General features: G+C 49.2%; 2 protein-coding genes across 6 annotated transcripts; both read right to left on the bottom strand.

Moving 5' to 3' along the window:
- Nucleotides 1-11,082: 11,082 nt before the first annotated feature.
- On the bottom strand, nt 11,083-25,247 carry TBKBP1 (TBK1 binding protein 1). 5 transcript variants are annotated; one of them, XM_041726647.1, is made up of 8 exons: nt 24,971-25,247; nt 22,770-23,029; nt 22,298-22,420; nt 21,951-22,055; nt 20,755-20,935; nt 19,982-20,157; nt 19,716-19,777; nt 11,083-11,384 (listed from the first exon to the last, which is right to left on the bottom strand). In XM_041726647.1, the coding sequence occupies exons 2-8, from the start codon at nt 22,992-22,994 to the stop codon at nt 11,240-11,242; spliced, it is 1,017 nt and encodes a 338-aa protein (XP_041582581.1). In that variant the 5' UTR covers nt 22,995-23,029; nt 24,971-25,247; the 3' UTR covers nt 11,083-11,239. The 5 variants fall into 5 exon arrangements, with proteins under 5 accessions (XP_041582581.1, XP_041582582.1, XP_041582580.1 ...); XM_041726648.1 differs by lacking the exon at nt 24,971-25,247 and adding an exon at nt 23,435-23,572; XM_041726646.1 differs by lacking the exon at nt 24,971-25,247 and having other exon boundaries at nt 21,951-22,049; nt 22,770-23,428.
- A 7,472-nt stretch (nt 25,248-32,719) lies between these two features.
- Nucleotides 32,720-60,369, bottom strand: KPNB1 (karyopherin subunit beta 1). Its single transcript, XM_041725753.1, has 22 exons — nt 59,945-60,369; nt 59,782-59,840; nt 57,439-57,621; nt 53,910-54,110; nt 52,844-52,996; nt 50,511-50,570; nt 49,865-49,954; nt 49,398-49,508; nt 48,509-48,610; nt 46,458-46,682; nt 45,123-45,314; nt 44,230-44,360; nt 42,553-42,700; nt 42,162-42,233; nt 40,807-40,951; nt 39,523-39,605; nt 38,857-38,964; nt 38,307-38,450; nt 38,089-38,194; nt 37,310-37,424; nt 36,560-36,721; nt 32,720-35,817 (listed from the first exon to the last, which is right to left on the bottom strand). Coding segments are annotated over exons 1-22 (2,631 nt in total). The 5' UTR covers nt 59,985-60,369; the 3' UTR covers nt 32,720-35,816.
- Nucleotides 60,370-70,236: the final 9,867 nt, after the last annotated feature.

The following is a 70,236-nucleotide window of genomic DNA, read 5'->3' on the forward strand; positions in this document are numbered from 1 at the left end:
ACCAAACCTACAGACACCCAGGCCCAGCCTCCAGCTCCTGCAGCTGTGGTACCCACTGCCCCCCAGTTCTGAGCAACATCTGTTCGCCTCCCTCAAGTGCTGGGGAAAGATCAACATTAGCAACAAGGGATACTTCCCACAGAATAGATTTTCGAAGACTCTCAGAAATAGAGAAAGCGAAAATGTCAGAGCCAAGAAGGAAATTAAAACCACCTGGTCCAGACCCTTCTTTTTCTTTTCTTTTTTCTTTAGATTGAGAAGCAGAAGCTCTGAGAAGTGATGTAACGTTCGTTCCCAGACCATGGTTAGAACTGGAGGTCCTCACTCTCAGAACGCGCTCTAACCGTCTCAAGAAGGGGAAAGGAGGCTTAATGATAAAGTCACCCAAAGGGTAAGCCAAGTCACCGCCCTGCAAGCCGTAGCTTCTCTTGCCTGCAGTCCACAGTGTGGATCAGACTCTGTCCTGATGACCAGGGAGAAAGAATGAGCTAAGCAGGGCCAGGCAAGGCACAAGGAGGCAGAGGTTTATGTTTCTTTCTGGAAATTCGGGGGCTTTCTCTTTGTCCTCTTCCTCCTGGAAGCCTGCCTAGATTAGCTATGGGCCTGTCACCCTCCACACCTGGTGGCCACTGCCACAGTAGGGCTGCAAGGGTGAAAAAAAGATGGGCCTGTGTACCAAAAGCAGCTCTAAGCTCTGAGTGACGGGGAAGGAGGAGAAGTGAGAGGGGAGGAAGTGGATCTGGAGGGGAGGCGGGGTAGTGAGAGAAGGTAGGGAAAGGAGGCACCCCATGGGGAAAGAAGCTGCTCAAATGAGTCACAGCTGCTCAGGTGCAGCCCTCCTGGGGGTGTCCATTTTCGTTTAAACTTTATCATGTGATTTCTACAAAGGATCATGGAGTGGCGGGCTGGAGCCATCTCAGACCAGTTTGAAAGAGCAGATCATACTCCCCTCTTTCCAGGGCTCGGTGCCACCATGATGGCAGCTCAAACTGGAGGGCCAGTTGTTAGACATTTACTGGCACACCACCGGATAATGGGGTTGACTTCCAAACCGGGAGCATACGCCTGTGTGTGCACGTTGGACTTCGTGCCAGTGTCGGTACACACCGTTCCCAAGGTCCACATGGGGTCATACGTGAATGGGAGGCAGTGCGTGACTCTATCCCCGTGGCACCTGGACATACCCGTGTGTCACTGTGTTCCCAGTTCTGTGAGATTCTGTGTGTGTATGCTGTGTGTGTCGGGAGGAGTGTGTCTCTGCAGGTGGGTACCACTGGGAGCCTGGTAAGTGAGGAAGGGTGTGCGGTGTGTGTGTGTAACTAGGCCTGTCGTGTGCCTTGTACGTCTGGGACTGAGTGTGACAGAATGAGTCTGCTGGACGGTGGGGAAGAGGCCCACATGTGCCTGCTGTGGGGGACTAGGACAGTGCCTGAGACCAGAGATGCATAAATCTCAGAGTTCTGACGATTCATGGTGAGTGGTGGCTGACCCCTCTGCCAGGTCCCCCTCGATCCTCTGCCTCTGTCGCTACCAGTCCTGGAGAGAGTGCGATGCAAGGCAGGTGAGGAACTCTCTGAGCCCAGGAGGGAACTGTCCCCTTCCCTGCCCCTCACCTGTGTTGCCCCGTGAACTATCCCCTTCACACCGTCCCCTGATCTTTTCTGTCACCTCCCAGTCACAGTTTGCTTCTGCCATTTGGGGAGCAGGAGGGGTCAGGGCCTGCAGCATCCCCAAGGCCAAGGGTCCCCAGAAGGGGGTGGGGCAAGATGGGGTGGGGGCAGGCACAATCAGCCCCATCCACCTACCTCTCTTTGGGCTGAAAGACAGGGCTAGGTGTCCTGGAGCAGGGGCTCTGGCTGGAATGACACGGGCTCCCTGCATCCCTCAGGCCCTCTGCGGAGCATCTCCACTCAGCCCCTCTGCTCCAGGGAATGTGGGTGGGTTCCCACTCCCCCACCCCCCTTGGGAGGGTGCTGGGTCACCACAGCTGCTCCCCCTCCTCCCATCCCTCCCAGATCTGAGGTCGGAAGAAGGAAAGCAAGACAAGACAATGGGAGGAGGGCTGAGAGGAGAGACCCTGTTCTCACCTGTGGCTTTCTAACTCAATTCCCATACCCATTGCATGGCTTGGGAACATATGTCTCCTGCCCCTGAGCCTGCCCTTCTCCCTCCCCCACCTCCCTGGAGTCTTCAGACCCCCCACCTCCTGCAGCAGCAGTCGGTGACCACCTGTACTGCCCCATGTGGCCCAAAACCCCAAGCCTTCCAAGGGAGGGAGGCATCTACTGTGGAAAGCATCCAAGGAACCAGGTCCCTCTGTTCACCTGGGAACTGTGCCCCCAGTGTCTTCACAGGAAGTTCTTCCTAAAGTATACCCTCACATGCCCTCTATGTGCCCTGCACTGTACTGGCGGGAAATCGGGCCTTCTTTCCATCCCAGCCAGCCCTGCTCTTTCAGGTGAAGCTGGATTGTCAGCCAGAAAAGGATCAAGACTCCAAAAACGAAAACAAAATTGTCCGCTCATCCCTGGCGCTTACCTTCTCTATACACTCCATTGGCCCCCTGCCCCCAGCCACCACAGAAACCCACAGGGCATTGGAGCCTTCATCCCAAAATGAGTCAAGGCCCCTCAGAGGGGTTGAAGTGGGGCACAGGAATTTCCCTTCATGTCAAGCGAGGGCTCTACTTAACACCAACCTCTGTCCAGCCTTCTTGGCTTGTGGGGCCAAGGTTGGCTTCTCCACCTGGAGGGGTCAGATCTCCCGCAGGCAAACCTGGCTAGTCCTGGAAACACCTTCCACCCTGGCCTCTGTGAACACCAGATTTACTCCCTAAGTTTGGTGTTAAGGCAGGAGGAGAGGATCCTAAGTATGGGGCGGCGGGGGGGGGGGGGGGGGGGGGGGGGGCAAGAAGCGCTGAGGCCCTCTGAGCTGTCCTTGGCACCTGCCTCACCGCCATGTCCCACTGTACCCTCCACATCTTTCCAAGGAAGCAAAGGAAATAGAAGCTTCTCCCTCTGAGGCCTCAGAGGACTCAAAGGGGTGCTAAGAGGCCAGCTGCAAATCTCCTAGCTCTTTCTTTCTCCCCTTGTGCTCAAGAGAGCAAGAAGATTTTTTCCAACAGGGAGGGAAGTGCTTGGAGCGGGGTAGAGGCTCCAGGGCCTGTGGGGATGGCTGGCAGGAGTGGAGGCAGCAGGCGGTCCGGCTGACCCCTGTGGGAGCTGGCATTTCCCCCCCTACCCTGCCCCCTGCACTGCATATATTCTCTCCCTCCAAAATAGCATCTCTGGAGGGGGGAAGTGGGGGGGAGTTCTCAGTTCACTGTTCGCTCCTTCCCACATTGTGTTCACAGCTCTCTGGGCTGTCTCTCGCGACCTGGTTTCCCTGCCAGGCCCTTCTGCTCTGCTCCACCCTCACCACTTGGCTCCTCCAGGTCCCAGGACCCCTCTGGCCCAGAGAGAGCCGCCTCTCCTAACTCAGCCCATCTCCTGCCAGCAGGCTATGGCTGCACGGCATTCCTTATCTCATCTGAGACCGAAGTGAATTCCATGCACATAGATGAGCACCACATGCATTTGCAGGAGTCTGTGTGGTAGTCACCGGGGCCAGGAAGAAATACGCCTAAATGGCACAGTCCTGGTCCTCTTCTCCAAGGAGCTCGCAAAGGAGAGGTCTGGCATGGGAACCACCTCCAAGTGAAGGCGGACCACAGGCCTTTCACAGAGCTGGAGGTCCCCTCCCTCAACCTGACCTTGCCATCGACCAAGGGCCAGAGTCTCACACTGGACCCTGGTCCACCTCATGCCACTTCTAGAATCCACTCGCAACCTCCCCTGCTATGGTTTGGACTATTTCTCATGCAGAACCTTCCCTTGAGCAGCTCCCAGGTTGGGAAATGGCCAGTCTGACAGAGCAGCAGGACACAGCCTGGAGAGAACAATGTTGGCCAGAGCTGGGGTCATGAGACCCCATGAGAGCTGTGAGAGGGCCCCCAGGGAGAGGGTTTCCCAGAGGAGGGAAGGGTGAGGGGACTCAGTTCCGAAGAAGGATTGAAGTAGCACCTGGCATCTGAGGTGTCTGAGCCAAAGGATGTGGGACGTTGGGAAGGGGTGTCGACCCCAATCTGAGGAAGGAGGAGCGACCTTGGGTGCATTGCCCCTGCTGGGGGGCCAGCTGTGCGGCTGGCAAAGACCTGAACTCCTGCGTCCCTCCTCGCACTATGGGAGTGTTGGAGGCAAGGAAAGAACCTCCAAGAGCCCCCCAGGGAACCACCTTCCCCCCTTGTTATTTCTGGCTCCATTTTCTTGGTCAAGAAGGGTGTCAGTGGTAATGCAAATTAGGAGGTGTTGGCCAACACCCATCCTGTCCCCACTCCCAGCCTCTCCCCTCCCTCCCCCCATGCCCACACTCACACAGCCAACTGGAACATCTGCAAGGCACGCCTGGTGCCCTTGCCCTTGGCTGAACTGGCACAGAGGGTGGGTGGAGCTGTGGGTTCTCAGGGGTTTCTGCCTCTGCCACAAGGACAGGGCAGCCAGCAGATACCAGAGTCACCCCCACCTCCCTGTGCCAGCTCCTTCCAGCCCTGGACTTGGCCAGGCCTCACTGGGTCATTACCATCTCTATAGACAGTCAATGCCCCCAACCAAAGGCATCTCTGGGGCTGCCACAGACAGTCTGCGCTGCAGCAGCGCAGCGCACAGACTGGCACACTGGTGTATCCTCACCAGCACCCTCCCAGCCCTGAAGGTGTGGTTAGACCTTAAAGGCACTTGGGCAATCCAGGGGCACAGTCTCGAGAGCCTGGAATTTCTCTGGAATCAATACAGAGAAATCGGAAGAAGGGCAGGAACAGGAGCAGGGCACTGGAGGATCTATCACGGTTCCCCGACAGGAGCTGGCTCCTGCCCCCAGACACCTTGTCCCCCCTCCTCCCCATTAGGACCCTCCTGGTTCTCAACGCTTCATACTTGCGGCTGACCTCAATTCTTCCTGGGGAAGCCAAAGTTGCTCTGTTCTTGTCCTTGCTGAGGGAGAGGTGGGCCTGAGGGAGTTGTCCTGCTCCCCCCTACCCTATATAAAGATGTCACCCCCTCTGTTTTTCTTCATTAGTCCTCATCAGCAGGGTGAGTTGTTTCTCATTAACACGGCTGACTCACCCACACACCCCTCCTCTTTGTTAGCGATCAGCTTCTCCCCTGACACATACACACACACACATACACACACGGGCGCGTGCGCTCACATGCGTGAGCACCCCCCCCCCCAACTTATGAAAGGAGCTGTTTTGCTCCTCAGCAGATCACATGATGGACCCAGGAGAGGGGCAGAGGTCTCCATGGCCTGGAAGACCTGGCTGGAGATGCTGGCAGGAGAGGGGCAGGAATGCAGGGTCCCCAGAGATGAGGCAGCTCGTGGGTGAGGGAGAGACTGACGGCAGAGGAGCCAGAGCTGGAGAGAATGTGACTGGTGTTGACCCTTCACTGGACACTTGAAGATGGAACCATGACGGTTTGGTTCCTGTGAATCTCCTGACACCTACCTCATCTGCCCCTGGGCCTGTGCTGGCAAGAGCCAGTGGGTCCCTTGGGCGTCTTCTCCAGCCTCAACAGAGGTCTTCCCTCCACTTTGCTCCTGTGCAAGTTGTCCCAGCCTCATCTTTCCAGAAGCCTAGTGATCTGGATCCCTTTGCTCCCCATACTCTCTCAGGCCCTAGTGCCCCCCACTCCCATTACTCCCACAGATAAGTTGTAGCCCGAGTAGCCACCACCTTGTCTGATCACCATCTTCCTTGGCCGGAGGACAGGAGTGTTGCCAGGGCTCCCCAGCCCTCCTCCAGCTTACCCATCTCTCTTGTCCTCTCCTTTGTGTGTGGGGGGCATTAAATGAAAGGCTGAGGTTCTGGAGGACATCCCTTACCCCCACTTCCCTCCCAGCCCCCAGCCCCCAGCAACTTCCCGCCCTGCACCCAAGCCTCTTCCCAAGTCTCCAGAAATCAAGGAGACAAACTACCACAATATGCACCCTATGTCCCCACACACCTCTCACCCTGGTGACCGGAAAGTGTCCAGGCTATGGGATACCTGGATTCTCCCTACCTTCAGACATGCCGAGGACCAGAAGTGGCTACCCAGGTCATGTCCCTGCTTGTAGTTCATTCCTAGGTCATCCCTTGCCCTTTTCTTAATGACTGGGATTTCTCTTTGCTTCATGTCCCTGTACCACCCCCAATTCACGTGAATGCTAGCAAATGCGTCCCGAGATCCAAAGATGACCCAAACACAGAAACCCGGGTGCTGCCTTCTTCCCCATGAGTTGACTGGGATGGAAGAGCGCCAAGATGCACTGAGTGCCATGTTCCAGAACGTTCCAGAACCTTCTTTCGCATGGTTTATGAAGCCATGTCCCATAGGGATGGCTTTTCTCACCTTCCTTGGCACTCAGGATTTGGCTGCAGATGGAATCAAGGTTGGAAAAACTTTTAGAAGCCAGTTGTAGTTGTTAACTGCAAAAAAAAGGAGCAGGGAAAGCTGAAACATCTCCCTGTTGGGGTTTGGACTTGGCACTGAATGGGGAGGAATGTTTGCCCTGGATCTGGAGCTGAACCTTGGCCTTCGATGAGCAATTGCCCCGTTTTAAGTGAATCCTTGGCCTGAAGGGGTCACGTGGAAATGAAAGGCACCCAGAGTTGGTGAACAGAGCTCAGGCCTTTTCTGCAGACAGAGGGCACAGCCCTGACTGGGGCAGAAGTCACAGGCTTATGACCTGGCTTTGACTTCCCAGGTTGTGGGGCTTTCAAGGCAGCTGCTGAGCCTGGAGCCCAGCCTCACCACTGCTCTCAGAGCAATAAGGACGTGGAACCCGGATTCTTCCTTTCTGAGGCCCAGCCTGGTTCCTGCCATGCAGAAATCACTGGATGAAGACTAGCTGCTACTGAATCCCCAAGGCTTCGGAACCTCTACCTATCTACCAGACCTGCTGGGAGGGAAAATTCAAGAGTCCCTGACACTTGCTCAGGGCTGGTTGGTGCTCTGTCACAAAGACACCATCTACTGCTCTATACCTGTTTTATTTTATTTTTATTTTTTTAAAAATATTTCCAGCTCAGCCCCAGCTCAGCCCCAGCTCAGCCCCAGCTCAGCCCCAGCTCAGCCCCAGCTCAGCCCCAGCTCAGCCCCAGCTCAGCCCCAGCTCAGCCCCAGCTCAGCCCCAGCTCAGCCCCAGCTCAGCCCCAGCTCAGCCCCAGCTCAGCCCCAGCTCAGCCCCAGCTCAGCCCCAGCTCAGCCCCAGCTCAGCCCCAGCTCAGCCCCAGCTCAGCCCCAGCTCAGCCCCAGCTCAGCCCCAGCTCAGCCCCAGCTCAGCCCCAGCTCAGCCCCAGCTCAGCCCCAGCTCAGCCCCAGCTCAGCCCCAGCTCAGCCCCAGCTCAGCCCCAGCTCAGCCCCAGCTCAGCCCCAGCTCAGCCCCAGCTCAGCCCCAGCTCAGCCCCAGCTCAGCCCCAGCTCAGCCCCAGCTCAGCCCCAGCTCAGCCCCAGCTCAGCCCCAGCTCAGCCCCAGCTCAGCCCCAGCTCAGCCCCAGCTCAGCCCCAGCTCAGCCCCAGCTCAGCCCCAGCTCAGCCCCAGCTCAGCCCCAGCTCAGCCCCAGCTCAGCCCCAGCTCAGCCCCAGCTCAGCCCCAGCTCAGCCCCAGCTCAGCCCCAGCTCAGCCCCAGCTCAGCCCCAGCTCAGCCCCAGCTCAGCCCCAGCTCAGCCCCAGCTCAGCCCCAGCTCAGCCCCAGCTCAGCCCCAGCTCAGCCCCAGCTCAGCCCCAGCTCAGCCCCAGCTCAGCCCCAGCTCAGCCCCAGCTCAGCCCCAGCTCAGCCCCAGCTCAGCCCCAGCTCAGCCCCAGCTCAGCCCCAGCTCAGCCCCAGCTCAGCCCCAGCTCAGCCCCAGCTCAGCCCCAGCTCAGCCCCAGCTCAGCCCCAGCTCAGCCCCAGCTCAGCCCCAGCTCAGCCCCAGCTCAGCCCCAGCTCAGCCCCAGCTCAGCCCCAGCTCAGCCCCAGCTCAGCCCCAGCTCAGCCCCAGCTCAGCCCCAGCTCAGCCCCAGCTCAGCCCCAGCTCAGCAAGTTGAGCTCCAACAGCACCCTGGCCCATCCGCAGGTTCCGCCTGGGAGGCAGGGCTGATGACACCCACCCAAATAACAGAGGCCGAGTCACACACGGGCTCCAGGGCACCCGTGGTGTCACCTGTGGTATCAGGGACCCGACTAGGGTAAGGGTGGAGGGGGGGCATCTGTCTTAACAATCTGTGTCCTGGTGCTAGGGGGATGTGGGGACCTGGGAGGCTGGCACAGATACTGTCCTGGCCGTGGGGGTCACGGTGCAGGGTGTCCCCTGTGCCCCCTGCCCTCAGGGCAGCCTCTGCAGGCTGAATCCTCCCAGTCCTGCAGGGTCCTCCCTCTCCACTCCCACCCTCCTATTCCCCAGAGGAGCAGAGCATGAGGAGAACAGGACAGGCCTGCAGGCAATGGCCAGAAACAAGATGCCTCCTTCCCCCAAAGGGGCCCTGTGCCAAGAGCCCCAAGCTGGCCGTGGGATGGAGCTCAGCCCCAGCTCAGCCCCAGCTCAGCCCCAGCTCAGCCCCAGCTCAGCCCCAGCTCAGCCCCAGCTCAGCCCCAGCTCAGCCCCAGCTCAGCCCCAGCTCAGCCCCAGCTCAGCCCCAGCTCAGCCCCAGCTCAGCCCCAGCTCAGCCCCAGCTCAGCCCCAGCTCAGCCCCAGCTCAGCCCCAGCTCAGCCCCAGCTCAGCCCCAGCTCAGCCCCAGCTCAGCCCCAGCTCAGCCCCAGCTCAGCCCCAGCTCAGCCCCAGCTCAGCCCCAGCTCAGCCCCAGCTCAGCCCCAGCTCAGCCCCAGCTCAGCCCCAGCTCAGCCCCAGCTCAGCCCCAGCTCAGCCCCAGCTCAGCCCCAGCTCAGCCCCAGCTCAGCCCCAGCTCAGCCCCAGCTCAGCCCCAGCTCAGCCCCAGCTCAGCCCCAGCTCAGCCCCAGCTCAGCCCCAGCTCAGCCCCAGCTCAGCCCCAGCTCAGCCCCAGCTCAGCCCCAGCTCAGCCCCAGCTCAGCCCCAGCTCAGCCCCAGCTCAGCCCCAGCTCAGCCCCAGCTCAGCCCCAGCTCAGCCCCAGCTCAGCCCCAGCTCAGCCCCAGCTCAGCCCCAGCTCAGCCCCAGCTCAGCCCCAGCTCAGCCCCAGCTCAGCCCCAGCTCAGCCCCAGCTCAGCCCCAGCTCAGCCCCAGCTCAGCCCCAGCTCAGCCCCAGCTCAGCCCCAGCTCAGCCCCAGCTCAGCCCCAGCTCAGCCCCAGCTCAGCCCCAGCTCAGCCCCAGCTCAGCCCCAGCTCAGCCCCAGCTCAGCCCCAGCTCAGCCCCAGCTCAGCCCCAGCTCAGCCCCAGCTCAGCCCCAGCTCAGCCCCAGCTCAGCCCCAGCTCAGCCCCAGCTCAGCCCCAGCTCAGCCCCAGCTCAGCCCCAGCTCAGCCCCAGCTCAGCCCCAGCTCAGCCCCAGCTCAGCCCCAGCTCAGCCCCAGCTCAGCCCCAGCTCAGCCCCAGCTCAGCCCCAGCTCAGCCCCAGCTCAGCCCCAGCTCAGCCCCAGCTCAGCCCCAGCTCAGCCCCAGCTCAGCCCCAGCTCAGCCCCAGCTCAGCCCCAGCTCAGCCCCAGCTCAGCCCCAGCTCAGCCCCAGCTCAGCCCCAGCTCAGCCCCAGCTCAGCCCCAGCTCAGCCCCAGCTCAGCCCCAGCTCAGCCCCAGCTCAGCCCCAGCTCAGCCCCAGCTCAGCCCCAGCTCAGCCCCAGCTCAGCCCCAGCTCAGCCCCAGCTCAGCCCCAGCTCAGCCCCAGCTCAGCCCCAGCTCAGCCCCAGCTCAGCCCCAGCTCAGCCCCAGCTCAGCCCCAGCTCAGCCCCAGCTCAGCCCCAGCTCAGCCCCAGCTCAGCCCCAGCTCAGCCCCAGCTCAGCCCCAGCTCAGCCCCAGCTCAGCCCCAGCTCAGCCCCAGCTCAGCCCCAGCTCAGCCCCAGCTCAGCCCCAGCTCAGCCCCAGCTCAGCCCCAGCTCAGCCCCAGCTCAGCCCCAGCTCAGCCCCAGCTCAGCCCCAGCTCAGCCCCAGCTCAGCCCCAGCTCAGCCCCAGCTCAGCCCCAGCTCAGCCCCAGCTCAGCCCCAGCTCAGCCCCAGCTCAGCCCCAGCTCAGCCCCAGCTCAGCCCCAGCTCAGCCCCAGCTCAGCCCCAGCTCAGCCCCAGCTCAGCCCCAGCTCAGCCCCAGCTCAGCCCCAGCTCAGCCCCAGCTCAGCCCCAGCTCAGCCCCAGCTCAGCCCCAGCTCAGCCCCAGCTCAGCCCCAGCTCAGCCCCAGCTCAGCCCCAGCTCAGCCCCAGCTCAGCCCCAGCTCAGCCCCAGCTCAGCCCCAGCTCAGCCCCAGCTCAGCCCCAGCTCAGCCCCAGCTCAGCCCCAGCTCAGCCCCAGCTCAGCCCCAGCTCAGCCCCAGCTCAGCCCCAGCTCAGCCCCAGCTCAGCCCCAGCTCAGCCCCAGCTCAGCCCCAGCTCAGCCCCAGCTCAGCCCCAGCTCAGCCCCAGCTCAGCCCCAGCTCAGCCCCAGCTCAGCCCCAGCTCAGCCCCAGCTCAGCCCCAGCTCAGCCCCAGCTCAGCCCCAGCTCAGCCCCAGCTCAGCCCCAGCTCAGCCCCAGCTCAGCCCCAGCTCAGCCCCAGCTCAGCCCCAGCTCAGCCCCAGCTCAGCCCCAGCTCAGCCCCAGCTCAGCCCCAGCTCAGCCCCAGCTCAGCCCCAGCTCAGCCCCAGCTCAGCCCCAGCTCAGCCCCAGCTCAGCCCCAGCTCAGCCCCAGCTCAGCCCCAGCTCAGCCCCAGCTCAGCCCCAGCTCAGCCCCAGCTCAGCCCCAGCTCAGCCCCAGCTCAGCCCCAGCTCAGCCCCAGCTCAGCCCCAGCTCAGCCCCAGCTCAGCCCCAGCTCAGCCCCAGCTCAGCCCCAGCTCAGCCCCAGCTCAGCCCCAGCTCAGCCCCAGCTCAGCCCCAGCTCAGCCCCAGCTCAGCCCCAGCTCAGCCCCAGCTCAGCCCCAGCTCTGGAAGAGAAGCGGGACGGGGCGGGTGGGTGGACGGACGGTGGCGGGAGAGCGGGCGTCAGAGGCGGGAGCCGCGGCCGCCAGCGCCCCGCTGCCGCCCCCCTCGGCCCCAGCTCCGGGCCTCCCCTGCCCCGCCCCAGCTCAGCCCCAGCTCAGCCCCAGCTCAGCCCCAGCTCAGCCCCAGCTCACCGCCACTCCGGGCCTGCTCCTGCAGCAGAGTCCTCAAGATCCTCCCCTGCAAGGAACTCAGCTCCCGAAGCCGGCCCAGCTCCTCAGTCAGCTCCGTGTAAGCCAGCGCCAAATTCACCCTAAAAGGCATCCCCAGGCAAGGCTTGACCCTGAGGTCAGAGGGCAGGGAGTTGAGGAAGGGAAGGGAGGTGGCTTTACTGTCACCGCTGTGGAGGGAGAACTGGCTGTGCCCCAACCTCTGGCTCTCCTGGGGCCCTCCTACCCCAAGGGAGAAATCCTCTTGGGCTTTACCGTCTACCTCAAACACTGCCTCTTCCAGGGAGCCTCCCTCTCTTCCCAGTGAACCTTACCTTAGGCTAGGGCTGTGGCTCCCAGACCACAGGCTGGGGAGCTCAGTGATTCCAAGGGGTCCCTGAATCCATGTGTTCACCAAGCACTGCCTGTAGCCTGAGCACATCTGATACAGGTGTATGTGAATGTTTTTCTAATCTATGCAGAAGCTGTGGTGACAGATTCACCAAAAAAACGGCACTGTATTTAGAGTGGCTTTTAGTTAACTGTGAATTTTCTCAAAGAGCGAATACTAAAAGTGTGAGTACAAACTGTGTGTTGGGGGCAGGAGTCCGTGAGGAGTCCTCACCATTGAAAGGCCGGGGACCCCAGTGTTGTACCGCCTAAGAAGACCCCCTTTCGTAAGTAAAGACATGGCCTTCTGGCTCGGCAGAGGAGCCAAGTGATAAGCTTAAACCCAAGTCCACCAAGTTCTCAGTCCACTGCCTCGCATCCGTGTCAGAGCTGCCCCTAAGAGTGGTGCACCTCCCGGGATCTCCAGGGAGTCCTTCACACGGAGGTCTTTGTGAGCAGTGGCTACATACCGCACACCTCCAGAGGGTGCCACGCACAATAAGCACTTATCAGAAATTGCCCTGTTCTGGAACTGCATTGGCAGTTCTTCAAAAGGGAGCATTATATCACTGTATTTATATTCCCAGTACCTTGCCCAGGCCTGGCACCCAGAAGATGGTTGGGAAGTAAAGAATGAGTTAAGCCTCCCTATCCGTTTGCCTTTCTTCTTCCCTTTCTTCCTCCCACTGCCTCCTGGGCACCCACCTGCGTGGAGCTGGAACAGGCTCTGAACTTAGCAAAGACTTCACCCACTTCCTTTTCTCTTCCTTTCTCTTTGGGTCACTCTGACCCAGGACTACAGAAGGTTCTCTCTCTCAGCACTGACCCTCCCCTCTCCCAGCCTGGGCTGTACACCACCAGGGAGCCCTTCCTGACCTCACATGCCTCTCTGTGGTCGCCTTGTGTCACTGCTTTCATCTGTTTGGGGCTTGGACACACAGCCTGCGAGGTGGGGGCTTGGTTTCCTTGGATCTCCCTGCTCCCTCACCAAGTCCAGAAGGGACTCCTGAACTTTGTGGAAGGTAGGGCTGGAGGGAAGTGGCAGGGAGAGGCTCAGCCACTCCAGAGGATCTACTCCCAGGGGATGCCCTCTTGCTCCAAAACCTGAGGAGCCTGTCCCTATTCTGATGTAATGGTCACGGGAGAGAGGATGTATGTGCAAGGGAGGGAGTGAAGGCTGGAGTGAGGCCAGTTGAGTGTGAGGAACGGGGTGTGTGTGTGTGTGTGTGTGTGTGTGTGTGTGTCCCTGGAGGAGAGAAGGGGAAGTCTTGAGGTTAGGGCTTCAGAGGGCAGGAAAAGCTGAGGTGCAGAGGGTAGATAATGACTGAGCTCCTTCACTCTGCGCTCTCTGCTCACTGGCTGGTTCTCTCTTGCTAGTCCCCGGGGCAAGCTGGGTGATGGGGGAGGCAAAAGCCCCTCCCACAACAAAACTATTTTTAACCCATTTGGGCCAAATCCAAATTATTGCAAAGAGGCTGGGATTCTGGGGGATAAGCCCACTTCCTAGGGAGAGGGCTCACTACCCATGTGGGGATGCACAGGGATGGAAGGGAGCAGAGAGGAGGAAGTCCTTTGGGGAACCCTGGCCGAGGTGCTGGAGGCTCAATCCCATCACGTCTCAGCCCTCGTGTGATGTGTCCTGTGTTCCCTGACCTTAATCTCATGGGTCTTTGGGAAGAAATGGCATCTCCCCCATCAGACCAGAAGGTCCAGCTTGCGTGTCCCACGTTAAACTGGGGACTCCCCAAAGACAGGCTCCCCTCTGCAGACTGGGCAAGGAGCTCTGTCTCCCCATCAGACTGGGGGCTTTGGAGCACCATGCTGACCCCTCGGTGGTGGGAGCAGGAGGAGGCTCTGAGCAGGGCACTGATGGGAGCATCTCCCCTCTGACTAGCAGCCGCTAGTTTCTCTCCCCATCCGCCTATACTGCTGTATCTCAGTGACAGATACAGGTCGTTGCCTTCACACCCTGGTTTGGAGATCTCACCTGCCACACTCAGTTCCCGGGCTCCTATCTCTCCACTTGCCTTCCTCCCCTTGTCAGGAGCTACCCCAGTTCCTACTGCCCTGCTCCTGACACCCTCCTCACAGAAAAACAGACAGGCCAGCAGGAAGTAGAGGGAAGAAGCCCAGAGCCCCGAATGCCCAGCCCCTCCCCAAGCTCTGCCCAGGTACTGGGAGAGGGGGCTGGTGAGGGCAGGTGAGGATCTTCCTCCTGGAGCACCCGGCAGCCTCATGGGCAGCCTCACAAAGATGTCTAAGACTCCCCTGAGCAAGGTGGTGGGGCCTGACCTCCTGACATCCCCTGGCCCTTAGGAGCTTCAGGACCGCCCCTATCTTCAAGCATCTCTTCCCACCTCAAGATGCACAGGCCCAGGCTGCTAAATTCGCTAACGACCTGAATGACTCACGTTAGAAAACACTGCCAATTCAGTGGAAAAAAAATCTCAACTTCACAACACAACCAAGGCTTGCGCACATGTACCTGAATACACATTCCATTTCCTGGCTTCCCGGCCCACACCTGAATGCTAGTTCCCACCATCACGACTGTTTGGGAAGCATGGGTCAGGTGAATGGCAGCCGATCGCTGCTCTGGAGCACCTTTTTATCGCTTAAAGTATGGGGGAAAGTTCTATCTACATCTCTAAGAACCTGGGAGGGACCTAGGGAGAAAAGAATGATAGATGATCTTTATGAGTGCTTGACACGGGCCTGGCATCATGCTAAACAACATTCCTGAATCTTGCCAACAACCCGACAGTGTTGCCACTCCTCTCTCATGTTACAGATGACAAAAGTGAGGCTTACAGAGTCATCAAGCTGAGGAGCAGTGGAGGTACTGAAACAGAGCTCTGGCCCCCAGGCCACTGACTGCTAAGCAATGTACTGCCTTCCAAGAGGATCAGGAAGGGGTGGGGGACAGGAAAGTGGCAGAAGGGAAAGATGAGGAGGCAGCGGCTGGGGAGTTCCACAATAGCCTGAGCATCACCACCCCTGCCCCCAGAGAGAAGAGGAAGGTGATAGACGTTATGGGAAGATCAGGGCTATTAAGAAGCTGGCTCAAGGTCACAGAGCCGTGGTGGCACAAAACAGGGATTCAGACCTGCTCTTGGCACCTCAGCCTGCTGAGCTGGCACCTCAGAGGAGCCAGAGTGCAAATGACAGAGCTGGCAGGAAGGAGGACTCCCTCCGCTGCAGATCTTTCCATCCTTCATTGATTTATCCTTTCATTCATTCTTTCCACGAATAATTCAGGGATCTCAAAATTTCATCTAGAAATAATGATCTTTATGGTGATTGATAAAGCAATTGAGATGAGGACAGTCAGGAACCAGAACATCCTTCTCTGCTGAGAGGCTTTTCTACCCCAAACCAACTGTGAGGCACATGGACTTGGTGGTGCCTTCCAGGGAAGTTCACTGAGTGCCCATGCTGGGTGGACCACCATGAGGGCCAGCGCGGGGCCATGGGATTGGAACTAGGGATGGACACGAAGCCACAAGCAAGGCTGGGGTCAGGCTCAGATGAGGGCTGGGGCTGACAGTTCCATTTTCCATCAGATCAGGACTGTGGACACAGCTGGGGTCAGGACGAGGGGCAGGGTTAAAGGCAGGGCTGGGATCAGCGTCGGGGTAGGACTGGGGTCAAGATCAGACCAGAGCTGGTCCTGGGGTTAGAATAAGCAGCTGACTCAGGCTCGGGAGGCCAACAGACATCCAGCATTCCCAGCCCTTCCAGCTTTGCCCAGAGCTGCCCCCCACCCCTGCCAGCTGCTCCCAGCCAGCTCAGCCTCGTGGGGGACTTTAGGGACCAAACTTTCCACCACCCACGGGCACACCCAGCATCAGTCTTCCCGCCCGACCCTCGGGGAGGGAACCACAGGCACCCGGCCGTGGAGCGGACTTGAGGTTGCGGGCCACGGGGAGGAGGAAGTCGCTCTGCAACAACTCAGTGCTCTACCACTTCCTTTTAGGCGCCTTGAGCCCCTCCACTCTCCTCAACCAGCTATGACTCGAGGTCCACAGAGCCCCTGGCTCTTCGTGGCAGCCCTGCCACCTTCCCAGCACAGCTCGATGTTCGCTGCATCTGGAGAGCCTCCCCAGCTACCACTCAGCCCAGCAGCTCGCACTGGGCTGGGAACCAGAGGGCCGGTGTGGGGAGGGGTGGGGCACATGCATCCCAATTTGCCCAGGACTCAGGATCATCCTGGCTCACACCACTTGCCCAAGCGTAATTACTAAGGTTTTGAAATGTTTACATGTTGAAAATTTCACTTTCAGAACTGATCAGGTTTGGTCAAAAAAATCATCTGATCATCCCTCGTCCGAGAGCCTCCTACCTGAGGAAGAACCTGAACCAGAAAGATACCACAGAGGTACTATCGGCTCATCTGCTCAGGACCCACTTTGTATTTTCACACTTAACTTCCTTGAACCTCAGTTTGCCCAGCAGTAGAAGGGGACAATGCCCCCGCCACATCCTCTGGGAGAGGATGAGTTTGTAGGTAAACTGCCTCACCTAAGGTCCTGCATGGACATGGACATGGACGAAGAATCAGGAGTGCCCAGGACACAGGTGGATGAAAACAGAAATTCAATTTGATTCTTTTTTGGAGGTACCAACCAACTCAATGACTCTGGCTTAAGAATGAAGGGAGTGTACACCACTTCCCATCCAGGAGACTGTGGGGAAGAGCTGCTCTCTGCCTTCCTGGCAAGGGAAGAGTCAGAGGCAGATTCAAAGCCCACCAATCCCTCAGACCACAATGAGAGCTGCTCCTCACCCTTGGGGAGTCCCAGGGCTGCAAGTGCTCAGGGGTTAATTCCTGTGAGCACCCTTGCCCTGGCTGAAGGAGATTTGAAAGAAAGGAAGTAGGGAGGGTGAGAAGCGTGAAGGGGGAGGCCCTGGGCCTGCTGGTTCTGGGGCATGAAACTAAGTTCAGGGTACATGGGGACGGGGGTCTCCGACTTCCGTCCTGACCCACCCCACACTGCCCTTGACCTCTGTGCAGAGTTTCCATCCTCTCTCTCCGAGTTCACACTTCTCCCCCACCACTAACCGCAGCCCACGCAGAGGCTTGTGGGCGGAGAGAGGGCTGTGGGGGGGGGGTGGCGGAAAAGAGCCAGGGCTGCAGCACTGAGCCCCCAACATCGGGGGGGAAAGCAAGCCCTATGGTTCTCTCCCTCATCGCTCACAGTGAGCCCCCATCTTCTCTCTGGGAGTCCCCCTCCGTCACTGGGCCCTCACTGTCTTCACGGGCCTGCCTACTTGAGCCCCCAGCCCCCTCAACGAACCCCAACTCCACAATTTCCCCTCCGCCCTCAGCACTAGCCACGCCCTCAGAAGGGCCACACCAGGACCTATGACTGAGCTGGGCTCAGAGGGGAGGCAGCTGTGGGTTCTGCGCACCCACCTTGACTGAGACCCCCCCTCCTCCTAGGGTCTTTACCTCCCTGTGCATCCTAAGGAGTAGGCTGGTCTTCACTCTCACCCTCCCTCGTCATTGCCTTTGGTCCCTGACTGACCTCCAACACCTCTTCTTCTGGGACACTCTGTCCCTTGGGCACCAGCCACTAGGTGCTGGGCTGACCAAATAGCAGGGCAATCGTGACCGGAGGTCAGACCCGGAGGGTGGCAGAATGGCTTGGTCTGGTCTGGACAGCCACTTTCAGAGGTACACTAATGACCAGAGCTGGCGGACTGGGGACTGGGGACTGGGATGGGAAGGACTGGAAATCCTTGGGGCCCAGACTGCCTCACAAGCCTGTCTCTTCAGCATGGGTAGGACCACTGCAGGGAGAGTAGAGGGAATTAATCGCAGTGGCAGTATAAGGGAGGATATTTTAACAGGACTCCCAGAGTAAAACTGGCTGCCCTAGAGGTATCCAAACTGAGACAGGTAAGCATGTTGCAGGAACACACAAGGCTCCCACAGATGGGCAGCCTGGATCCAGGGATTTCCCTCGCCCCCCTGTGCGTAACCTAGCCCTGCAGTCCTCTCCTAAGAAAGTCCACAGGGACAGCTCCCACTAGCCTGGATGGTCTGGACGAAGTGGAAGGAAGAGGAGGGGCTGCTGGGGGAAAGTGAGCTGAGAGCAGGTGACTGAGGCTTCAGGTGGGAGGACAGGGGAGGGAGCACTCGGGAAGCAATTACCAAAAGGAGCTGAGTTTATAAGAAAATAAAACTGCTGGGGGAGTGAGGACTTCCTCTGAGAATTAACTCTTGCCAAGCTGGGGCTGTCCAGAAATGCTCTGCTTGCAAAAAAGTGTGAAGCCTGGCAGGCAGAGCCTGGCTGGCTCTGGGGTGAGAGGTCCAGAAGGCACCGATGCAGAGTCCCAACCGTCGGGATGGAGGGGAGGAGCCGGAGGTCACCTCTGGTAAGAGTGGCTCCGGCCAGCCCCTGGGCAAAGCCAAAGCGCAACTTCCTCAAGCCAAAGGGATGGGGTGGGAAGGGAAGGGAAGGGGCTGTGCTGGCCACAGGGGCAGGCAGCATGGACGCTCTGATCTCTACCAGCACCTTATGGGAGGAGTTCTTTCTTTCGCTCACTTACAGCCCTGGCCCCTTGGAATCCACCATTCCTTCTTTGGCCTCCCACCCTTATCACCTTCCTCTCACATCTCTCAGTAATGACTGACCTCTGAGTCTACAAGGGAAACCTGGGGTCACAGAGCTGAAGTCGGTAAAGCAAAGCCACTCAGCATCCCTGGGAGGATTCAGAGCCTGGCTGTTCAGATTCCAGCCCTGCCAAAAAAGTCCTCTCTCTGGATTCCACCAGCTAGAGGAGCCTTCACTGCTGGTCTGCTAAGAGGGGGTTGGACTCACTGAGCCATAAAAGGCTCCGTGCTATAACTTTTGAGGCAAACTAGGCTTCTAGAATGTGTGTGTGTGTGTGTGTGTGTGTGTGTGTGTGTGTGTGTTCTGAGTTTGGGCACATGGGCTAGGATGGGCTCTGAGCCTCAGCCACAAGCTAGGGTGCACCCGCTGCACAGGCACCCCAACACCACCTAGCAGCCTAGCTGAGGGATCCCACCTACCAGTCCCACAAATTAGGTTCTCACACCCCACTACTATCACAGCTCCACCCAGGCCCTTACCCCAGGGTGCAGAGAGAAGTGAGGGGTACCCCCAGGTGGCCAGAAGCTGGGAGGAAGGTGAGAAGGAAGCCTGCTGGAAGGAGGACCCCTGAGGTCCTGTAGCTGGGGATACTGTGGGATGGAGATTTCATTCCCATCCCTCTCTGGGCCCTGGCCCTCCCCTCCAATGAAAGTATGGAGCCTGTGCCACAGGACTGGTTTCAGGGGAGAAGGCTTAGGCGGAAGAAGGTTTGTGCTCTACTTCTCAGAAAGCGGGAGAGGATGAGTTCAGGGTGCGGATGTGAAAAGCATCAGGCTCACTATCAGGCTGCCATCGCCCTCTCTCTTGCTGCCCAGTGCTGCCCTAGAGGCCCCCACCATTCGACTCCCCACTGATGGAGCTCCATCCCTACTCCCTGCTGCCCTTCCCTCCCAGCTGGATTTCCAAGGGACACCCCAGCAGAACAGGCTCTCATTCCCCTCCCTGCAGCTACAGAACACAGTAAGCCCCTCTTCTCAGCCTCAGCTCTCTCCTGAAACAGGAAACAAGGCACCACAGATCCTGAAAGAGACCACCTTCTTCCTCCTCACCAGGGAGGGAACAGTTAACCCAACGAACTAGCCTTGTAACTGGGAGAGAAAATGGGGCCCCAGAGAGGCCTAAAAACTCACCACGGGACACAGAACACAGCAGTAAAACTGCTGAAGAAATCTCTCAGCCCCTGATACCTCACGGAGACGTAAGTTTGGGTGCCAGAAGAAAGCAAAGGCAACATCCCAGAACTTCACCTCCTTCCTGTAAAGGATGCAAAGCCACACAAGCCAGCCAAACCCCACTGCCCTGATGCTAGAAAACAGGGCCTCTGAGCAACAGAACAGGAGAAATGAACCAAAAGGGGGACCTGGGAAATGCCGTCCCCAGGGCACAGAGATTATTAAGAGAGAGAGGATTTCAGATGGGACTTACTGATCATCCCCGACTCTTTTCACCCATGCCATGTCCCGCTCTGTCTGATTGGAGGCAAGATCCTAGGAAGGAAGATTGAGGTCAGATGCCAGATGCCAACATAACCTTGCCCAGCCCCCCCCACATACACACACACACCGCCGTTTACCATTCCCAGGGCCAGTCTATACCCAGCGAGGAAGTCCTCTAAAGGCTATTTGCTGCAGCCCCCAGGCCTCTATGGAGCTCTGGGCAGGGTCCTAGGTGCCAGTGCCCCTGCCCTTTACCTGGGCCCGGCTCTCTTGCAACTGCTTCAGCTCCCCCTGCAGCCGCTCGCACTCAGCCTGGAGCTGTTCCTCCCGAAGCTGAGCCCCCCGGGCCTCGCCCTGGGCAGCCTCCAGGGCCTCTTCCAGCCGCCGTCGCTCCAGCTCACTCACACTGGCTGTGGGGCCTGGCCAGCCTGCTACCAGGAGGGAGGATAAAGTCAGGCTAGATCTGGCTGCTGGGACCCTCCACTGACTCCCAGAGCAGAAGAGATTGAAACAGGTGAGCGTGGCAGCATGAGAGATCCAAAGGGGCCAGCCAGAGGCCAGGTACCCCAAGATGCCTCTGCTGAGAACCATAAAGAAGGAGGGCCTGAGCTGCTGCTTCTAATCTTCCTGGAGGCCAGGGACAAAATGATACTGTGGCCTCATATAGGGCTTCCCGGGCCACATTCAAATCTCCAAGCATCCTCTGGCCTCTGCTAATCAACACCTAGGACAGGATGGGGATTCTGAGTACAGGTGCCCTCTGCTGACACACACGAGAACTGCATGGGGGTAGCCAGGGAAAGCCGGTGGTAAGGGAGGGGGTGTTGATGGGAGACACTGGGTAAGGGAACAGGTGGAAAAGAGGTAATTACGGGAGGTAATTACGGTAATTAAGGGAGAAATTTAAGACATTATAGTGGGGTGTCAACTATCAATCCCAGAAGGGAGAGGTGTCCAATGATGCTGAAACGGGGGGGGCAGGCTTGGGGACTCTAGGGCAGGAACATCGGGGGTCGTAGAGATCTCACCGTGACTCAAGCCAGATCCTCCTCTCAGTGCCAAGTAGTGCAGGTCCAGATCAGCACATGGTGGGCCAGGGGTGGGCGGGGGGCTGGGGCTGGGGAAGGCAGCGTCCCGGAGACTTTGCTGCTGTCGTAGCTGCTGTTCAAGGCCACAGATCTGCCGCAGGTGGGTCTCCACCAGGGCCCTCTGCGGGGAGAGACAAAGGGGTAGGGTCTGTGCGGGACCAGGGAACCCCTGAAGGCTTCACAAACCCAGGATTCCCCCACTTCTGGGAAGCCATCCCTCCTAAACTGAGCTGAGGCCCCAAGTCACACATCCCCACTGCACTCTAAGTGGCCACGAGTGTGAGGTCTTGTCTCCCAACAACTGCAATGCAGATGTTTCTGGCTGTTGCCCCTTTGCAAGGTCAGAGTTAATGCCTCTTCCCCGTCATGAACACACGGGACACTCAGAAGACCACAGGACCCCTCCATCCAAACAGAGCCATCCCCTCAGAAGCATAAGGACTTCTATTTCCAGATGTGACAACCATTCTGGACTTTACCTGTCTCATCTATAACACGGGGATAACCACACTTACCTCGTAATTTTGTTATAAGCATTAAAATGAGTAAATGCATTCTAAAGTGATCACATCAGTGCTTGGCACACACTAAAGGCCATGTAGAGTGTTTATGATTCTTAAGGCAGAGCATTTTTACACAGATGCCCCGGAACAACTCAGCAATGCTGTTACCATGTGCCCTTTTCAGGGGAGGGACAGAGGCTAAGCGACTGGATCCAGGTCACAGGCAGGAGTTGGCAGAGACCGTGCGCTCTGACTCTGACGCCTGCCCACCTGCTCACACACGTGGCCATCCCCCTACTCAGAATCGCACACCCTCGGAGACCCATCCCAGCAGTCACAGAGACCCAATGACCTCTGCCCTCACTCACACAGCCTTCCAGGCACAGTGCCCCAGGCACAGAGTCGGCTCAGCACAAGACCCAAACATATGCGGAGGCCCAGTCTGCTAGGCTGCGTGGCCAGGGTGTGCTGGGAGTCACTCGCAATTTGTGTGACACGCTCAGCTCCACTCACCAGGGGGATGGGCACTCAGAGACACACAAGAACCCAGAGACACACACACACACGTAGGGCTGCACACCGTCACATGACAAAGGTCACACCCTCAAGCACCCCCAGCTCCCTGGGCCTCACCATCTCCCCCAGCTCGGTCTCCAGGTCGCTCTTCTCCACGCAAAGTTTCTCATAAGCCTGGATCATCTCCCCAAGCTGTTCCTCCTGTTCCTTATTCTTCTGCAACTGGATGGGGCCCGGAAGGAGGGGAGGGCATGCCACCGTCAGGCCATCCTTGATGTGGGAGCCCAAGAGCTCCCCGAGCCTCCCGCCCACATGGCCAGCACCCAGTGGAGGGGTGGGAGACGCCCAGCCCATTCTAGGGGAGACTGCGGCCACCTCTGATCAAGGAGACAGGGGCTGGGGTGTGGGGGAGGTGTTAGAAACACCGTGAAGCAAGGAGCTCAGGGAGCCCAGCCTGGGCTTACCTCATGCTGGAACTGGTTGAGCCGTTGCTGCAGGCTGACCTTCTCCATCTCCAGCAGGGAGCCATCCTTGATTTCATACAGGGAGAAGCCGTGCTCCTCTCCAAAGTCGTTGATCAGCGGGTACTGTGGGCAGGCAGGCCTTCAGGAGAGCTGGCACCCAGCTCCCTGGCCGGGCTTCAGCCTACGGCGGGCCCCCACCCACAAACTGCCTTGAAGTCCTGGTCTCTCCATCCCCTGCTCACACGGGATCCACACAGCCTGGAGGCATCTCCCACCGACCACATCTTGAGATCCAAGGTCCCACCCCTTTGGCCATCAGGATGCTTTCCTGACCCTTCCCATCCCTCATGGGAGACCCTCAAGTTCCTGAGAGTGTGGATCCTGGACTCTCTTTGGGATTCCTGGCCCTCGGCGGCCCCCATCCCAACACACACACAGCCAGCCCCCCGCCCCATCTTCTCCAAGTTCTGACCTTGATCTCGTAGACTTTGAGACGGCGTCGGAGGGTGGCATTCTCCCTTTCCAGGCCTCCCAGTCGCTCCTTGATGTCCCCATAGGCTGTGATGAGGGCAAAGTGGGAGGCGGAGCACATGTCCCCCCCCAGCGAGGGGTCTCCTGGGGCATCCAGCCACACCTCACTGGGCCCCAGTGCCTCCTGGGTCAGGATGCTGATGTCATCTTCAAACATGGACTCCATGGCAAGGGCCCGCGCCTCGGCCCCCACTGGGCCTCCTGGGAGAGCAGGAGCAACGGTGGAGAGGGCAGCCTGGAGATTGTCCCTGATACCCCCACGAGCTGGGCCGAGGAACGCTGTGGCCGGGAATGCTGTGGCCCGCCCAGAGAGGCAGCTGGGGAGCTCCCATCCCATCTCCTCCCCAAACTACTAAGCCCTGTCTCTTCTGCGGCCTTTAGGGGAAGGGGCTACAACCAGCCAAAGACTTGGGGGTTAGAGGAAGGCCAAGAGGGCCAAGTAAGCCAGGCTGCCAGCAGCAGGGAAGAGTTCCTCCCAGAACTCAGGGAGACCTGTGGACAGGAAACGACTGCCTTCCTGTCAGGACCCTGCCAGGGACTGCCCTGATGTACTCAGCCCCCCTTCACCCCCCAGGCCTCAATTCCCCAAGCACCTCCCCCAAGTACCTCCAGGCCAAGTTCATTCCCGGCCTCTGGCGCAGCCCCCCTCCTCCCTAAGCCCCAGTGCTTCTGGGAGAGTCAACCCCACCACAGCCAGGGCCGGCCTCTGTGGGGACCCCACCCAACTTCCCAGCTTCTTCCTGCAGGATCCCAGAGTTCAGGAAAAGGAAGTGCCTCCCCCACTCACACCAGAGCTGTGGCAACCCTCCAGGCCTTCCTCGCCTCTGACCTGGGACCCACAGGAAGTCCTCCCAGAGTGTCAGAGGGAACAACACCGTGGGGAGGAGAGGGGAGCCCTGCGAAGGGGCTGCCCAAGAATTCCCTAGCCCGCCAATGTGTTCCAACATAGGGGAATGGGGAGCCCTGAGAGGGGGCAGGAATGACTCAGGGCTCAGAGCGAGTAGGCGAGGGGGTGCGTGTGTACTTCTCCCGGGCCTGTTTATGAATGTGTGTCTGTGGTTGGCATGTGTGGGGGGGAGTGTGTGTGTCTGTGAATGAGTGTAGGTGTGTCACAGTCAATGAGCGCCTTCGCAGGGCTGCGGCTGGGGGTCGGAGTGGAGTTGGGAAGTGGCCCGGAGGCCGCGCGCGCGTGTGTGTGTGTGTGTGTGTGTGTGTGCACGCGTGCGTGAGCGTGTGTGAAGGGTGGGCACGTTCGGGGCCGTGTGTCACGTGAGGCACTATGGGAATGTCCGAGGTGTGTGTGCGCGCGCGCCGGGGCGTGTGTGCGCGTAGGAAAGGGGGCTCGGCTCGGCGTGGGGTGCGAGTTGAGACAGTGGGGTCCGCGACCTCCCACGGCGGCGGCAGGAGCCTGGAGTGAGGAGGGCTCAGGCCTGGGCCCCCACCCCCCACCCCCACCAAGTACCAGGCAAACGCGTGTGACCGGGTCTGAGTAAGGAGTGTGTGCGCGTGTTTGTAGGGCCGGCCCCACCTTTAACCCCTTGCTCCCCGGGCAAATCCCCTCCCCCAACTCCGCCCGCCAGCGCTCACCACACCCCCTAGCCCCCAGCCCGCCAGCCACCTCGGGCCCAGCCCCACCGGCGAGGGCTCCGTGCCCTGGGCCGCCCCACAGGCGCTGCCCTCCTCCGCACTGCCCCCCGGCCCGGCGGCGCCGGCGGGGAGCCGCGGAGGGCGGCCGGGGAGGGAGTGCCCGCTCGGCCCCGGGCCCCTCCTGCGGCCCCTTTAAGGGCCGCCCTTTAAACCCCTTTAGCTCGGCCGACAGAAATTGTCGCCCCTCCCCTCTCGGGGGCCGAGACCACGCAGCCCCCTCCCCCACTGCCGGCCGAGCCCCGGCCCCCAGGCGGCCGTCCCCGGGCCGGGGAAGGGGGCTCCCGAGGCGGTGCGGCCTGAGGAGCGGCGGCGGAGGGGGAGAGGGAGGGCGGCGGGGGGGACGCGGGCGGCCGGCGCCGGACCCTTCCCCTCCTGGGCCCGCCGGGGCCAACTCGCGGCCGAGCGCCCGCCCCCTTCCTGCGGCCCACCCTGCGACCCCGGGGCCGGCCCGGGCGCCGCTGCCCTCCCCCCGCCCCAGCCCCGCCGGGGACTCACAGCTGCTGCCGGTTCCTGCTTGTAATCGCAGCTTACCCCCTCCGCCTGCTCCCTCCCCAGACGGGCACCGGTGCCCCCACCCCCCTGGCACCGCGCTCCGCTCTCGCCCTGTCGCCGCCGCCGGGTCTCTCCCCACCCCCCACCCCTCCCCCCAGCCCCCCTCCCTCCCGCCCGCCCCGCTCCTCCTCCGCCGCCGCCGCTGCCTCCTCCTCCTCCCCGGCTGCTCCGGGTTTCTCCAGCTGGGAAGGCGCCCGGGACCCCGCGGCCGCCGCCGCCGCCACCACCACGTGGCGAGGGGCGGCCGGCCCCCGCGGTGCGGCGCGGCCTGGCAGCGCGCCCGGCGCCCCCCCTCCCGGCTCCCCGCCGCGCCCGGCCCGCGCGCTCCGCGCCCCCTCCCCGACGCCTCCCTAACGCAGTGTGGCGTGGCGTGGCGTGTGTCGGGGGCGCCTGCGGCCGCGCCAGGGCTCGGGGACTCGTGGCGGCTTGCGTGGGGGCTGCAGGGTTCGGGGCAAAGGGAAGCGATTTATTTGGGTTTGGGTTTGGGTTTTGGTCTTTGCCCTCTTGAGAAGGAAAATACTAGACTGACTCGTCGTGGCTCTTGGGAGCGGTAGCCTTGCTCTGAAAATAGATGCACTGAGCATAGGGTCTAATCGGAGCGATTAGGGTTAAATTTGTCAACTTCTTCGGAAGTGAGAGTGAACTAAGGAGGTCAAAGGTTCCTTGAGGAAGGGAAACCGCTTTCCTCTCCCTAACACAATCCCCTCACCCCCAGGCCAGTGAAATGAAGAAATGGCACATTTCGCCCTTCCATAAAGATTATGGGAGCACCTGCCAAACTGCTGGGCAGGAGACACAAGTTTTTGCTGTTGTTGTTGTTGTTGTTGTTGTTTTGCCACTTTCCCACTGTGTGACCTTGGGCAAGTTACTTAACCTCTCCGAGCAAAGTTGGAGATAATTCCCAACCCAGGCAACCATGGGAGGAAGAATGGAGAATCAGAACTAAAGGTGCTCTGTGAATCCTCAGGAGGTGTTAATGAGTCATTCCGATTATTCCTTGATGGATTAAAAAACGTGGGCAGAAGCATGGTCAGCCTGGCTGCAGGTAGTGAATGATCAGGAGAAACTCCGAGGGACTCTGGCTGACTCCTGACAGGCCAACCCTGGAAGCAGGGTGTGTAGGCTTTTGGTAAGCTCAGTGTTTAGCTGTGAAGCCTCTCATCTGGAGGGAAGGTTCAGGCTGCTGGGAACCAGAGCCTACTCTTCTGGGCCCTGGAGGGAGGAGGGATGAATGTGGGAGGGGGAGAAGAGGAAAGAAAAGGCTTCTTCCTCCTGAGCTTTGAGAAGCAGCAACAACAGCAGCTCTGTAGGGAGAAGATTGGATTTAGGGGTGAGCTTGTCCTCCTGGGAGAGCCAGCAGGGGCTGTGGACTCTACTAGGAGGGGGATTCTCAACTGGTTTCCTTCTTCCTCCTCCTACTGGGTTCCTTTTATAGTCTAGAACAGGAAGGCAGGTCAGCTACTTGCTCTCTGAGGCACAAGCTTTCTCAGAGCCATGTGGGACAATCCACCTTGTCCTCTGTATAGGAAGGCTACTGGGCTAGGATGTCCATCGCCCCACTAATCCCGAGGGGTTGGCAGGTGTTACCTTCCTTAATGCTGCACAAGGTTCTCTTCTGAGGCAGAGGACCAGGCAAAAGATGAGAGGCTAGGCTAGAAGTTATGGGGCTGGCCATCCACTGCACCTGTGAATCTGGCAAGCCCTCCCTCACTGGAAAGGGTAATGGTTCCAGGTACCCATCTGAACACTCACTCTACAAAATAAGTTGTCCGCTGTTGCTGCTCCTGGGCTGCTCGGGGTACAGGCCTAGGTCCCAGCTATATGGTTTATCCTGAGTTCTAGGTGGTGGGTGGCAAAAGCCCAACAGAGATTAGGCCTGGTTTAGGTGATCCTAAAATGCCACTGCTCCCCTATCTGGACCTGATCTCATTGCATTCTTCGTGTTAAGGTTCTGTTGTGCCAGACAGTTCTGAGAGCAGGGTCTGTATCCTATCCATCTTCATGTCCCCAATGCCTTGAGAGTACCTGCTCACTACACATTTTTTCTGGAAAGACTTAATATATATATATATATATATATATATATATATATATATATATATATATATAAAGTTTTGGTGCTCATTTTTAAAAAGATTTTATTTTTAAGTAATCTTTATACCCAACAGAGGGCTTGAACTCATGACCCTGAGATCAATAGTCACAGGCTCCACCGACTGAGCCAGACAGGCACCCCAAGAGTTTGGTTTTTTGGTTTGTCTCTTTCTCTCCCTTTTGTTTTTTGTTTTTCTTTGTTCATTGTTTTTGAAGGTTTTTTTTTTTTAATTTTTTTATTTATTTATGATAGTCACACACACACAGAGAGAGAGAGAGAGAGACAGGCAGAGGGAGAAGCAGGCTCCATGCACCGGGAGCCTGACGTGGGATTCGATCCCGGGTCTCCAGGATCGCGCCCTGGGCCAAAGGCAGGCGCCAAACTGCTGCACCACCCAGTGATCCCTTTTTTGAAGGTTTTATTTATTTATTTGAAAGAGAGAGAGAGAGAAGGAGCAGGGGGAGGGACAGAGGGAGAGGAAGAAGCAGACTCCCCACTGAGCAGAGAGCCTAAGGTGGGGCTCAATGTGGGGCTTGATCCTGAGACTCTAGGATCATGACTTGAGCCAAAGGAAGACAATTAACTGACTGAGCCACCTGGGCACCCCTCATTTGTTTTGTTTCTTAAATTCCAGTACGAGTGAAATCACACAGTATTTGTGTTTCTCCAGTATTCTGGTTTATTTTGCTTAGCATTATACTCTTTAGATCTATCTGTGTTGTTGCAAATGGCAAAATTTCATTCTTTTTAATGGCTGAGTAATATTTCTCTCTGTGTGTGTATCCATTCGTCTATTGATGGATGCTTGGGCTGATAAACTAAATGTTTAAGGGTAAGAAGTGCTCTTGGTTGAATGAATAAATGAATGAAGCAGTATGACATGACTTTGAACTACTTAGCTCACCTCTCCAGGCCTGTTTCTTTATTGAGAAAGCTGGGGATTGGTTTGAATGCCTTCTAAGCACCAATGATATTATCAGGGCTCATCATAATATTAGAGACAGGGAAAGGTAAAAACCTTTGATGAAGAGGGGAAGTGAGGTGGGATGAAAGTAGAGGGTGTGGTAGACAGCTGGTCAGGCCCAAATGGTAAAATGTTTCTTTTTCTTTTCTTTTTATTTTTTTTCCAAATGGTAAAATATTTCTAAATGGCATTCAGAGGCCCAGGAGGAAAGCCCACAGAAGCAGGGCCGATTGCCCTTGCGTGTTTCCTCCTTGGAAACTGTCAGGGAGGGCCTGTCTCCCATTCCCGGGACTTTTGCTCTGGAGGAAAACTCTGTCGTTCCTGTCCTAACCTTGCCTGAAAAGACTAGGAGGAGGTGGCATGAGCAGCCAGCAAAGAGACTGAATCAAAATAAAACCCAGAGGGGCATCCTGGGTGGCTCAGCGGTAGTGCCACCTTCAGCCCAGGGCGTGATCCCGGAGATTCCACTCCTACGTCGGGCTCCCTGCATGGAGCCTACTTCTCCCTCTGCCTGTGTCTCTGCCTCTCTCTCTCTCTCCGTCTCTCATGAATAAATAAATACAAAATCTTTAAAACAAAACAAAATAAAACCCAGATGACTCCAATAGAAGCAAGCGGGCAGGAAAATTGATTAGACACATGTGACAATGCAGGCTCCAGGTGCCATCTTAGCCGTCTGGTGCTAAGCCTTAGAAAATTAGAGTTCTCTGCAGAGCCATCCTGGGACTCCACCTGCAGCTACTGGTCTTCCATCAAATCAGAGGTTTGGGCAATGATGGAAAGACTCATTCCTTCACCAAATTCCCAAATGTGTGGAGGTAGTACACATCCTCTAATCAAATTAGCAAGGCTGGGATCCCTGGGTGGCGCAGCGGTTTGGCGCCTGCCTTTGGCCCAGGGTGCGATCCTGGAGACCCGGGATCGAATCCCACATCGGGCTCCCGGTGCATGGAGCCTGCTTCTCCCTCTGCCTGTGTCTCTGCCTCTCTCTCTCTGTGTGTGACTATCATAAATAAATAAAAATTAAAAAAAATTAGCAAGGCTTGGGTGGAAATAGTTTTTGTTTGGTATTTTTAAAATAACTAGGGATCCCTGGGTGGCACAGCGGTTTGGCGCCTGCCTTTGGCCCGGGGCGCGATCCTGGAGACCCGGGATCGAGTCCCGCATCGGCCTCCCGGTGCATGGAGCCTGCTTCTCCCTCTGCCTGTGTCTCTGCCTCTCTCTCTCTCTGACTATTATAAATAAATAAAAAAAAAAATAAAAAAAATAAATAAAATAACTATTTGTGCTTCATATTGTCCATGACTGTATTTATTTCTGCTGTTTCCCAGATTGTTTTTTCTGGATTATTATTATTATTATTATTTATTTTTTTAGAGATTTTATTTATTTATTTATGAGAGGCACAGAGTGAGAGAAGCAGAGACACAGGCAGAGGGAGAAGCAGGCTCCATGCAGGGAGCCCATTGAGGGACTCGATCCCGGGACTTCAGGATCACAACCTGAGCCAAAGCCAGATGGATTTTCAGGATTTTTAAAAATGATTATAGTGAACTTCTGAATACTACTATTTGTTATTAGTCATTAGACTGTGCACTCCATCAGAAGATTCGATTTACTTCATTCATTGCTCTATCCCCAGTGTCATGAACAGTGCTTCACGTACTTAGTAATAGTTGTTGATAATAGTAGTTAGTAACAGTGCCTGGCACATACTTAGTAATAGTAGTTAATTAGTGCATTTTCGTGAGGCACTGTGCTAAGAACTTCATCTGGGGTATCTTTCGTTGGGATCTCTATCTTACAACCAATGAACCCGAGATCAGGAAAGTTGAAGAATTTGCCCAAGGTCATACTCAAAAAATTATACAATATTTTGAAGGACAGTGCTCATTGCTATGGAGAGCTTATTCACACAGAGTCATTTCTTAATTCTCTTTCTCTCAGGATGGTGACAGGCTGCCCCCTGCATCCAGAGCACAGGCGGCCCAGTGCCAAAGCTGAGATGTACTTTCCCTTCAGACGAGGTACATTTCACATGGAGGAGAGCTCAGCTCAGGAACTTATGGCCTAGGAGCACCTGGGAGAGGGAACAGCTCAGGCTATGCTGCCCAGGACCAGCTCACAGCACCGGGGTAATTCAGATGTGGAGCTTACTCAGCAGCCCTGTGGCCTTTCTGGCTACCAGGCACCACCAACGCCCCTCCCCTAGCCCTGGTTCCCAAAAAGCTTCTAGCTCAGTGGGAAGACAGAGAAGTATGAGGAGATGGTTCAAACTCCAAGTGGGAGGAAAGTTGCCGTTAGGGAAAAATGCCACCCCCAACACCTAAATTGCGAGTTTGACCACTCTTCAAAGGTTTACCATGGATCTCTTAAGGCAGAATGGCTTTGTTGTTGAATTCCAAGAATGCTTCATCCAGGGCTATCCCTGCTTGCAGTGTAAGCTCGCTGGGAGCAGAGGCTCATCGCTCATCCTCTAACCCACATCCCACGTGGTTTGTGACAGAGTGGTTTGTGACAGACAAGTGACAAGCACAGCCTGTGGAGTCAGCACTGCTTGCTAGCCCGCATGACTTTCAGCAAGGGTCTCAGCCCCTCTGTGGTGGTTTCTTCACCTGTAAAATGGGACTAAAATGGTACTTTTGTTACAGTGTTGACGAGGATTACTTTTACTCCTCTGTGTAAAATGTTTATTACAAGCCTGGATTGGGTAAGTGCATGAAATAGACACCATGTGAGGACTAACTCTTGACTAATCCTGTTCCTATTCCTCCAATTAACCTAAGGCTAAGAGGCTAGCCTGAAATCATCCAGCAAATGAGGAACCGAGGAAGAGCTAGGAGCTCAGATCTCCTGAAGCCTGCCATTCCAAGGTTTCTGGATGCTCTGCCTTTCAAAGGCTAAGTGATGCTGTGAGACTCCCAGAACTGTACTGACAAGTATTTATTGGAGGTCTCCTATAAGGCAGGCACTGCTCTAGCCTGGGCATACAGTGGTAGGACAGCCAAGGTCACTGCATGGGGGGTTACTTTATAGTTGGGAAAACTGGCAATAAGTAACAATTTAAAATACTCTTAGGTACTGCTGTGAAGGAGATGGATGGTGCATCATGAATATGGACAGCAGACACTTGTTTTGTGTCCCTAAAATGCTGACAGCATATGTCTAGGGCAAGTATGAGAAAAGCTTGGGTTTTGGTATCTGACAGATGTGGCTTTGAATTCAGACTCCATGTGACCTTGGTCTGACAAATCAGTGCCTCCTTTGTCATCCAAAGAGGAACAGGGATTGGTAAGGTTGCTTGAGAATTGATACATACAACATTTTCTGTGCTTAGTGTTTTTCACTTCTGGCAAGTTGGGCTGTAAACCCTGGAGCTGGAAACCCTCGATGGGGCCAGGTGGAACTGTAACTTCACTTAGTACTATGTGTTCTTTGAGTGTTTGTTGGGGAGGGGGAACATGGGACGTGGGAATGGGGAGTTACAGGGAGAACTACTGAAAAGTACAAAAAAAGTTCCAGGGAGCAGCAGCCCCTCCCTGCATTAATGAACTGATAGCACTTTTTCTCAGTGCACCTTCAGTGGAGAAATGTTCTTGGCCCACTGCCATAGCTCAGGATTTATTTACTTATTTATTTATTTATTTATTTATTTATTTAAAGATTTACTTATTTATTTTATTCAGAGAAAGCGAAAGAGAGGCAGAGACACAGGCAGAGGGAGAAGTAGGCTCCATGCAGGGAGCCCGACGTGAGACTCGATCTAGGGTCTCCATGATCACACCCCCGGCTACAGGTGGCGCTAAACCGCTGCGCCACTGGGGCTGCCCCATAGCTCAGGATTTAATGCAATCTTAGAAGAATTACAAGTTACCCTTTATAACCCAGTAATCTCCAAAACTGGGCATAGAAATAATATATTAGAACTCCTATTTATATTTACTTTTTCATATAATTGCTTTTTGATATCTATTTTTGTGTCTTATGTTTCACAATATAGGAGTACAGTAGTACAGGTATATAATTTATAAATACATAGGGGTATGCATGATCAAAAATTTCTGACGGGGGTGCAATCAGAAAAGTCAAAGGCCACGAAGAGGGCTAAGGGAAGAAAATTATGGTCAGCCCTCATTTTACTTGCCCAACATAAATTAACAAAGTGCATTTCCAGAAAGTAGCCTGCAGGTACCACTATGCAACAAAATGAAGGAACGGACCTAGTTTCTTATATCCCAAGTTAGTGTTCTTTCCATTACAAATTTCTAGGGGGAAAAGTGGAAGTAGAAATTAAATACACACTGCAAGTTATGTAAAAAGCCAATATTGGATGAGCCATTAAGCAAACCAGATTAGCCTGAAAAAATATGCACAAGACAGAGGACGATCTCCAGCGGCTTCAGAAGCACTCTGAACAGAAGCCTCCTCCACACAGCTTGCTCACTACCGCACCGAAGGCAAGTCGTTCATTCATTTCCCGACACACCGCGAGTCCATTTTTAAGACAGATGTGTCCTTCCTTTCCCCAGCTCACACACACAGCTATCAGCATCGCACACTCCAGCTTCTTTCAAACCATTCATTTCACCTCCAAGGTGACACCATGTGGAACCAAAAATGAAGCGGCAAAATGTTGAAAATAAAAATAAAGCGGACTTTATTTAGAAGATAAAGGTGGTGGTATCAGTTTTGGTTAATAAAGTTGGGCTCAAGTGTTTTAACAGGTCTTTAATGCCATCACAGACTGGCATGCCAAGGGCATTCTGAATGCCAATTACAGACTGAAGTTGTTTCGAAACCAAGATGCTATCAAAAGCTGATGGAGTTGAGATTTCTCTTAAAAGTCAGACTAACACACTTCTTAAATATCAGAGTGACTAGATTACTTGGTTCTGAAAGTGAAAACACTACACTGAGCAATTCCCCTCCTTCTCAAGTCCCGAAGGCAACATTACAATTGCCTCTGACAGTCAAAATTTCAACATTTCAATGGGAGCTGAGGGGAACCAGGAAAATGAAAAGCAAAATTAATAAATGTAATTGTAATTGATATAGGCAGCTGCCACTTGTGGCACACCAAAGCCTAGTCTGATGCCCATTTTCTTCACATTTGCACTGACATCTTCCCAAGCAGACGGTAACTACATTCTTGAAGGAATGTGCCAAGACTAGGGTGGGGAAGGCCCAGTGAGTGCACAGAATGTGTTTTTGCATCCAGTTGCCTTAGGTGGTACAACTGATTAAGGACAAATCCCCACTCTGGAAAACCCACTGGCTAAAGGTAACTGGGAGAGAGGATTAAATGCATAGCCAGTGTGGGACGCCTGCAAGGCACCAAGACCACAGTCCAACCAGCCCCCTTTCCTCTTCTCCATCATTGGATGGATCTGGGAGAAAGCATTAACAGCACTTGTCAACTGCTTCCCTGGAACAAAACATGACAAAACACACGGAAGGTTTTGTTTCCATTATGGTTCTCGGTGTACTTTATTCTCCTGCTGTCTAGCTAAGCAGCCCACACAGGACAGAAATGGGTAGCACTGAGGAATGATCAGATTTTTTTCTCCCCAATATTCCTGCCCCCTCCCTAAGCCCTGACCAACCCCTACCTATCAGGAATGGTTAGTATATCATCCTCTCCTTAAGAAACAGCTAAAATTTCAACAAGGCATTAGAGGGTCAGGTCTCTTCATTGTTGGGCTTAGGAAGTGGTGCAAACTCTATTCACAATGGAGTCTTTCCTTCAAACACTTTTTTTTTTTTTTGTACACTGGTTCATAGATCGGCACTTGACTTTGAACCTGGCACCAAAAGGCACAATATCTGATACCCTGTACAAGAGCTATTAGAGATGCTGCCATATGGATGAGAACTGAGCCAATCCCACTTATGAATGGAAGGCTTGGACAGGGAAGGGGAAATGGCAAAGAGAAAAACATAAGCCCACATTTTTTGCTAGAATGGAAATGAAAGTGGGAATTTAAGGTCTTGTGTTTTAATCCTCCCAATACCAGGAAGCAATTAAAAATCTTCCTTGGGGTTTTTGAAAGCAGCGTATTCAAAATGCCAGCAAAAACTCAATAACTGCAAAACCAAAAGGGGATCAAAGCTCACTTATATCCCTCCTTATTGCTGAAAAGATTCTAAAACCAAAATTCAGGGTGCCCTGTTCCCTTGTAAAAGGGAAAATAACTTAGTCTCATTTATGGTTCTCATAGCACATCACACTTTAAAAAATATATTAGTGTGTGTGACCAGGGGAATGTTTGACACCACTTTAAATCTTCACCTTCAGTGGAAAAATAAAACCCTTTTCAAGTGCCATTCTCATCACAAGAGTTCTAGTATATATATATGTGTGTATGTGTATATATATATTTTTTTGTTTTCTAGGTTAGTTGGTTTTGAAGTGCAGCAAGAGACCAATACCGCATTGTAGTCAATCAAATAAAAGAGAACAGAAGGCCAAGCAGTTTCCAAATGGTTATTTTATCAGATTGTTTGAACATTAAATTTATCCTCGTTTGCAATCCAAAATAGTTACCTGAAGTTTTCTGTGTGTGTGTGTGTGTGTGTGTGTGTTTACTTTTATTGTATATTTGTTTTCTAAACTCTTTGGCACAATTTTCTGGGGGTGTTCAGACTATCACGATACATATTAGGAGAGAACTTCTCTTTCATGCTGCCAATTCTGAGCATCTAAATTTTGGTTTATTTGGATTGTGGCTTTCTTTTGTTTTTGAAGTTTGCGTTATTTTTGTAACAATTGTATTTTAATTTGTTCTAGATCCTCTAACTCCAGAGTTTTCTTTTTCTCCCCCCTCCCCCCCACTTCTACATTCACAGTTGAACCATATTATTAGGAAAGGCGCCTTGATGAAAAGATCAGGATACGGGAGCTCTGACCATTCGTCAGTGTTTTCCCTAGAAGATAATTAAAAAAAAAAAAAAAAAAAACCAAAAAACAAAAAAAACAAAACAAAACAAAACAAAAACCTAAAGAGCGTCTTTCCTTTTTTTCTTTTTTCTTTTTTTTTTTTTTTTTTTTTTACACATCTCTTGTGCTGCATCAGTAGACAGAACTTCGGTTAGTTTTATGAAATGCAACATCTAACCCCTTTTTTCTGGGAAAAAGAAACTGCAATGACTTGAAGTTGAGAATGTGGATACCGCCTCACTCACACGCACTCATTCTCAGACTGTAAAGAATCCCTCAACCCTCCTTTTAGCCGGCACGCATACAGTACCGTGTGGCAAAGGTACACCAAAGGTGGGCTTGAGACCCAGGCTCCATCTTTCTTATCAGTAGCAAAGGGCAGGCTGCCTTTTACAACAAAGCACCACAGCTGAACCCAGTCCCTCCTCCTCTCCCAAACCAGTCACTCCACTCAGCACCGGCCAAAAGACAGAAAAGCTAGTTCTAGCCTCTCCTGGGAAGAGATAACTTTCTTTTCTAAGCAAGTAAATCCATCGTTTTTCTCTTTTCCAAGATGGCCGACGTTATGGTTTTCTACGAAGTCAGTGCTTACTTAGCTCACTAACAGCGCTGCTGTTGGCGGCTGCGGCTGCTGCTGTGGCAGGATTTTCAATGTGGTGTGTTTTCAAGCCTCACTCACTCATCCTCTCATTCCCAAACATTCAGCATCCGTGCACACTCCTCACTTCCGGGTTTTTCAAAAGATTGGAGATTTCCAGTGGGGGTCTCAGGTTATCATCCCAATGGTAACAGATCTAAAAACAGATGGAAAACAGGTCAACTTTTGAGATCACAGATAACCAGGAGAGCCAAATGCTTTTCTGATTCCCACAATCAAATGCTCATAAGCCCAAAATGAATCTGTCAACTTCTCAAGGATTATTTTTCTTGTATTCCTATGTGCCAACTACCTGCTCTCATTAGCACCTACATTAGAAGGTGGCAGGGACACTAAAAAGATAAAACTCAAAATAGTGTTTTACTGAGATCTATGGAGTAAGACAATGAGCATGTGAGAGGAGAATAAATTAAAACTACATATAAAAGTAGGGGTCAGACAACTCTTGACTTGGGACATCTTCTGCAGAGCCACACAATGCCTAAAAGCATTGCAGTAAAAAAAAAAAAAAAAAAAAAAAGTAAAGAGCAGGAGGAAGGGAATAGAGAATAGAAAAGAGAATTCTGGGAAAATACCATTACCAATAACTTTATTAGGGCCCAAAATCAGTTGGGGACTTCACTGACTTCTAGTTACATAAGTTCTCTTCTTCATCACCAAGAGGAATCAAACACTTGGCTCAAGGAAATACTGAGGATGCCCAACCCCTCCACTAGTCCAAGCCTAAGGAACTAAGGCTTGGCTCAAAAGGACTTATATGGGAGAGAGTACAAAACAAAACACCAAGAGAAAGGCATCCCTTGTTGGAACAGTCTGAAGAAACTGTGCCTCCTCCCCAAGAAAGTGGAAGAAAGAGGGCAGTGGGGACAAGCTCTTACCAAGCTTGGTTCTTCAGTTTCCTCAGTTCTTTTGTTGCCCATGTAGCAAGGGTTTTTGCTTTGTTAGTCTTCGATCTCCGTCCTTCTGTTAACAGTTCATGGATCATTGGCCTAGCTTCTACTAATTTCAGTACATCCTTTCCAAATGCTGTACACAAGTCCCTGTGCAAAATAAACACACCTAAATGAGCTCCTGGCCTCATCCTGCTTTCCTGTTTTGAGCCAGTGCTAAGCTAATTGTGGGTCTCCTAGGATTCGCCTAGCTTTTAAAGTTGGAAGAAATTTTAGGGGAAGTCAAGCACCTGATCTCTAAAGACGTGAAAAATGAAGTCTAAAGAGACAGGATGACTTACCCTGAGGTCCACAACTAATTCGTGGTTCTTTCTTCTAATGATACTCAGAAACTTTCAATAGGGGAGGCTAAACATAGGCAATCTGTTGACCAATCTCAGAATATGGGATGGACACACATCTGATGCTACTTCTATACCTCTGAGAATTTACTTTACAGACTTTACCGAAGAGAAGTTAGAAATCTGGAGGGTCTGGGATGAGACTAGAGCTAAGGTCTAGAATGAATGATCACCTGTGAGAACTTGAAACAGGACACCATGGATTCTATTAAAGAAATAGCCATACCAAATAAGTGGGTAATTACCATTTAGGCTACTCTCAAAAGTTCTTTACCACAGTTCTTCTCATTTTCCACGAGAAGTTCTATTCAGCTGTTGGAAATAGGATATAACCTACCCTATCAGTCCAGCAGCACAAGCTACTACTCCGTCTGTATGATCCTCATCTCCAGCAATGTGGTCAATGAAAGACAGAATAAATTCTACTCTGGGTTGTACCAGCATGACATCCGCTATAATAGAAAAAAAAGGTCTGATGAAGCTGCCCCACCTTTGGTAGGACTATATACCCCATTTCAAAATTTCCAAATATATTACCCCGATTAGGCAGGTTTAGGCTGGAGAATTAGTTGCATATAGTTATATCAAACTATTCCTCAAATCAAGAGGTCATCCTTCACGCTAACAAAAGAGGCAGATACTCCTCTTATAAGCATAGAAATAACAAATGGAACCTCTCCTCTAAGCGCATGACATCAAAAGAGGTAAAGGACAAATATTTCCCCAATCAATAACAGAAACATCATGTGGGAGAGGAAATGTGCTCTCTCAATCCTCTAATTCAACTGCACTGGAAGTGTGTATGTGTGGTGTGTATATGCTCAACAACTGCCACTCAGGGCTCATGTTGATATGACTAGCACCAATAGCCTTGCTGGATCCCATTCCTTATGGTACTCAAGAAAGGTAAGACAAAGTAGAGGAAGCGGGGCTGAAATAGCAAAGACTGTATCTTTGGATACTCTTCCAAAGCTACTTTCTTCATGAGGGTACCATTCCTTCTCCTTCTCCCCTTCTTCTAAGCAATAGGTGCTAGTTCATAAGCTACAGAACCAAAGACACAGCCCATTTGGCTACATGAACTCTGGACTAAGTCCACTGGGTTTTATACTCAACGGTGCACGTTTTCCTGGTCTCCCTTCAATCCCTGGACAATTCCGGTATAGGCCTCCAAGCAGCCTTCTCTTAGCTCATTCAGGTAGTCCACCATGTCATAGTCTGACTGTAAAAGACAAAACAGAATCTCCATCATACCAAGAGCCTTTAGTTGTAGGATTGTCAGAAATCCCATTCATCCCATCAGGGCTGGACATAAAAGACAACTTTAAGCTCACCTTGTCCACCTGGGCTTGGGAGGCCTGCTGAAGAGTATTCAAGACAACCTCTAGATATTTTTTAAACTCTCCACCAATAGCAAGAGCAATATCACCAAACACTGACAGAATCTGTGGTTTCACAGACCTGTGGACATTTTCATTCTGACCGGGGCAGGGGAGAAAAAGAGGGAAATCAAATTAATTAAAGCCAAAATATTCTGTCTAAAGGTTAAAGAAACATTTTTAAAATAATAAAACTACTAATACACTGTACAGACCTTAAGGACATACCCAAAAATTAACAGTGGCTATCTCTGGACAGAGGAACTACACATATATTTTACTGGCCTTCCTGCCTACCTTGTTCCACGTTTTGTTCATGCCTTCCTTTAGTTAATTTTACAACCTTACTTTGTAGAATCACATTGTGAAAATGAAAATGAATGATTTTCTTCATGAGGCTAAGGCCAACATCCTGACAACCCGTCTGTGCCCTAACTTCGTTTTTAATCATCTTTCCCAATTTCTTCAAACACTAGTAAATTAGACTATGTGTGTAGACACTCACCCCCAGGTTTTCCAGCAGGAGCTGCATCACCTCATCACAGAAAGGTAAGATATTGGACTGCAGAGCTCGGCATAAGTCTCCCACTAAGCCCACAGCTGCCAAACAAACCTGCAAAGAGTCAAGGAAATGATCTCCGAAACAGAAAAGGCCACCTGCAGGATAAGGCCATTATTTTTATTTGGCCGCTGGTCCTTTATCACTTGAGCCTAGAGCTGAAGAAAAAAACACATCTTCCTCCTCAAATAAGTTAAAGTAGGCCCCATGCACAGTGTAGAACCCATCGCAGGCTTGAACTTAAAAACCCTGAGATCAAGACTCAGATGCTTAACCAACTGAGGAGGCACCTAGGCACCCCGAGTTCATTTTAACAATCCATACAGCAGAAAAAGAGTGAAAACTCTTCAAGATATTATTAAGAAGGGACGGAAATGACAATATTCACTGGGAATGATGATGACAAGAGCTCAGTGGTTTAAAAAAAAAGGGGGGGGACCTTTTTTCAGGGTGCTAGGTTGAGGCATCTAATATCCTGCTTTTCATGGGCTACTTTTAGTTCCACAGCTGGGGACAATACAGAGACTACCTGGACTTTGAACCATGAGGTAGTTATCAGGAATAAATAAGAATATAAAGAATATAAATATCCTTTTAAAAAGCATAGATTACCTGGTATTCAGCATAATTTTTCAATCCAATGCCCAGGAAGGGTTTAAAGGCCTCCATGTACTTTAGGAATTCACCACCCAACACTGTAAAGAAACAAACTATTAGCATCACAGGGTATCACAGAAGTGAGCAAAAATAACCATGCCTGCTCTCTCAAAACATATGTATCCCACTCAACAGGTTGGGCAGGTGAAGTGTAAGTTAACTGTGGATTCTATCATGAAGACAGGTTATCTCAGACAAGTCAAATTCCTAAGTGCTAGAAGGGCCTAACTCTTATGTCCTGAAGATAATGCCAAATCTCTAGAGTGGGATTTCACTTTGGCTAAACCCAACCAGCCAACCAAGGGTTTTTTTTCTCTCAAGGGTTAATTTTGAATTGGATGAGCTAATAACACTGCCTCTTTGGCTACTCCTTCATCTGTTTACACAACATGTCTTCTCTGGCGGCCAGCTTTAAAACAGGGTCCATCCTTGGGCAATTCCATCAAGGACTTATTTAACAAGCTAGCCAGGGAAAGCAGACTGGACTTTTTGCTCAATTAACCACTCCAGGAGCCAAAGTGAACTTCTGTGCCCTATCAGGGTAGTTACATGTGGCCAGATCAACTCTCAGTTGAACATATGCTCCTAATGCTAGAAATAGGTCTGGTCCTCAGGTAACAGCTTTGGTCATACACCATCCAAGCCAACCCTGAAGAAGCATCTCAGGTTTCTTAAGAGCTCTTTAATGTGCTTCTAATGGCCCTTCAAAGAATCTTAAGCAGACATGGATTCCCCAAAGTGATTTTGTAGAGTCAAACATAGAACAACCAGAAGACCAGTTAATTCTTAGAACTCTCAGTTTTTCACTCCATCCCATATGGAGCATGAGGATGTGTCAACATGGAAGTTCAAAGTATTATAACCCGAACCAGGAGGTACCAAGTGCCAAGAAGAAAATAGAAACCTTTGTTTCCTCTATCCTTGGAAAGGAGCCAAATCTCAATAAAGCAAGTAGACTTTCAGAGGAAAAAGGAACCCAACAAATAAGAGGTAGATGATAACTGTTTTCCCCCAAAAAACTCGTCAATCTGAGTTGCGGCTGGCTCTCCATTTATTTCAAGGAGAGCAGCAAGGCACTTGTGCATAAATTTACACTTACATTCAATCCAATTTTGCCCTCAAGTCATGCCTCAGTAAAAGAGAAGACAGGACCATGCTTTCTGTGATCAAAAGTGCCCCATGGCTGCTGGAAACTCTTACATTCTAAAGACATTCCCTGCCCGATTTTGGCTCACTGACCTTCCACCAGTGTGCTAACTGCCATTAGGGCATCCTCTTGCACTCCCCCAGACCCAGCTGTGCTTTGGAACATCCTCAACAGGGAGGCCATGACCACATCAGAGATCTGCAAAGCATCTTGATGTTGTACTTTCCGGAGAACATTCTGTGAAGTGAACAAGAGTTCAGGATCTGTTGATTCCAAACCCTCCAATCAGAATGATATATATATATATATATATACACCTTTCTAAAAAATCAATTAAGCCCTGTGACTTTTTTTTGGAAGGGCCAAACAAACACACTTTTTGTGCTCAAAAGCTTTCGCAGTGTAAATCTTCTGCAACAAAACATACATTTTAATACCCCTTCTATTTCCCAATTCAGAATGAACACAAGATAATCTACCATGGTACATAAAGCTATCTCTTCTCCATTTCATTTATGTCTGACACACCCATCAGCAGTCTCCATATTCTAGTCTTCTGGAAAGGCAGTTGAATTTCTTTCAGCTTTAAAGAAGGACAGTTTATATAGTTCTTACTCATAAAACAAAGCAATCCTTCCTGTATCTTATTTACTGCTGACGGTCAAGAAACAGTTCTGGTAAAATAAAGCCAACCTGAATTCCCCTAATTCAATATTCCTCACACCTCCCTCCTTACTCTTTAATTTGTTTCAACTAATGTTACCAGATCATTCCTGTATTTGATGACTAAGGAAAGATCTTAACAGTCAAGATATTAAAAAAAAACAGACTGGGCTTTTTTTTTTTTACGTTTGGGTAAGAAAGAGAAGGGAGATGTACAGGGAAGATGAGCAAGTTAGCATCACTCAATACTAAAACCTAGTATCCCCCTAAGCGATAGACAAGTTCTAGGGTTTCCTGATCTTTAGTAAAAAGGGGAACAGCACCTCAGTCACTCCATCCAGGAGTCCAGTCATGAATGAGGAGTGATTTTAGTTTTTCCAGCCTCCCCTCAAAAAAGTCTATTCTGAACAACAGGTACTATAAAGGATTTAAATTATAATAAAGTATCCAGTAGGAACTGTTGTTTCAGAATATGATGATAGAAACTCAAGGCTATATTTTTAGCTGAGTGAACCGCAGCTGGGAATCAGATCTGACTGGGCTACATTTGGACAACCCAATAAAAACCAAAGACTAGAAGCTGCCAGCATAAAATAGCTGTACAGCTGGGAGGACTGTCACAAACCAAGTAGTTGCCTTCCCTACACTGTGCAAAAGACAAAGTCTGTCTTTATGGACAAAGAAGAAAGGAAAATAAAAAATCTCTCTCCCAATCAACCACAGATGAAGACCTTTTAAGAAGAGTTTCTGATCAGCATCAGTAAGTGATAAAGCACCATCATACCTGAAGAGTGGCACAGAGCAAAGACTGAAGGTCATTGAATTGGATCCTGTCGGATGTGCTCTGGATGTGGGACTACAAGGAAAAGAACATCGTCATATTCTGAATAAACACCCTCTAAAAGAGTTCTAAACTCCTTTAGTGCTTCTGTTTTTGCTGGGTTTGCCAGGACCATTAAATAATCTTTACTGATGCTAATGTCGGAAATAAAAAACTTACATATGTGTATGGTGTGATGCGTGTAGGAGTAAATTGGGATGAGCAAAGCAGATTTTTAATGGGAATATTTTGTATAAGCCTTCTATCTTTCTGAAAAAATACATACTTCCACGTAAACGTCAATACCACGAAGAGAGCATATGCCCCCGACACACCAGCCTCACACCAGCCTCACCTCCATCTGAAGCACCTGCTGCAGTCGCTCCATGATAACCAGAGTAGTTTTCTGAACCGCGGGATAACAATCCTTGGCACTGTTTTTCACAATTTCCATCAGAGATTCATATGCAGAACTCCTCAGGTTGTTCTGGTGTCCATCAGGTCTGTAAAGAACACACAACAACAATCTAAAAGTCTTACCCGAAAAAGAATAGAGTTGTTATGACGTAAATCTTGTCTCACAGAAAATAAGGAATCCAGAAACCAATATGGTTGTAAATATGGTTGGAGTTTGGCAACACAATACAACCAGGAACCAAATTTTCAACTACTGAGCCAATGGCTCTATTTACTATGGATCTCCAGGCTTGGTTACACTTTAGAATGGCTCTGTGGAAATGGGACTAAAATTATGGGGGAAAAATTAGTTTAAAAAGCTGAAGCACTCATGTGGACAACCGACAAGGATGCCTGACATGCTAAGAAAAAGATAGCTCAACTTTCTTCATTCATCTTTGAGATACTATTATACAGAACTTTGATCAGAGAAGTAGAGATAGAACTAGTTAAGTATGAAGAGTTTATACCCAGCCTTTTTCCTAATGGTTTCTTTTGAGCCAAAACCAAAATAATTAAAGGTTGTCCCAACTTACAATCTGTTAAAACTACATTTCAGGGGCTCTTGGCTGACTTAGTTGGTGGAACACATGACTCTTGATCTTGGGGCTGTGTTTGAGCCTCACACTGGTGTAGAGATTACTTTAAAAAAAAAACAAAACTCAAAAAATTTCAAAAACTCATTTACAAAATAATTGTATTTAATGCCATATTCATCATCTATTATCGAAAGTGTTGGGGTGCTTGGGTGGCTCCGTTAGTTAAGCATCTGCCTTCTGAACAGGTCATAATCTCTGGGTCCTAGGGTGGAGCCCTGCACTGGGCTTCCTGCTCAGTGGGGGGAGTCTGCTTCTCTCTCCCTCAAATGAATAAAATCTTAAAAAATTCATGGAAGATATTTTTCTTATACTATAATCAAATAATTCAGCTAACTGTAGACATAGCAAAATGAAGGGACCTCTCTAGATTAATCCCTCTCACCTTTTTTTAGGAGAGAGAGAGAAGGTAGGGAGGGAACAGGGAGAGAGAATCCTAAACAGGCTCCACACTCAGCTTGGAGCCTGATGCATGGCTTGATCCCACCACTGTGAGATCATGACCTGAGCTGAAGTCAAGAGCGGGAGGCTTAACCAACTGAGCCGTCCAAGCGCCCCAAATCAATTCCTTCTTATATAACTGTTTTCTGACTTTACTTGTATAGCTGAACATTCTTTTTTTTCCAGGATCATGCCCTGGGCTGAAGGTGGCGCTAAGCCACTGGGCCACTGGGGCTGCCCTAAGATGAACATTCTAATGTAGACATAGTCTATAGACTACTTTCTAGAGTCTCTTTTTATTTAAAAGTAATCCCTAAGCCCAACATGGGGCCTGAACTCACGACTCCAAGATCAGGAGCTGCATGCTCTAATGACTGAGCCAGCTAGGAGTCCCTTTCTCTTACTTAAACAAATCATCTACTATAGGATTCTTTTAATGCTTCCTACTACTATGTTCCCAGGATAAGATTACGTGCCCCTCACACAGGGCAGAAGGAGCAGGATGCAGATACCCCCCGTTTCTGTGTAGTATCCGTCACCTGTCTGTGGTTTCCAGGAGCTTCTGAACTATGAGTTCAAAAGAAGAAGATAAGCAATAGGTAGCTGGTTCTTCCTGATCATCAGCCACATCTGCAGCTTCATAAGCAGCTTCAGCCAGACTAGAGAAGGCCTTAAATCCAGACAGAGTTATTAGTATTAGTCCTGAAAAGAACCCTACCCCAGGATAACCTCATTTTTCCTTAACACACCACGGGCAGTGTTCCTTTCCAATTGATCTATGAATAAATCAATGCTAACAAATCCTCAACTTTTTCTGTCAAGGTCATCTCAAGACCATCTCTTCACAGACATCCTTAAAACTAAGTATTTATTTATTTATATTGTTTGTCCCATCCCAACTCTCTCAGCTACAGAGTACTTTCATCTACCACACACACTTGCCACTACTTCTTTTTCCACTTACAGAAAGGCTTTTAGCCCCACTCCCCTTCCTTATCTGAACTTCCTCCCCCACACCCTCAAAGGTCCCTAGTGAACCTTCAGCCTGTACTGACTCAGCACTTGGGCCGCCTACCTTCCTTCTCTTTTGCCCCCTTCTCAGCAATGGTACTTTTTGTAGCCAGCAACCCTCTAACTTAATCAAAATTTCTTGTCCCCAGTCAACTGAAGAAGAAAACCAGGTCCTGATGGTTTTCCCAATGGGTTAGTATGACTGTTCTAAGTGGTTTGGGAACCAGTCACCATGAGTCAACAGCTCCCACTGGCTCATGCAATTGGCATTCCTCCACATTTTAAGTAAAGAAATTAGGAAGGAGATGCTATTCAGAAAAGGCCTTCCAGTGAGGTAGACCCATTTCTCTCCCAAACATCCTATGTTCTTGCCAAGGGCTCAGCCCTGCTCCATTATCTCAGCGCGAAGAAAAGCCCTTACCCAGCACACATTTGAAGCCACTCGGGGTTCAGCACTGAGGCCCTCAATCAGACACTGCAGCAGGGGAGTCAGGTAGACATCATTGATGGCAGCTTCAGGGAGCAGTTCACAAATTCGGCCCACAGTCCACGCAGTTGTATCTCGAACAACTACACTGGGGTCTTTCATTAATTCTATTAGGGTGGGCATAGCCTGCAGATACAGCAGTTATTAGCAAAGCAAAACAAAGATTAAAATTCATGTTTACTGAAACGGAAATACTGATAGTCACGATTTCTAAAAGTTTTATTTAAATAATCTCTATACCCAATGTGGGGCTCCAACTCACAATCCCTAGACCAAGAGGTGCATGCTCTTCCAACTGAGCCGGGCCAGACGTCCCTTGATGGTTGGGTTTTAACCCAAAGCACCAATATAGTTTGTCATTTTAAAAGACTGTCATATACCCAAAAGTATAATAAAATCAAAGTGAAAAGGGAGAAGCACCTTAGCTCCAATCATGATTTCAGGGTCCTGGGACCAAGCCCTGCTACTGGGCTCGTTGGTCTGCAGGGAGCCTGTTTCTCCCTTTCCCTCTGCCTGCCAGACTCCCTCTACTTGTGTGTGTGTTTGTGCGCTCTGTCAAGTAAATAAAATCGTAAAAAGTGAAAAGGTGAAACAGTCCTCTCTTCACCAAATCCCAGCATAGAAGCTTATTAAGAGTCTAGTATGAATGCTTTTATCAGCCTTTTACTGAATCACTCAGGTGATGCATCTAGATGCAGCTGTGATGGCATCTGGCTGTATTTCAAAAGGCTGAGTTCCATACACTAAACACATTACAATGGACTCCTGTATCACTTGTAATAGTAAAATAAACATAGCATTTTCACAATAGTTTTCATTACATAGATATCATTTTGTCTTATGGACAAAACTATCACATTGCTAAGAATTATGGGGAAAGTTAATGATATAGCAGTAAGTGAAAAAATAAGTTTTAAGACTACTGGCCACTGAGAACTCTATCCTGTTGCACATACATATATGCACACAGAACACTGCTACACAGATAAATACTAAGAGTTAATAATGCTATTCCTAGGCAATGGGATTAAAAGTGACTTTTTCTTTTCAGCCTTTTCTGAAATTTTCAAGTCATGACTTTTGTAATAATAATTTTAAAGAGTCAAGAAATACATCTTATCATTCCTTCACTGACAGCAAATAACAATCCAAAATAAATTTGGTGCGTGACTATGTATAGTTTTGTTTTTAAAATAGAGGCACACTTTCAAGGAAAAAGTTCAAACAATAAATACTCCACTTTCCACCCTAAAACTTCCTCAGCTTCACCTGGATAACTAGTGGTTTGAGCTGATTGGGCTCTGGTCCTTCCAAGATACAGCCAAAAGCCATGACTGCCGCATCCCGGTACCGCCAATCAGGGTTCTTGATGTGTTCTTTAATGAAGGGGAGGACATGTGGGACGATGTCATCTTCACAGCAGGTGGCCAGGAGCATGAGGCAGACGCCTGCTGCTTTGCAGGGGTTCCAGTCATCGTCATCATCATTCTCATCCTGACAAGAGAGTTTGGCACTAGTTAAATTTATGTTCAAATAATCACTGTAATTCAAAAAAAGAATTACTAACTCAAAAGGTCTTTTGACTACTCCCAAATGATATTGGAACTTAAGTTTGAGAGATATAAATATAATATAAAACCCTTGTATTTTAATTTCTTCCACAAAGATTCATCACAGCATGGTCTTTGGTAAGTAAGATACATAGAGGCAAGTCCTATTTAGTACTATACAACGAGATGGACCAAGTTCACTATGTGCAACAAGAAGGATGAAACTTGAACATACAGAAAGCAAAAGGCAGAACAGGAAGATATGCTTATGATTCCAGTTCTATGAAGTCCAAAATCAATAAAATAATCTGTGGTGGTAAAGGGGAGGGAATGAATGAGGAAGATGAAGGCATGAGGTGGCTCCTGGCGTGCTAGTGACTATTACAGTTCAACAGGAAATTAAACGGAAAAAAAGATTCCATTCAGATCTCCCCTGAAAGTAGAACTCAAGGTTCATCTTCCTTATTGTGGCTACCCGTACTACCTAGTAATTCAAAGTAGGCTGCCTTGGGGTGCCTGAGTGGCTCAGTGGTTGAGCGTCTGCCTTTGGCTCAGGTCGTTATCCCAGGGTCCTGGGATTGAGTCCTGCATCAAGGCTCCCCTTGGGGAGCCTGCTTCTCCCTCTCCTTGTGTCTCTGTCTCTCTCTCATGAATGAATAAATAAAATCTTAAAAAAAAAAAAAAAAAAAAGCAGGTTGCCTTATGCTGCTTCAGAATATTATATACCTAAAGAACAATTTGTTTCCAAATACGAAAACCACAATATACAAAAGTGAAGATACTGAGGTTGAAAGACACAAGAAATAACTGTAAAACTGAACCAGGATATGAAAATGAGAGGACACCCAGTCCATTTCAAACCAAATAAATCTTTACTTATATCTTTTGAGATTGTTATACCGAAGAATCTTTCCAAACACCATACCAAGGAAAACTCTGATGCCCAAAGTCAAAAGAGAATGACAATCAAGATATACTTCACATAAAAGAATTTCTATATTTACCCATTAGACTCAAATCTTCATGAAGTCCTGTTATTTTTATTTTGTCCTGAATCTCATTGATGTTAACGATCACAGAAGAATCAGAATAACTCTTTCTTTTGGTTTTGTTTTGTTTTTGAGACAGCGCATACCCATGTGCAGGGCGATGGGGGGTGGGGGTGGGGTAATCTGCAGGTTCCACACCAAGCATGGAACCTGACGCGGGCTTGATCTTACGACTCTGAGATCATGACCGGAGCCAAAAACCAAGAGTTCAATGCTTAACAGACTGAGCCACTCAGGCACCTCCAGAATAATTCTTATCTAACCTCATCAAGATTTTATTTTTTTTTATTTTTATTTTTTATTTTTTTTTCTCATCAAGATTTTAAATGTATATACATACTGTGAACTCTTAAAAATAATCCAACTATTAGCAGATACTTGAGTGGCCTAAAACTACCACATGCCTCTTGCTAACCGTTCTTTACTCCAACTTTTATAGCACATGTCTCCTGCATTACTTTGGACATGGTACAGCACTCAGGAATCAGCGTGTGTAGCTTGTTCACAACTAAGGCTGAAACATTCAGACCCAGCTCTCCTTCGCAAACAACCCAGAGCCTAGAGGATCTTAAGAGATCCAGCTCGGCTCTTCCCAGTCATCTATAACAAAACATGAACCAGCTAAAGAGTTGCTGAGTTCCTTCATGGAAATTGTTCCACAGCAAACCAACCCTCCAAAATATCTTATGGCTTACCCTGCTAGATTTGTGAGGTAACTCACCTGTTTAGTTAGTGTCTGTGTGAGGATTGGCACCAGGTACTGTAGTGCTCCCTTGGCATAAAACTTGCTGGTGTGCTCAGGGGGTCGTCCTTGTTCTGCTGCCTGAGGAGAAACATAAAAGCAAATTCTGGACAGCAGCAAACAGGCTGGTACTAGAGGCATACAATGAGAGCCACCCAGGGGTTTGTACAGAAATACACAGAGCAAATGTAACATTTGCTGTGATCTTTGGAGGCGCTCATTTCTTTGGTCTACTTCAATGGGATTCTTTTAGGCCATACATATCTTCTACCTTAAAGGACCAAGGCAACCTTAAGAACTACATTCCTTTTTCACAAGCTCAATTCATATTAAGAAGCTGTCATCTAACTAACCTTTGGATCAAGAGATGTACTAAGTTTACGTAATGATGCCAAAAATAAAACTGGTTCTTAAAAGTGTGCAAGATGGTTAAGGCTGGAAAAAAAGCTTGAGTTCAAAGATTACAAAGTGTAGACCTAACCCCTTTGTCTATAATGAATTCCTTCACCAGAGTTAGTAAGCTGTCAATTATGCATCCCATGCTTGCATGAGGACTTCCAAAAGGAAATAACTCAGCGTTGGACGTCACCTTGTTAAATTGTGACTGCCTGCTGCCCCCTTGTGTTCATGGTAGTAACATCAACATTTATAATAAATCACGACTGGCTGATCGGTAAAGCATGAAATGCCTCATTATGGGTCTGTCTCCCTCCTGAGGGGCTCTGACTAGCAGAGAAAGCAAAAGCTCTACAAATGGAGATGCCCTCTAAGCCCATGCAGAATAAAGCTTTCTCAGAGGAGCTGAATACCCAAAAGGGAGCTATGTCAGACAAATAATTCTGCTGCACCAACTCTCTCCCAGGCTCACCTCAGAAGCCTCAATGGCCAAGTCCATTTCCTCATCACACACATTGGACCAGAATTCTATCCCTTGTAGGGCCACTTCATCAATGTCACTTTTCATTGCTTCAATTGTGATCTTTAGAGGGAAAGAAAAAAAAAATGACATACCAGACACCAAGTAAGTGCTGGTTCAAGTTAGACCCCCACTTCCAACCACAGACATTCAAGTGTCAAAAATGTACATTTATGAAAGCTAGGTCTGAATGAAAGGTAGAAACAGAAAATAGATTTTAAAAATATACTCTTCCCCACCACAAAGGAAGCCCAAGTCTTCTTGGCACATTACTAATGGCTTAAACATAACACTCAGACTCAAGGAATTTCCTTGGTTTCGTAATACTAAGTAAAAAAATTACAGAAATGACAAAACATCAAGAATGATGGGCTTTGCAACTAGCTACATGCTAACATACATAAAATAGAAATACTTACAGCAAAAAGAGCAGGACCCATATACGTCTCCATATACTGATAATACAATGACATTATCTTTACCAGATTCTGTAAGGCAGCCACTCGTACCTTTTACAAAAAAAAAAAAAAAAAAGTATTAATAATGTAGTCTGACAAAGAGAACTACATCACACAAATGGGTCAGTAATCTAAAGGGCCAACTGAGGTACATTTGGGTTATGTCAACATTTCTTCAAAATTAATCTCTTAAATTTTTTTTCACCATCCTTGTTTATTTTTCTTTTCTCTTTAAAGGTGCCTCTGGAACCTATGGAGGGCTAAACTCAGGAATGCTATTCAGACTAGATGTTAGTCCCATCTGTTTGGAGGATCAAGGTTTAAGTACACCAACAGTAAACCTATTTCAATGGCTACAATGAAAAACAATCACTTGTGTAACTTACAGCAATTAAGTAGCAAGGGTGATCAAAAACCATTTCTTCCTTAAATCTTTTCAGAGGACGTAACTTCCATTATGTTAACTAAGTACAATTTTCCTCTCTTTTATGAAGAACAGTATTAGTCAAACCTTATTTCTGATGTCACCTGATTCCCAGCATTTCAAACTACTATGCTAGAAATGGCATTTCCGAGAGATGGATTTTTCATATGAAGTCACGCTTACCCTTGTATCCGGACACTGTGTGGCTTCACAGACCACCTGCATAATAAAGTGCCTTTCGGACTGCAGGAAGAATAAAAGTAAAAGATAATAAGAAGAGTACAAACCATATATATGAAGATTGCTAGACTATTCTCTTCAGAGAAAACCTTGCACTCCCCATCAGCCCGTAACCATGAACCAATCAAGCAGCTTTTCCCTGACACAGTCCCTACTATATGACCTGCCCTCTAAAGAGGTCCCTATTTTTTTTTTTTTTTAAGATTTTATGTGTTTATTCATGAGAGATACACACAGAGAGAAGCAGTCTCCAGGCAGGGAGCCCAATGCAAGACTCGATCCTGGGAACCCGGGATCATGCCCTGAGCCGAAGGCAAACAACCAACCGCTGAGCCACTGGGCATCCCAGACCCTAATCTTTTAATCCCCAAAATGATCTTCACTAACAAGACTCCAAGGAGGAAGTAGACAGGAAAATGTAGGTCACAGGGTTTAAATATAAATGGTTAAAAAAAAAAAAAAAAACCCACAACCCTACATTAGGAAAACCCACTTCTTTATATTTAAAATCTAAGAGAATTCGAAACATCTGCTTTACTTAAAAATTTGTTTCCTGGGAGGTGGCAAATCCCCACCAATCATGGTAAGACACAGGAGAACACAACAATGAAGTGATTTGCTACTATCCTAAGTCTTCTGAAATCTAAAAGGAAAGTCTGTTTTCTAAGCAATTAGAATTACAATTTGCTTTGGCTTCTTAGACCTCCCTACTTTGTCCACAGTAAGACCAAGAAATGCAAAAAGCACAGCTAAAGTGTCAACAAGTATACAAAAATACTTGCAGACCACATACAATCCAGTGATTCCACTTGATGATAGACCCAAGGGAACTAAAAGGAGGGCCTCAAAGATCTATTTGTCCACCTACATTCATAGCAGCATTATTCACAAGAGTCAGAGGATGAAAGGAAGCACCCCAAAGTCCACAGACAGATGAACGGATAAACAAAATGTGGTATATACACAAAACAAAATGTTATTCAGCCTGAAAAAGGAAATTCTGACATAGGCTACATGTATGAACCCAAGATATTATGCTTTGTGAAATAAGCCAGTCATAAAAAATCAAATACTGTATGATTGCTTACACTTAAATAACGTATCTAGTGTAATCAAATTCATAGAAACAGAATGTAAAAAAGTTGCCAGGGCCTGGGAAGGGGAAAAGAGAGAGTTGGTTCTATGCATATAGTTTCAGTTTTACAAAATGAAAAATTTCTAGAGACTGGCTGCAAAACAACATGAATATGCTGAACACTATTGAACTATACACTTAAAAATGCTTAAAATGGTAAACTTAATGTCATTGTAGATTTTAACAATAAGTAATAGGAGGAAATATTTTCAGACAAGATAAGCTTTGTTTATATATTAATTTTCAAAAGCATCTTCCAAGGAGTTAATTAGCCCACAACTTCTACAATTTTTTAAAAATCAAACTCTATGCCCAGGGTGCCTGGGTGGCTCAGTTGGTTAAGCATCCGCCTTTGGCTCAGGTCATGATCCCATGGTCCTGGGACCGAGCTCCACATCAGGATCCCTGCTCAGCAGGGAGCCTGCTTCTCCCTTTCACTCTGCCACCACCATCACCCCTCTTTTTCTCTGTCAAAAAAAATAAATAAACTAAAAATTCTATGCCCAACAAGGGACCAGAACTCAAGACCCCAACCCAAGGATCAAGTTATATGCACACCAACCAAGCCAGCCAGCCCTTTTTATTTTTAAAAAGCTCTACAACTTCTGTGTTTAAGATTTTATTTATTTGAGGGAGAAAGAGAAAATGCAGGTACATAAGTGGAGAGAGGGGCAGAGGGGGGAAGGAGAGGGAGAGTCTCAAGTAGACTCCATGCACAGCTGCTGAGCACAGAGCTCTCCATGGGGCTTGATCTCACAACCCTGAGATCATGATCTGAGCCAAAACCAAGTCAGAAGTTCAACTGACTAAGCCACTCCAGTGCCCCAATTTGTTGTTTTTTTGTTTGTTTGTTTTAAATCCCAGAGCGTACCCACACTTTGATCTGCAAGAGTAAAAACCTAAGCTTAGAAACACTTCAGATCACATTTTCCCACAAAGCCTCATGAGAAACAGCAGACACCTACTCCACAGTCACTTCTCACACAACACAAATCTTAACTAGAATGGAAATGAGTGCACCTAAACCAGATGGTACTTTCTAAGCCACAAACTTAAAAAAAGCAGCAACAAAGAAACAACTTTCATTTAACTCTTACTCCTTACCTTCCAAACCTACGTCTTTTTGTCAAAAGAGACTTACCTCTTTGTCAAAGTTTGCTTTGGTGAACTCCAATGAGTTCAGGAGTGCATTTGTAGCCGCCAGCTTCACATTATTACTGGGCTCTTCTTTCCTCATCCCCTGGATTATGGCAGTCAGAATCTCATTGGATTTATCCTGTAGCTGCTCTGGGTCCTGAAACAAGCAGAGAAGTGCAGTGAGTAAAATAATGAGCTCATGACTAATCAGCAGTCCTTTTAACTGTGAAATCCACTCGAGTGAGTATCATGACTTTCTCTGATCTTTTTCCACATATTTCCATTTAGGGACAAACCACCTGCAAAATATCCTAGGGCCTGAAGTCCAAAATTGAACTGAAACAAGTTAAACTCATCAACTTCATCTGATTTCCTAGCATAATGACTCTGGGCATGAGGTAATGCTGGCTTTTTCTTCTCCGTTCTGTGCAAAGGGAAAGGGCAGTCTGATGTTTTTTCCAGGCCATCTGTATCAACTGAAGTAAAGCTTTTGAAGGCCAAAGATCAATGCCTGAGCACAACACCTAGGCAGTCCAGGTCAAGTGTGGACTTCTTTGCTTCATCAAGTCTATATGTGGAAACAGACACCAAGGTGGTAACCTCAGCAGCAGCCATAGTCCCAGGAGGGCTACATTTCACAAACTGCTGTGCCTCCAGTGGCTAAGCCAACTACAGCAAGAGCTGGCAAAGTGTTTCTGTGAGATAGTAAATAAAAAGGAAGACAGCATCCATGGTACCCTGAGGACATTGAGAAAGGGATGGGGTCAGGGATGTTCCACAACAGAACACATCTTCTTTTAGAAATCTGGAATCTATACCTCTCCAAGCATACAAATTTCTTTGTTCTGAGCTTGTGATCCTCAATTCTCTTTAGTTTAGGGCATGATGAGCAATGTGAGGATCAGTTAGCTATCCCAATACAAAAGTCTAGATTAAATAAAGCAGTCCTACTTGCAAAATACTCTGTTGTAGCTTGGTTTTCTCCATCACATAAAAACAATCCTAATACCAGGCAAGTCACAACTAGAGGGAATCAGCTATCTAAGTTAGATACAGAAGACCGTACTTACTATATCTTGGCAAATGTAACCAATAGCTTCCAATGTCGACTCTTTCATGTGCTCTGTGCTGTTGGGGTTTGTGACATTGGCCACCAGCTGAGGAATGAGTTCTGGCCACTGGTTCACCGGGATCTCTGCACAAGCAATACCAGCCACACATTGTGAGGCAGAACTAGGCCGGTAAGTTTCTGTGCCCAAAGTCTGCAAAACCTGCGCGCACACACACACAAAATAAGATGAAAAGTATCAATTACTAATACTATTTGAACATGTCTTGCCTACCACCACATCTCTTAGAACAGTCTGAATTTTCTGCAACACACAAAATTAGAAAAAGGTATATACAATATAGTCCGCTATCAAAAAAAGAACCACCAGCTTCACTAACCAACACCAGCACAATGTTGCTACAGAGCAGAGCCTAGAAAAGAAATCAACCACTCCCTACTACCAAAAGGACTTCTCCAAAGCCAGACATCTCACATCAATGTTCAACAAAATAAGAAAGGAGTCAGAAGGAGATAATGTTAGAAGGCAAAGAAGACAAAATTAAGCTTCTAGGCTCCTTGCTAGAGGTACAATGGAAGGATGTTCACAGCCTTGTTTTGTGGATAGAAAATGTGGGACTTCAGAATGAGGCTAACTCCGGGCATTCAAATGGGTCTGATTCACAGATCATAGTCTAGCCTGATTCAAGGAAGAGACCCGTTCCAACTTATGAAACGTGGAGCAAGCCTTCTTCCCTATGGTCAATGATAGGTTAGCACCCCACAGTGACTTTCATACAAAGGCCTTGGTCAGGGAACATCACCCCACTAGATGCAGATACAAAGTTACTGATGTTACTAACACCTAAGAATGAATCCTTATTTAACTTTCAATCTGGAAGGATTTGTTCTGTTTGCCCAAGAATCAGAAAACTCTTCTCTCCACCATCAACAGATATCAAGAACTAGTTAGATATGTCAATTAAAATGAGATCCGCTTCTCATTAAGCAGGTCTTGTTTGAAGAGATAATCATACAAGGATTTATGTAAAGGGGAAAGGCACAGGTACAGATAAAGGATGAAGCCACAATTGACCCAAGGTTAATCATTACCACAATCAGCTAATTCAGTCAATGAACTAAGAATCACCAGTCCACTCAAAAGGCAAACAGTTAACTGTTCCTGGCATGAACACAGGACAAAGCGTAGCTGCCAGATATTCAGGCCAGCTCTGCTGACTGGGTCAGGTCACTTAGTAGCCTGCTTTGTAGCTAATAATAATGAACTCCCCATCTTTCCCCCATACAGTATATCATCATCCCTGCCCGCCCCCACTGACAAGAGCTCTGCCCAGTAACAAACTGTTCTGATTGATCGTAAATGAAGGTTTTGCTCTCTAGGGTTACCAGAGCCAGGATGACTCTTAAGAAAAACTGTTATGTGGAAGACATGGAGCACGGAGGTAGGGATGAGATGACCAGTCTAAAACAGCAGATGCAGAACAGGTATTAACCCATGTCTGACTGAGAGCTCCAGGTCAGGGTGCCTCTATACTACATATACCACACCACCTCCTGGTACACGTGTGGATAGCAATGAACCCCACTGTATCTTTATCTTTCCTCCTTTACATTGCTTCTGGAAGACCCCTAGTTAGCATTACTTGAGGTGATTTACAGACCACAAAGGTCGGTTTTTGTTTTTTTTTTAACCTAGGTGGTAACCCTAATGATAACATTCAATTACCAGAAATAAGAGAAATAAAGGAGTGACTCTAAACTGTGTCCAAGACCCACATTTCAAAAAATAAATAACCATCAGCCCTGAGAAAGTATTCATTACCAGAGCTGCTGTGAAAGGGAAAAAAGGGTTATGATTAACTGCTAATTTTCTTTCGTGCAGAAGGGTTCAACAACACATACGCTAATTTATTCAAATTTTAAAAAGTCTTAAGACTGATGTGCCAAAGAGTCAATTACAGTTCCAATCACATCTCATTTACTATTGCATAATTTCAGCAAGATAAGAAAGTGAATGGGCACTACAAGCACCAAGATTTCCAGTAACTGACTGATGGAATAAACCTCAATCATATCAAATTACGAGAAGATTAAAATGTTTTTACATAAGCAGACTTAATGTGGACAGAAATTGCTCTACATATTCCAAAGAAGATTCAAAATAAGTTGGCTTTCAAAACCTAATCATGAGTACCTTCACACAAGACTAGAGAGAGGAGTATTTAACTTGAAAGAGAAGTTGTTGCCCTAAGAGGCACAAATCTACCAAACACCTGGAAATAGCCAAGTATGATGTGTATAACCATGACATGTGCAACTACACATTTAGGAGTCCCCCAATTGATTTCCTCTCAAATACCAAGGATCAACTGCTTGACTTACCATTTTCTATGCCTTATGCACATAAGACAGACTGCTAAAGAACCTCATTAACTGGGGAGTGCAGAGGACATTTGTTCATGTATTCTAAGTATCTTTTCCTGAAGCTAGAATTACGGATTTTAACTCAACAACAGTCACATGAGCTCCATGATACAGAGCAAGGGACATTCAATTTTCCTTAAAACTCATCAGTCCACTCTTTAAACACCCTGATTAAAAGCCAGATATTCCTAAAGAAAGTTTTTCATAATTTACTAAATAGAAAAAAGCACCATTAACATCATATTATTATTTCACAAACTCTTTGGCTTAAAAGGCCCAAGAGATCATTTAGCTCCTCTTTAAACTCCACATAGTGCCATGCCTAAACCATTAAACAATGAAAATTATCTACAGCACAAGTTCAACAAGAGCCAGGACTGATGAGAATGAAAAAAATCATTTAGGAAGACAGGAATATTTAAAAAATATTCCCAAGCCTCACTCCAACAAAACATCATCTCTGGAGGGAGCTTGGAAATATATTATTGTTAGCAAATACCCTAACTAATTCTCATACTTCAAGTTTGGGAACCAATTTGTATACTATGTCAATTCACCAGAGATTCTACAAATTCTGGCAACCAATTAAAGTTCCCTAAAAAGCTGGTTTACCTTAGCTTTAAAAAATAAAAAAAAGATTTTATTTGAGAGAGAAAAAGAGCGTGCACTCACGAATCAGAGAGCACTAGCACAGGGGAGAGGCAGAGGCAGAAGCAGACTTCCCACTAAGCAGAGAGCACGATTCCAGGACCCTGTGATCATGATCTGAGCCAAAGGTAGACGCTTAACTGATGGGCCACTCAGGCGCCCCTACCTTAGTTTTCTGAAAATAATTCCAATGCATTCATTAATGGGAAATGATGGCAGAGTACAGACAAGCTGAACTGAGAAAAAAATTTAAGTCAAATACAATTTTTTTTCCTTCAAGTGAAGCTTAAGTCTCAGAATAGTATTACACTGTCAGCTCTATCTCATGTAAATGACAAAAGAACTGACCAAGATGTTTCTTTTAGGGGGTCCAGGAGAGGATGGGGAGGTGGGGTGGACGACGAGGTTTCTAGTTCCCAGAGGCTAACAAGACTTTAAAAGAGAATAAAGTTACTTACGTAATTCTTAACTTCCCGTCGAGCATTAGCATCAATTGCAAGCCACCTCTGCTGATATTGTGCCTTGATATCTGGATCTTTAGATGTCAAAGAGTTCTTGATTTGTAGACCAGCTGCAACTCTGGCAACCTGACTGTTTCCTGGATTTGCCAGCACTCTGGACAGTTCCACAAGGAAAGTGGGCTATTAAGAGAAAATGTGTTTGTGAATGAAAGTATCTTTGGAATTTCACCAATTAAGAATACCTTATAGAGCACCAAAACACTGGGGGAAACTTAAGTTTTTTAGAACATATAACAAACATCTTGGAAAATGCTACAATATCTACTTCATAACTCCTATAAAAATGTTACATGGTACACAAGTCATCCATCTTCTCATGCAGCCTCAGCATTTAACCAGAAGGTACAAATTTTCCTATGAACATCATTTTTAGTCCTCAAATCTTCATATTAGATCTCCTAAAATAAATTAAGTTTGACAATCTAGTAATTAAAGGATTCTTTTATTTAACAATGCCCAACAATAAATATGTTAAATGAATGATTATGTGAAGACAAGGTAGAGAGTAAAATTTTCTCGAAATTAAAAAAATCAGTCTGAAAAGAATAATAATTAGGGTGGCTTCTGATCTCATGTAGGCAGTTAATCTTTGATAACAGAGATAAATACTTACAAACCTAAAACACAGATTTAGGAGGCTAGTCCTCTGTTTTAGCTTTAAGTGTTCAAGGAGAGAGAAACACTGAAAAAAGACTTATAGATGTGATTAATATTAGAAACAAGAGAAAGTGAGAAGATAAAAATGCCAAGACAAATTTGCCAGGAAAAAATATTTTACATTTAACAGCCAACAGTTAACACGCTCAAGGCTCCCATGCATTTTGAACTTGAGCTGTCCACTGAACATACAGTACATTTCTGAAAAGCTTACTGAACCTTTCGTGATGCGCAGGTCCCCAAAAATGTTTAAAACTTTTAAGACACATTCATCTTCCCTACAGAAAGCTCTGTCCAAATGGAAGTTAACAGGAAAAACCAAAAGCAGATAGTTTCTTACCACTAACAAGTCTTGCAATCACAGAAGATAATTCTTAAAAGTTTTATTAATTATGTACCACTAAGGAATGTTAAGAATGTCAGAAGATAAAACGTTAGGAATAGAATAAAAGGCTTCTTGTAAAGCCTTTGAGCAGAGGCAGAAATAGGAATATATCCCAAATAGAAGTATTATTGGTCTTTACTAGCAGAAAAAATCCTTTCTACGGAAACATAAGGATAAAAAGCTAACTAGTAAAAACCAGTGCCAAAAAAAAAAAAAAAAAAAAAAAAGGTCATTTAAGGCAGCTTGTATAAAAGCCTTGTCACTTTTTTGCTTACATTTCGTCTAGATAACAAAGGAACATGTTTGGTTACAATGTTATTTAGGCTTATTACCTATTACCTTTAAAAGATGTCAAATACCATCCACCCTTCCATCTACTCCCCATCCCCTCCCCCCATAAGAGGGACATCAAAGAGAAACGACACTGGTACACAGGCTGTTTCAACCAATCCATCCCACATTTTTAAACCAGAGGCCCAGTCTAGCGGATTTCTCTTCGTTTTTTTCCGTACCCCTTAAATTTGAAAATACGATAATGAGGAACTTTCCTCTGTGATTTCATCTGGAAACAGGCCCGATCAAGGAGGAGTCTCAGCCTGCTGTATGGGTATAGATTCAGTCTCTACCCATCGAAGTAAAAAACAAAAACCAAAAACTAAATAATCCTCTAAACGAATACCCAGGAAGCAAAGGGAGAAATATTGCCGGAGTGTGTTAGGAGGTACTCGGGTGTCAGGCCTGGCCATGAGCACAGTACCAAGGGGCATAGGAAAGGGTAGACTCTGGGAAGTAAGGGGGGAGAACCACAAGGGCCACGGGACAGGAAGGAGAAGCCGGCCCGGGTCAGCACAGGGCGGGTAGCTGGGCGCCGAGCTTCCACATGGCCCCTAGGCCCGGCTCCCCCACCCCCACCCTTGCTGAACACGCAGCGCCGCGCAACCTAACTTCCCTTCCCTCCCTCTTTCTCCCTCCCGCTGCACCGCCGCCCTCAAGCCGCGCGGCGATTGGGCGGCAGTCACCCCGGCGCGCCGCGCCATTGGCCAGCTGCCGGGGCCCGGGGCGGGACACACCCACCGGCTTCCCGATGGCGGGGTTAGGTTGGACCGGGGTGGGGGGGAGGGGGACGGGATGGGGCGGGGTGGGTTCCCGAGGCCTGGGCCTCCGGGAGGGCGGGAAGGCCCGCACGCAGGGGATGGGTGGCCGGCGGGCGGGATGGTGGCCGGCGGGGTGGCACGCACCAGGTTTTCCACGGCCGCACGCTCCAAGAACTTCTGCGCCGCTTCCAGTTCCAGCCGATCTGGGGGGGGAAGGAAAGTGGGAAGGGGACAGGGTCAGAGGGGCCAGGGCTTCCCCTCCCCCCACCCGGTCACCTCAGCCCGACCCCCGGCCCCCGCGTCCTACCGGGAGACACGGTCTTCTCGAGGATGGTGATCAGCTCCATGGCGGAGGGGGTGGCGGGGACTCCTCCTAAGACGACGGTCCGGCCTCTCGGGCGGCGGCTCTAACTGGGGATGGGGGTTGGGGGTCGGGTGGGAAGGGAGGGTGGGGTGGGGGGCGGGGGTCACCACAAGCCCATTCACCGGCTCCCTCTTGGTAGTCGCCCCGGCTCCCCTTCCTTCCTCTTTTCCTTCCTTCCCCCCTCCTAATTTGTTGCTGGCGGCGGCGGCAGCAGCTGCTCCACTGGCGGCGGGGGAGGGACCCCGGGGGTAGCTCAGAGCGCGGCTGGTGCTCGGGTGGCGGAGGGAGAAAGAAGGAAGGGAGGCGGTAAGTGAACGGCGGCTCGCAGGGAGGGAGAGAGAGGGAGGGAGGAAGGCGGAGGGATATTCGGGCCGGACCTCTCCGCGGCGGCACCGCGCTCCCTGCCGATTGGCTGCCGCCGTGGCCACGCGGAATCCCCAATTGGCCAGGCGGTCAGCGTTGAAGGGCCGCCCTGCGCCCATTCGCCCGCTGGTTTCAAGGCCCGGGTTGGCTGGGCGGGCAGCGGAATGAGGTGCGCTGATTGGTCGGAGGGAGGGAGATTGGGGTGGGGCAGGCGAGAGCCGGACGCTGATTGGGCTGGCCTGGTAAAGGCCTTGAGCGCAGACGGGCTGAGCTCCGGGAGGAGGGTGGGCCAAAGGCGAGACTCCGGGCCCGCGTGATTGGCTGGGACGCTAGACGTTGATAGGATAGGGCGCCGGGGAGAACTGGGTAGAGGAGTTCGGGGTCGGCGCCGCGGAAAGGCGGGAGGCGCCCCGCCGCTTCTAGAGCCCGGCGCGGGGCACGATGGGACGCCCCCGGGAAGGGGCGGAGCGGTGCTCGGGCTGCGGTTGGGGAAAGCGCCGTCCCTCGGAGGGGCGTGTTGAGGAGCGTTTCGCGGGTGCCAGCGGGGGAGGGGGGACCGTTAAAGCCTTGCGCCGCGCCCACAGGAAGCCGCTTTCATGGCCAGGCCTGCTTGGTACCAGGCTCTCAGCTGGGAAGGACCTTGAAGACCATGCGGCTCAACTTCCACTTTGCAGGTGTGGAAACCAGCCCAGAGAGGGTATGCAACTTGTCCGCGATTACGTGGAGCCGGTTAATGGCCTGCTCGGGACTGGCCTTAAGGCTCCTGACTGCCCTTGGCCTTCTCCGCAGCTTCGGCTTCAAGGAGATGAATGCTCATGCAGTTGTGAGGCCTAGCTGAGGTGGGGTGGGCATTTGGACGCCCCCATCCATAGCTAGAAGGTATTCAGAGGAACAGAAATGTTTCAGCCGGCGAAGGAACCTCTGTAAAAGGCACATGTGAACCAGAAAGAATGTGTCTGCAGGCGTAAAGGCTTGCCTTTTTATTTCATGTCCTGCAAGAAATTAAGGAAAGTCTTTCTGCAGTAAAATGCACATAAAGAAGATGTGCATACATTGACTTTCTCTGAAATTGGTACATGGGCTCCTCGCGAAGAATTTCCTGATTTACTACATTTTCACCATGTTAAGAGTTAATCGTATGTAGCTGGTTTATAGAGCTCTTTACCATATAGCTTGAGCTTGCAGGATAACTACCCTACTCTAGCCATACTGGGAAAACCTAGGAGGGACTCTGTCCTTTTTTTCTTTTCTTTTTTTTTTAAATTTATTCATGAGAGACACACACAGAGAGAGGCAGAGACACAGGCAGAGGGAGAAGCAGGCTCCATGCAGGGAGCCTGACGTGGGACTCGACTCAGGGTCTCCAGGAGGATCACACCCTGGGCTGCCCTGTCTTTTTTTTTTTTTTTTTTTAAGATTTTACTTACTTATTCATCAGAGAGACAGGCTCCATGCAGGGAGCCCGACGTGGGACTCAATACTGGGACTCCAGGATCATGCCCTTAACCCAAGGCCGTTGGTCAACCACTGAGCTACCCAGGCATCCCAGAGGGACTCTGTCCTTGCTGAGAGGTTCCACCAAGAATTGGGAAAGGTTGGCTAGCTACCTTCAATCCTTAAAAGAGGAAGAGGTTTCTCTGCTAGAGAAGTGTGGGGACCATTCTCACCCCACCCCTTCCTATAGCTTAGCAGCCCTACTCACCCCAGCCTTTTGCCTCACCTGTTATCTAAGAGAGAACTGTCCTGTGTGTGTAACGTTATCAGGAATCAGTGAAGGTTAAATAAGATAACATCCAAGAAAATCTTTTGAGTTTCCTCGTGTGGCCTACCCATACTCCCAATAAATAATCCATATTTCCATGTCACTCCAATCCAACTTCCTCCTGCCCCCCAGCAGTTTGCTCCACATGAGAATATTAGTGAAGGCCATTTGGCTGGAATAAAATGCTGGAAAGATAGTATGTTTTGCAGCAAAGTTCAGAAAGTCAAAAAAACATAAGATCCTTGCCAGAACCCAAGTGAAAGGATTTTTTTTTTTTTTAGTTGAACTAAGGTTACTGATGGTGCTGTCTAGTCTCTAGCCAAAGCACTCAGTGCTGTCCTGCGTTCAGCAAAGGCTAGTGAGGCACCATAACATGAGCGTCCAGCACACAGATTCCAGAAACTGCCTGCCTATGGTTCACAATCCAGCAGTGCCACTTCTTAGCTTGCGTGACTTACTTTGCTTACATGTAAAAATGGGGCTAGGAATTGTACATATTTTATCTAGGGCTTTTGAGAGATCTTTAAGTCAATACATGTGAAGTTCTAGGAACACTGCCTGGCATGCTATATATGTCATATATACATTGGCTATTATGTCTTAACCGTGTATTTTGTACTAAGTGAGTGGTTCTTGGTCTTTGGTCTGTTAGGAAAGAAAGATTTTAATTCATTAACCTCGCAAGCAAATGTAAAGTTTGACAGGTGCCAAAGAGTGACCCAATCAGGGCTCAGGGAACGTTTACCTGAGAAGGGGAAGAGTTATTCAGGTGGAGAAGGGAGCATGTGCAAAGGCCCTGTGATGGGAGGGAGTACAAGGATTATAAGGAACTGCAAGAGGATCAGTAGCTCCAAAGCACAGAGAACAAAGTTGGAATGTTGAGTAGATGAAAGAGCATATGAGACTTTGCATGCCACGTATATGATTTTGTCTGTCTATATCCTAAGAGCAAAGGCAGCTACTCAAAGGTCTTAAGATTGGTGTTATAATGTGGAGATTAGACTGGAAGGAGGAAAGAGGAGATGAGGGAGACCATTTAGGAAGCCATTGCAATAAGAGATAACACATGTAGAAAGGAGAAAGGTAGAAGTAATAGTGGAAATGGGAATAGATATCAAAATGAATTGAACCTGGTGATTGGAGGTGGCACTCATGCCTACTGGATTCCTGGCTTGCACTATGGAATGGAGGGTAAAGTGATACCCTCGCAGTGTTTCCCAAGTAGGAGTAATAGGAGGCCACGTGGTTTGGTAGCATGGAGAGGTACACAGGGGCTTCAAGTTATATCTTGAGCTGTGTATGGTGTCCATGGGTTTCAATATGTTATTATCTGTATTTTTGAATGTCAAGAATATTCACATATAGAGGACAAATTCTGAAATTAAAGAGAAAAATTGGATTTCAGTCTTACTCTGCCACTTCTTGCTGTATGATTTGGAACCTTTTGGGTCTGTGAAATGAGAGAATGTGTGTCCCGCCATTGGGTGATCTGAGCGTAAATGAGAGCCTCTCCATGGAGTGCTCAGCGCAAGTTGGGAGATGTTCACTGATGTCTTTGCAGCAAGTGTGTTGGTGAAGGGACAACACCTGCTGGCACCTCCCTACCCAGTTACCCATCCCACGGGGCATTTGAGTGAGAATACCCACTGCAAGGGGAGAGCAAAGCAAACGAACCCAAGAGGGGTCAAACCCTGGCCTCCTCAGTGCTGGGGAAGAATGGAGGTGAATATGACACCTGGAGAACACAGTGCCCCCCTGCTCAGTGATGGGGCAAACTCCATTGCCATTTTCCTGACTTTCCATACCACACGCCTTTCAAGTAATTTAGAAAAGAGATCATTTGAGGGGCGCCTGGGTGGCTCAGTCAGGTAAGCATCCAACTCTTGATTTTGGCTCTGGTTTTGATCTTGGGGTCATGAGATGGAGCAGCATATTGGGCTCCGTGATCAGTGAAAAGTCTCCTGGAGGATTCTCTTCCTCCCCTCTGTCCCTCCCCTTATTCGCACACTCACACACTCTGTAAAGTAAATAAATGAAAATAAAATTAAAAAAAAAAGATATGATCATTTGCAGAAAAGCAGCTGAGATTTACTGCTCTTTCCTCTTCAATCCCCAGGGCAGAAATACCATCCTCATAAAGCAATCCTCTTGCTTCCCTACAGCCCTTCCCTTTGCTCACCAGGCTCACCAGCCTTATTGTTCCTTGAGCACACATCGATTCGTGAGTCTCTGGGACGTTGGTGTTTGCTGTCCCTGATGCCCGATCACTCTTCCCACAGTTGTTCCTTCCCATTTCTCTTCGTTCGGATGTTGCTTCTTCAGAGAGGCGTCCCCCAAGCACCCCATCTGAGGTGGTTTCCCCAGGTGCTCCATGTGACAGGTTACTATTCGATGATCTTTAGAACTCCTCAATCTCCAAAAAAATCTGTTGCTGGTGACTGTCCCCACTCTGGCTAGAACGTGCGTTTCACAAGAGCAAGATCTTGTCTGTCTTGTTTGTTGCTTAAAATTGTGCTTCACACCATAGCAGGTGCTCAAATATGTGTAAAATGGATGAAACAGTAAGCATGCAACATGTCCCTATGGCCTATGAGAAGTGACTGTCTAGTTGTGTTAAAGGTGTTTTATAATTTACCTCACCCTCTTTTCCAGTGTTATCCATACTGGCCTCCATGTGTACCGTTGGTCCAATCAAGCCAATCGTGTCACAGTATCCTGCAGAAGTAGTTCATCACTCTCCTAGGCCTGTCCCCCACCTGGAATTCCCTCTTTAATCCTGTCTTCAAGGTGATACTCTTATTAATTTGTTTGTTCGACTATATTAATTTTGGGTCTCCCCTCCCCCAGCCATTTCAGATATAGCAGGCGACTATGATAATGGCTGTAAGAAAGGTATGAACCTGGGGATCCCTGGGTGGCTCAGCGGTTTAGCACCTGCCTTTGGCCCAGGGCGCGATCCTGGAGTCCCGGGATCGAGTCCTGCGTCGGGCTCCCGGCATGGAGCCTGCTTCTCCCTCCTCCTGTGTCTCTGCTTCTCTTTCTCTCCCTCCCTCCCTCCCTCTCTCTCTCTCTCTCTCTCTCTCTGTGTGTCTATCATGAATGAATGAATAAATCTTAAAAAAAAAAAAAAAAAGAAAGGTATGAACCAAATGCTGGAACTAAATCTCAGAGTCCTGGAACTAAAATCTTAGAAGAACGGCACCTGGGTGGCTCAGTTGGTTAAGCACCTGCCTTGGGCTCAGGTCGTGATCCCAGAGTCCTGGGATCAAGCCCCATGTTGGGCTCCCTGCTCAGCAGGGAATCTGCTGCTCCCTCTCCGTCTGCCTCTACCCCTGCTCATCCTTGTCCATGTATGCTCTCTCTCTCAAATAAATAAAATCTTAAAAAAAAAAAAATCTCAGAGGAGGAAGAGACACGTGGTTCCTGGCTTAGTTAAGAGAAAGCTTAGTAGACAGGGAGAATTTGAGTTGAACCCTGGAGTATTGGAGAGGATTAAGGATTGCAGGAAGGCTTCTCCAACCCAGGCTAATCTCTCTGCTTACTCATAATGTTATCTTGGGAAGGTTTATTTGAAGCCTGTGTCTCAGTCTCCTCATCTGCAAAATGGGGAGAAGAGTCTTAGCCAGGGTTGGCTTATGGGGATGAGACCTGTACAGTCACATAGGCACTTAGAAGAGCTGGTGCCTCACTTGGTTTAGTGTTCTGTTGGCACCATATGAAGTTGTTAAGAATTTTTGAACAAGGGGCCCTGAAAGTTGTGTTCTGATTGTGTTTCAAAGGGTTATTGAAAAGTCCTAGGGGGATCCCTGGGTGGCGCAGAGGTTTGGCGCCTGCCTTTGGCCCAGGGCGCGGTCCTGGAGACCCGGGATCGAATCCCACATCGGGCTCCCGGTGCATGGAGCCTGCTTCTCCCTCTGCCTGTGTCTCTGCCTCTCTCACTCTCTCTGTGACTATCATAAATAAATAAAAAATTAAAAAAAAAAAAAAAGAAAAGTCCTAGGAAGTTAATACATGAACGTTTTTTAGAACAGTGAGGGCCTGGCCTGTAATGAGGGTTTGGTAAGTGCTAACTATCATTTTTGATATTGGCATTGTTGTTCTCAGAACTCTTGTAACAGTACTGCTCACAGTGCACCTCGGGTTAGCATTTGAACAACCCACAAATATTTTTGAGTGCTTGCTCTATTAAGGTACCAGATGGGTCACAAAGATTAATAGCACAGTGCTTCCTAGCCTAGCTCAAAGAACAAAGCATGTGTTTTAAACATACTAATTAGTAATAAATAACATGTCAAATGAAGACTATAGTGATTTTAAAAGTTGGTTTTGGGGCCCTTCCTTCAGATAGTAGTTTTGTGGGGTGGGGGTGTCCCAGATTCTGTTCCCCAGGTGATATCAGTGAACAGGCAAGCTTTGTAACCCCCGGCATGAGCTCTAAAGAGGCCAGGTGGAACAGAAGGGAAAAGGTTGGCATTGGAGTGGATCAGACAGGGATTCAAGTGCCATCTACTAGCTCTGTTACACTGTTTAAATTCTTTAGCCTCTCAGTTACCTCATTTGTAAACATTAAAACCATACTTTAAAGATTAAATTTTTGGGGTGCCTGGGTGGCTCAGTGTTAAGCATCTGACTCCTGATTTCGATTCAGGTCATGATCTCAGTATCTTGAGATTGCCCTGTGTTGGGCATGGAGCTTGCTTGGGATTCTCTCTCTCCCTCTCTCCCTCTGCCTCTCCCCGCCTGCGCCACCTCTCTCCTTCCCACTGCCCATGTGCACATGCGCATGTGCTCTCTCTTTCTCTAAAAAAATAAAACTTAAAAAGATTAAATTCCTCAATGCTTGAAAAAGCTGAGAACATAGTGGATACCTAATTATGAGTTATTTCCTCTGGCAGGGAAGATGGTATCCCAGGAAGGAGCAGTCACAGAGGGCTTCCTGGAGAAGATAATTTACCCCTACAAGTAGTATATTTGGTTGGAAGAAAGGCTTCTGATCACACAGTCTAGCAACAGTCAAGATATTAGGTGGCGCTATTAGAAGAATGTTAGACCACAAAGTAATTGATGGGAGGAGTTGGTGGCTGATAGATACAGAGGAAAGGAAAGCTGGAAGGTGAGGCCTGGGTCTCCAGCTTGAGTGAGAGTGGGTCATTTTGGGATGCCTGGGTGGCTCAAGGGTTGAGCGTCTGCCTTTGGCTCAGGGCGTGATCCCGGGGTCCTGGGATCAAGTCCTGCACTGGGCTCCTTACATGGAGCCTGTTTCTCCCTCTGCCTATGTTTGCCTCTCTCTGTGTGTGTCTCTCATGAATAAATAAATAAAATCTTAAAAAAAAAAAAAGAGTGGGTCATTTAAAAAACAAGGTCAGGTATGGAAGCTCACTTGGTGCAGCAAGGTGGGGTAGAGGCTGAGGGAGGGGTCCTGAATCCAGTTTTAAAAACTTTTAGTTTTTAAGGTCACAAAGAGGCATCCAAGGGAAACTAGACCCTTTTGATTGGGACTTTGGGGCAAGGCTGATGCTTTCGGAATAAGAAGTTAGAAGTGAAGAGCAACAACAAAAAAGAAGTTAGAGGTCAACAGATGGGAAACAATCATTGAGTTCCTAAGAGTACATTATGTCTTGAAGGACGTTGTATAAAGACAAAAACAAAAGGTTTGGGGAATGGAAATGGGGTTCCAAACTCATAGGCAATAAAGGAAGAGAAGGAACGCCAGAAGTAGGAAAAGAAATGGGTGAGTGGACTATAGTTGTAGGAGTCTGAATAATGCCCACTTTGCTGCCCTGGGATGTCCACGTGCTAATCCCTGGGACCTGAAAATGTGTCACTTTATGTGACAAAAGAAACCTTGCAGATATGGCTAAATGAAAGATACGGAGATGGGGAGATTTTCCTGGCTTATCTGGGTAGGACCCAATATAATCACAATGGTTTTCATAAGAGGGAGGTAGGAGAATGAGTCAGGGAAGATGAAGTGATGACAGTAGAAGCCAGAGTGATGGGCCAGGAGCCAGAGTATGTGGGCAGCCTCTAGAAGCCACAAGAGGCAAGGAGCAGCTTCTCTCCTGGGGCATCTAGAAGAAACACAGTTCTGTTGACCCATATTAGACCTCTCACTTCTGGAACCATAAGAAGATAATCTGTGTTGCTTTAAGCTACTGCTTGTAGTAATTTGTTATAGCAGCAATAGGAAACGAATGCAAGAATAACAAATAGAAACAACCTAAATCTCTAACAATAATAGAGGGGTTAAATAAGTCATGCTATGTTGGTATGATGAATGCTACAATGGTAGTTAGCCATTATAAATTAGGCTAGAAGATCGTCTAATCATGTAGAAAATGTTCACAATAGATTGCCAAGTACAGACAGCAAGTTATAATATTATAGGTATTTATTTTTAAACTTTTTAAAAAAGATTTTATTTATTTATTCATGAGAGACACACACAGAGAGGCAGAGACACAGGCAGAGGGAGAAGCAGGCTCCATGCAGGGAGCCCCATGTGGGACTCGATCCCACGACCCCAGGATCACGCCCTGAGCCAAAGGCAGACCCTCAACTACTGAGCCACCCAGGCGTCCCAATATTGTATTTATACTAAAAATTCATCAAGCTCTACACTTAAGATTCATGCATTTTATATACTTGACTCTAGATATATGTCAATAAAAATGTTTTACACATTGAATATATATGTCCTATTTTGTTCAAAGAAGAGAAGCATGTATTATATCTGTGTATCCATGAATAGGAAAAAGACTGGGAATGTATAAACCAAATGTTAATAATGGATGTCTCTGGATGGTAGTACTAGAGATGATTTTTATATTCCTTTTAGAATCTTCTCTGTGCATTCCAATTTTTCTTCAGTGAACAGATGTTACTTTGATCAGAAAAAAATCTTGAAAATTGGTTTTCTTTTTTAAAGATTTAATTTATTTATTTGAGAGAGAGGGAGAGCACAAGAGCAGGGGGAGGGAGAAGCAGATTTTCTGCTGAGTGGGGAGCCAGATGCAGGCTTGATCCCAGGACCCTGAGATCATGACCTGAGCTGAAGACAGATGCTTAACCAACTGAGCCACCCAGGAACCCCTAAAATTAGTTTTTAAAAATCAAGGAAAAGGAGTAGGGAGAGTCTTTTAGTTTAGTTTTTTTTTTTTTTTAGAGAGAGCGTGAGCCAGGGTGGGGGTGGGGCAGAGGAAGAGACAGATTCCTAAGCAGGCTCTGTGCCCAGCGCAGAGCCCAGCATAGAGCCTGATTTGGGGCTCGATCTCAACACCCTGAGATCATGGCCTGAGCTGAAATCAAGAGTTGGAGGTGCTTAACTGAGCCACCTAGGTGCTCCAATGGTAAGGAAAAAGTTTGAAGAGGTTATGTGTAAGCTTACAGGCAAGGCCCCTGTGCCACCTGGCACAACTAAGCTTCTATAAACAGTTTCTGAAAATAGATGATGAATTTTTTTTAAGATTTATTTATTTATTTTTAGATAGGAACAGAGAGAGCGTGAGCACCAGTTGGAGGAGGGGCAGAAGGAGAGAGACTATCTCAAGCAGACTCTGCCTGGAGCCTGATGTGGGGCTCCATCCCAGGACCCTGAGATCATGACCTGAGCTGAAATCAAGAGTCAGTCGCTTAATCAACTGAGCCACCCAGATGGCCCTAGGTGATGACTTCTTTTGTATTCTATGCTCCCCCACCCCCAAAGCAGAAAGGGACTCAGTACCAGGGACATGGAAGGAAGGAGAAAGGCATAAATGTAGAGCTAAAAGCTTCATGAACCCCAAGTCAGGAGCCTCTGAGAGAAGCGTGGTAAGTGGAGCAAATGATTTAATCAGCCTTCCCCCTACCCCTCCTGTGTTTGTAGGCACACCAGACACCCTCAGCCACTTTCTCCTTTCATTTATTCAGCCCTCCTTTGTTCCCTTCCTTTGTTCTTTTTTTTTTTTTTTTTTGATTACCAAAGTAATACGTGGTCCTCACTAGGGAAATTTTGAAATGCATCTAGAGATAAGAAGCATAAATCACCTATAATCCCAAATTATATCCACCATGAAAATACTGGCATATTTTTCCCAACACAGTTCAATTTCAATTGAGAGCCAAAATATTA

The sequence above is a fragment of the Vulpes lagopus genome, chromosome 12 (assembly GCF_018345385.1).
Source record: "Vulpes lagopus strain Blue_001 chromosome 12, ASM1834538v1, whole genome shotgun sequence".
Taxonomy (NCBI): Eukaryota; Metazoa; Chordata; class Mammalia; order Carnivora; family Canidae; genus Vulpes; species Vulpes lagopus.

Bases quoted from the DNA above. Each gene is read 5' to 3' on its own strand.
- TBKBP1 (XM_041726644.1), bottom strand. From the start codon at position 23,165: ATGGGATGGGAGCTCCCCAGCTGCCTCTCTGGGCGGGCCACAGCATTC. The intron at 22,421-22,769 runs GTCAGAACTTGG...GCCTGCCCACAG, and splicing joins TCAAAGTCTACGAGATCAAG to TACCCGCTGATCAACGACTT. The intron at 22,056-22,297 runs GTAAGCCCAGGC...GGCCCCATCCAG, and splicing joins TCAACCAGTTCCAGCATGAG to TTGCAGAAGAATAAGGAACA.
- KPNB1 (XM_041725753.1), bottom strand. From the start codon at position 59,984: ATGGAGCTGATCACCATCCTCGAGAAGACCGTGTCTCCCG. The intron at 50,571-52,843 runs GTAAGTCTCTTT...TTCTTCCTGCAG, and splicing joins AAGCAAACTTTGACAAAGAG to TCCGAAAGGCACTTTATTAT. The intron at 38,965-39,522 runs GTAATCTATGCT...GACTCTTTGCAG, and splicing joins AAAATTATGCTGAATACCAG to GTTTGTTTGGCAGCTGTGGG.